This window comes from Silene latifolia, chromosome 3 (assembly GCF_048544455.1).
Source record: "Silene latifolia isolate original U9 population chromosome 3, ASM4854445v1, whole genome shotgun sequence".
NCBI classification, from domain to species: Eukaryota; Viridiplantae; Streptophyta; class Magnoliopsida; order Caryophyllales; family Caryophyllaceae; genus Silene; species Silene latifolia.
This window is the reverse complement of record NC_133528.1, coordinates 50,922,838-50,994,926: the sequence shown is the minus strand read 5'-3', so window position 1 is coordinate 50,994,926 and position 72,089 is coordinate 50,922,838. Positions and strand designations below refer to the sequence as shown.

At 37.7% G+C, this 72,089-nt stretch overlaps 2 protein-coding genes across 2 annotated transcripts; both read left to right on the top strand.

Moving 5' to 3' along the window:
• Nucleotides 1-38,203: 38,203 nt before the first annotated feature.
• On the top strand, nt 38,204-39,872 carry LOC141649060 (uncharacterized). The gene is made up of 3 exons (XM_074457761.1): nt 38,204-38,400; nt 38,481-38,845; nt 38,977-39,872. The coding sequence occupies exons 1-3, from the start codon at nt 38,204-38,206 to the stop codon at nt 39,870-39,872; spliced, it is 1,458 nt and encodes a 485-aa protein (XP_074313862.1).
• Nucleotides 39,873-41,246: 1,374 nt separating this feature from the next.
• Nucleotides 41,247-42,104, top strand: LOC141649059 (uncharacterized). The gene has a single exon (XM_074457760.1). The coding sequence runs from the start codon at nt 41,247-41,249 to the stop codon at nt 42,102-42,104; it is 858 nt and encodes a 285-aa protein (XP_074313861.1).
• The last annotated feature ends 29,985 nt before the right edge of the window (nt 42,105-72,089 follow it).

The following is a 72,089-nucleotide window of genomic DNA, read 5'->3' as shown; positions in this document are numbered from 1 at the left end:
ATATTACCAAACCATCAAGAAGATGGTCTCCTTTAAGATGCACCCAAGAGTTTACCCAAAGCTTACTACAAATAATATTAACTAGATATTATTTGAGTATTATGTATGTATATTTGATATACTAATTAATATTATTACCTTGATAATATTATTAGTCTACTTTTATATGTGTTTTAATATAAAAGGATGAACAAAATAAGAAGAAAATATGGTCTATTGATGGTGTATATGAACCATCCACAACAAGCACACAAAGAACAATTTTTCTTCAAATTTTCAACCTTAGAAATGATAGAATGACTTGGGTATTTATAGGCATGCAAATGTAAATAATTCACATACAAATGCTAGTAGGAGTTGCCTACTTTTTCCACTCACAATGAGGGTATTAGTAGGTGTAAAAACCTGTCCAAATGGGCCCCTCCGGGTCCATTTCAATTTTCGACATTTGCCTCACAAATGCTTATAAGTCTTATATTTAATTATCTGATATAATTAAATATTAATTTGATTATTTAACAATTAAATAATACAAATTAACAACTAATAACCACTTAACCATTAAGTAATTATTGGACCATTTTATCAATATAAAATGTATCTTATAAACCCTTATTAGCTAATTTTACAACCTCTTGTAAATTTATATAGCTAATTACCTCCACGGCTCCACCTCAAAACTTATACACATATCGTATAAATTAATTAATTAACAATTAATTAATAAATTCTAATTTTTATTTATTAATTAATTATCACATAATTAAATAATAAATTCTCTTATCCCGAGTTCGTAACCCGTCATCAAATAATACATTCATACGACTAATTAAAAGTCAAATAATACAAAGAATTAAGTATCTCGTATCTCATACAAACAATTAATTCATTCATTTTGGGCGTCATCCTATTGGTGTGACCTAAAGGGATCAGTTGATCACCGCCGTCACACGACAGTAACGGCAAACTCTAGTCAGCCGAGCGTTACCGATTAACGTTGATCAACTGACAAATATATAAAATAAGTCCCTTATATTCCTTGTACGAGATTTAATATGTAAACGCACTATTGCGGAGGACACTACTCCAATAATCTCCCACTTGTCCAACACAAGTGTGTGTTACCAATTCTTTTGTCCAATAATATCTCCCACTCAATGTAATATATGTTTCAGGTCATTCTTGCACGTGATCATATCATAAAGTGGTTTCCTCGATCGGGAGAATGACTGTCTGACCGGATAATCTACTATAGATCTCATCCGAGCGTGGGCACGCATTTCCAGTCACCTCTCCTCGAGTGGCCTTGAGATAAAATATGACATAAATGGACAATCCCGTTGACCTATTTTCTTCGTTCGATACAGATCACAATGACCCAGTAAATGCTCAACAGCCTCCTTTTATGGCGCGACCTAGAACAAAAACCTAAGCCACCGGAAAACCGCACCAACTCAGACAAATAGTCACCAGTCTAAAGAATTGACTCGAAGGAATAAATAGAAATCCTCGCCACGACCTAGCAACTAAGGACTCTATAAACGGTCACTGTCCGACAAATCATCTCACAATTTGCCTATGTAATCGACCAGCCATCTCAATGGCCATATGACGGTCGAACTTGTCATCTATCGCCTTACAATCTAGTCACTCCAAGACGTCACCTCATTAAGTAACTAGGGACAAAAACACAATGTTAATCCAGTTCATTTTAATAGGGTTCGACGTTGTCACTACAACCTATTTGGACAAAACAAAGTATTTAAATTCAGATATAAAAACTGAATACAACGATAAATGTAATTATCATATATGAAATAATAAATACAATATCTTATTATTATTACATATCGTATAATTTACAACAATTCTGACATTCGTCTCAATCCTATAGAAACTACATGACTATCATGTTTAGCTTAAAACAATGACTTGGTTAAAGGATCAGCGATGTTGTCAGCTGTCCCAACCTTACAGACTGTAATTTCCTTCCTTTCAATTAAATCTCTAATTAGATTAAATTTTCTAAGTACGTGTCTAGACTTATTACTAGACTTGGGCTCTTTTGCTTGAAAAATTTCCCCACTATTATCACAATATAAAGTGATAGAATCTTCGGCGGTCGGAACTACTTTCAGTCCCTCTAAAAATTGCCTAATCCAAACAGCTTCCTTTGAAGCTTCAGAGTCTGCAATGTACTCGGTTTCCATTGTAGAATCAGCAGTCATAGACTCGTTAAAACTTCTTCAACAAACCACCCCTCCGTTCAACAAAAAAACAAAACCAGCCTGGGATTTCAAATCATCCCAATCGGTTTGGAAACTAGCATCCGTATAACCTCTTATACGTAATTCAGATTCTCCTCCAAACACTAAGAATAAATCCTTAGTTCTTTTCAAGTACTTAAGAATATTCTTTACGGCTATCCAGTGACTCTCACCTGGATTTTTCTGAAATTGACTCGTCATACTCAAAGCATACGAGACGTCAGGACGAGAACACATCATAGCATACATGATCGATCCAACAGCGGAAGCATAGGGAATCAATTTCATGTGTTCAATATCCTTAGGCTCAGTAGGACACTTTGACGTACTCAAAGTAATCCCACTGCCTATAGGTAGAAAACCTTTTTTTGAGTTTTTCATATTGAATCGGTCAAGAATCTTATCAATATAGGCTTCTTGACTCAAAACTAATATCCTTTTAGATCTATCCCTATAGATCCGGATACCCAAGATGCGCTGAGCTTCTCCAAAATCTTTCATTTGGAAGTGATTTCCTAACCACCTTTTGACAGAAGCAAGCATACCTACATCATTCCCAATGAGTAATATGTCGTCCACATATAAAAGTAGGAGAACAACTTTACTCCCACTAAACTTTATGTATAAACATGATTCCTCAACACTTCGAGAAAAACCATTATGTTTAATAACATGATTAAAGTGATGATTCCAACTCCTTGACGCTTGCTTAAGACCATAAATGGATCTCTTAAGTTTGCATACTTTGTTAGGATTTTTAGGATCCACAAAACCTTCAGGTTGTGTCATAAACACTTCCTCTTGCAGAAACCCGTTCAGGAAGGCGGTCTTGACATCCATTTGCCATATCTCATAATCATGAAATGCAGCAATCACCAACATTATCCGAACAGATCTAAGCATAGCATTTGGTGCAAAAGTTTCATCATAGTGTAAACCATGAACTTGGTGAAACCTTTTGCCACCAATCTTGCTTTGTAGACATCCTTATGTCCATCTATACTGATTTTGATCTTAAATATCCACTTACACTGAAGAGGTCGAACATCTTTAGGTAAGTCAACCAGGTCCCATACCTTATTATCGTACATGGAATCCATTTTGGAATGCATGGCCTCGAGCCATAGGTTAGAGTCAGAACTAGTAATAGCTGCTTTGTAGGTCTTAGGTTCATCACTTTCCAAAAGTAAAACCTCATAGTCACCATCTTCCTCGATAACACCAAGATATCTATCAGGTTGGCGACTAACCCTCTCTGACCTCATAGGTTCAGAAGGAGCAATAACCGAATCAGACGTAGAAGGAACATCTTCATGTACCGTCACATCATTTTGTGGCTCTTGAACTTGATGTGGCTCTTGAACTTCATCAAGTTCAATTTTTCTCCCACTTTGTCTTCTAGAAATAAACTCTTTTTCTAGAAAGACAGCTTCACGAGCCACAAACACTTTGTTCTCGTTACTATTGTAGAAGTAATATCCACAACTTTCCTTAGGGTAGCCTACAAAAATAAATTTATCAAAACGAGGTGCAAGCTTATCGTCAGAGTTGCTCTTGACATAAGCATCATAACCCCATACTTTCATGTATCACAAATTCGAGACCTTCCCTTTCCATATCTCATATGGAGTTTTGTCAGTTGCTTTAGTGGGACTTTGATTAAGTGAGCGTATAGCAGATAAAATGGCAAAACCCCAAAATGACTTAGGTAACTCACTTTGACTCATCATTGATCGGACCATATCTAATAAAGTTCGATTCCTCCTTTCAGCCACACCATTCAGTTGTGGTGTGCCAGGAAGAGTTAATTGAGATACAATACCATAGTCTTTAAGGTGATCTCTAAAGTCATTGCTTAAATATTCCCCACCACAATCTGATCGTAATGTTTTAATCTTCTTATTTAATTGGTTTTCTACTTCATTCTGAAACTCTTTGAACTTGTCAAAAGCTTCACTTTTATACCTCATTAAGTAGACATACCCATATCTACTCATGTCATCGGTGAAAGTAATGAAATAGTCATAATTACGGCTAGCAGTAATAATCATTGGACCACATACATCGGTGTGTGTCAAACCCAACAACTCACTAGCTCGAGATCCTTTTCCTAGAAAAGGTGCACGAGTCATCTTACCAAGAAGACAAGATTCGAATATGCCAAATGATTCGAAATCAAAAGGTTTAATTATACCAGTCGACACTAGTCTTTTAATGCGTTTCTCGTTGATATGTCCTAATCGACAATGCCATAAATAAGATAGATCGGGATCAGCTGTTTTGAGTCTTTTATTATCTAAATGATAAAAATCATTGCAAGTATCTAGAATATAAATACCATTGATTGAAATAGCTTGGCTTTATACAATCCCATTAAGGGAAAAAGTACAACACTTGTCTTTGATTACAAAAGTAAAACCTTCTGTGTCTAACACAGATACTGATATTATATTTCTAGACAACGTCGGTATAAAATAACAATTATTTAGAAACAACTGCAAACCCGAAGCTAAATTAAGTACATAGGTTCCTACTGAAACGGCGGCTACTTTAGATCTGTTACCCATTCGGAGATCAAAATCACCCTTATTTAGCTTCCTTACGCTTTTTAGGCCCTGCAAGTGATTACACAAGTGAGAACCATAACCAGTATCTAATACCCAAGTTGTATTTAAAGCGTAATCTATGTCTATTATAAAATATTCAGTTGAGAAATTACATGTTGGCTTCACAATGCCAGCTTTGATGGCATCCAAGTATTTGGAGCAATTACGCCTCCAATGTCCCTTGTTATTACAATAATTACAAGTGTCTTTAAGAGTATTACCCTTCTTAGGTTTAGGCTTGGTAGAGCTATTCGCAATAGCCTTACCTTTGCCCTCTACCTGTACGGGCTTCTTACCAGCATTCCTCTTAAACTTCTTCTTCCCCTTCACATTAATCGCAAATACATCCCTCCTCGTACTCCAACTCAATCCCATGTCCTTCTATGCTTGCACAAGCAGAGAATGGAGCTCATGTAGACTACTCTTCATGTTTGTCATATTATAATTTACCCTAAATTGGGTAAATCCTTTGACATGTGAAAGAGAGTGGAGTACTCGGTCTACAACAAGCTCATCAGGGATCTTGCATCCCAACCCATCTAGCGTTTCCACGTACTCAATCATTTTAAGAACGTGTGAACTCACGGGTTGTCCATATTTGAGGTTAGCCTCAAAGAAACGGATTGCGGTGTCAAATTGGATTTTTCTCGGGGCTTGAGAAAATATGGTAGAAAGCCTCGAGAACACCTCATGAGCATTGCGGAATTTGACGCATTACCTTTGTAAGGGAGGATCCATTACAAAAATTAAAACATTTTTTTATGGCAGAAGATTCTCTTTGATATTCATTAAAAGCCTCCCTTACATCGACAGTGGCCCTAGTACTAGGCGAAGGGGGAGTAGGATCGACTAGGTAGCGTAATTTGCCGTCACCTGCGACAGCTAATCGAAGTTGTTCTTCCCAATCTTTAAAATTACTACTGTAGGCTTTTAAAACATATTTGCCCATAAAAGAACGAAGCCATGAATCTTTAGATATTGAGACGGTTTGACTAGAAGAAGCCATCGTGATTACTACAATAGCAAATGAAAGGAAAATTAACATTTATCGTTTAAACATTTTACTTGTAAAACTATTTTATCAAGTTCCCATTTATATAATGATCTCCCACTGAATTATATAAATGAATCCAAGATCCATCTTTATATAAACACGGGCACGGTAGACCGATTCAATCCATATCTATAAAAAATTTGTGAGTCAACGACTTTGACTGATTCTACTATTAGAACTCTTGGTCGACGGATTTTCTCAAAATCTATCTTTTAGCCCCAGAATTAAATATGGGCACGGTGGATCGATTCAACCCATATTAATCCCGTTGAGTCCAAATTTCACGCGTAATAACTCTTATTACCCTTCTTACCCAACGTAAAAGAGTGTACCTCGGTGATCCGAACCTCCCTCTAATGAAGAAGGGATTCATAGGAGTTATTATTTGGTAAGGCTAATATCAATTTTCATTTAAAAGGTGAGAGATCTTAACAATTTAATTGTCTATCACTTTTAAGTGAACAAAATTGGTGAATGCTAGACAATTAAATCGATAACAACAACAAAAATAAAACATGTAGTGACGATTTGGCATGGATGCATAAAAATTTAAAACAATCAAGTCTTAATATGGCCACCTAGTTAATCTAATTAACTAAAAAAAATATTACACTTCGGAAACCAACTCCTTGGTCCCTTGAGTCTTCAATAATATGGCCTTCTTCTTTAGGATTTCGAAACGCCTTTCCGAAAACACCGTCTTTATGAAAACTCCGTCTTTAGATGCTTCATTTAACTACTAATAATTAAATTACATAGCAATTTCCTACTATACAATTTTTAATAAAAATAAAAATATTAATTAATTAAAAATTGGGCGATGCGAAATCGCAATTAATTACAAAACAAGTCGATATTCCCTTACATTACAGGAAATACCAAGTTCTACTTGTGGCCATATTAGGTAAAATTACATAATTTAAATACGAAAAATCATTCATCCATATGAATAATAAAAATACATTATATAAAAAAGTCATGCCAAATCGTCTAACTAGTAGTTCTTATCTTTTCTTCTAGTTTTGTTTTGATAGGTCCTACAGGTCCTACCTAGACAGGTCTAGGTAAAAGATCATCAAAGGGAAGGCTTGAGTACCTTCGATCTTCCACCTATGTTCCATCCTATGGCACAACAGGTGGTTTACTGTGTGAGATGTGGTGCAATTGGGCACAATGCTGTTATTTGCTTAGCGGAGAACGACGAAGTCTATGCGTTTAGGCAGCGTAGACAACCTAGTCATTCCTTTGCATATGTGCCACCACATCCGCTTCAGCAACGAGGCTATCAAAAGCCTCCATTTGTTTGGCCACCGCAACAACAAGCTCCTCTTCATGATAAACAGAAAGAAGAGATTGCTGAATTGAAGTTTTTGGTGAAGACACTTGCACTTCAAATGCAAGAAAATGATAAATTTGTAGAGGTTCATATCAAGGAATTTGAGTCTCAAATAGTTCAATTAACTGCCGAGTTAGAGTTTAGGCACTCTGAGACGGTATATGCTACCTATACCGAGAGCGGTCTTTCCTATGAAGGACCTGAGTTGCCTATTGATGACGATGATATGTATGACTCGGAATCCGAAGATTTATCTAAAAACAAAGCATCATACGAAGACTTTTGCAAAAATTCGATCGAACTAGCTATAGTGTTCGATCGAATGAATTATATGAGGGAGATCTCGATCGAACAGAATTCAACATTCGATCGAACACTTTTCACGAAGAGCCACTCGATCGAGCAGCTATATATGATCGATCAGGCAATATTCACAAGAAAAACTCTCGATCGAGTGGAATTTCTGCTCGATCGAATACATTGGTCACGGAGAGGTATGCTATGTCATCTAGGTCTATTTCGAATGACGATATGAAAGAAGACAATGGTTATGGTGAATCTTCCATTTTGAAATCCGAGCTGGATGCTTTAGAGGCTGCAATATACGGGACAGATCAAATAAAGGAGCGAAACCAGAAGGCGGATGAGTCAGTGAATGCTCCTAGCACGGTAGAGGTAATATACTCTTTTGTCACTGATTTCGGCATTAGGAGTAGCCAATCTCCCGACCAATCTGAGGTAATTAATGATAACTTCATGATTGTTGGTGTAGTGGAAGGTAAACTACCTCATGTGATTTCTGCTTTCTGTTTTGATGCTCCACCCTCTCCCGGTTGGACAAATAAGTTAATAATGTTTCACCATACTTGTCATCGAAAATTTGTTAGTCGAGAGAGTGCCTCAGGTTGCTTTCATATGCTCCTTTTCAATTTTGGTGCTACTTATGCTTTTGTGTAGCACATGCACAGATTTATGAACGGTTGCTAAGAGCTTTGAGTTGCTTTGATTGTGACCAACTGGAGCAACTGAGGTGAAGACAAAAAGAAGGTCGAGCTGGGACCTATCTGAAACTAGCACTGTCCGGGAGGTAACCCGGAGTTTAGAACTTTTCAGTTAATTTCCGAACATTTCAGCTCTGTTGTGTGTTTAATTGGTTTTCAGACCATATATTGTAAACAATTTAGACTTGCTTTTTGGTTGTCTTTGTGGTCTTTTATTGCGAGTTTGCAGGTGCTCCAAGGGATGCCTCGGAGTTCAGGCTTAAGGAGCTCGATAGAGTACTTTATTCTCTTGATCGAGCACTTTACTCTATTGATCGAACATTTTTTTGCTTTCGATCGAGGACCAGCAGATGAAGATCACTCGATCGAGTACCCTTGTCTACTCGATCGACTACTTTTGCGGCCCAATGTACTCGATCGAGTACCATCGAGTTCGTTGTTTGGATTCGCTTCCAGTGACGTTGCTGTTAGCGACCTCCCATGTTGCTGGCTGGTTTAGGGAGGTCCCTACTTGTAGATACCTCATTTATGCACCTCCCGCCAACCACCCAGTGATGATTGGGCCGCATGCTTGATACGCACGACGATTTTATAACAGTTCGTAAGTTCATTGACAAGTGATAGCTCAAAGACTCGAGTCAACCTCATGGTCGTCATCTACGCACCGATACGGTCCTTTTGACGGTAATTAGTGTTTATTTGGAGTCCGGGTCAAAAACCGCTTCATTTTCTAAGAAACCGTCTAATTACCGAGTCGGAATGTTCTAGAATTCTCTGGATATTTATTCCTAATTTAATTTAATATCTTTATGGAAATATCTTCCGTATATTATGTTTCATGGAATAAAGAAGTGTATAACTACCGCAATTTCATAAAAAATGCGGAAATCTTTCTTGCTGAGGAGGAAACCCCTGGGGAAATGACGCAGCAGGTGATGCGCCTCTTCCAAGAGTCGCAGTGGCTGCTGCGCCTCTTCCCCAACCCTCTTTTCACGCTTCCCAGAATCTTTTCGAGATTTGTTTCCGTATCCGTGCCATACCTAAACTCCTTTGTGTGTTTAGTATAAATAGAGACCTTCGGTCTCCATATTTGGCACGCGAGTATCCGCCCTTCTCTTCTCTCTTTGCATTCTAGACCACGCTTTTGCTTTCGACGCCTACGTGCTTAATTAATCGACCTTGTAAGCTCAGATCATTCTGAGTCCCAGTCACGTTACATAGACCGACCAATTTGACCAACTCCACTTAATCAATTTAATCAATCTTTTAAATCCTTTAACAAGGACACTTTCATATTTGCATATTCGAGTCGAGCAATCACTAAACGATAACTTTAGTCAATCTCGTTTCGTCAAACATGTAAGTCTGAGGCTGTAAAATCCTATTTTATGTATTGTACTTTTTTTTTGTATCATTATAGCACGTTGAAATCCGTCTGGAAAAAAAACGTCCTTTAAAACCGTATTTACAAAACAGCGGAAGTCTCACATCGAGAAGAAACGCAGCAGCAGCAGCGCCCCGTCGAAGAATCGCAGCACATGCTGCGCCTCTTCCTAAGGCTGCCGTTGCTCCTGCTCTTCTTCTTCTTCCTCGACCTTTTGCAACTGTTCTACTTTCTCTTATTTCTTTTATTTCTTTTGTTCGTATCAGTACATAAATCATGTCTTAGTTAATCCTTTCAAATTATAACGTTTAATTCGAACTAAATCCCTTATGATTCAATATTTGCAGGTTTTCGTCTTCTGTTTCAAACTCGGATTTTAGAGGCTCGATTCGTTCATGTCGATTCTCTGGAATTCGTCTTTTGTACGTAATTTTCTTTATTTGATTTTAATTTATTTGATTCTATTATGTTTTCAAGTTTAAAGTTCGTTCTTTTTGTATTTACGACACGAGTTCGTCATATAAATGTAAATCACTGTAAAATTCTCACCTTTAATTCTTTTTCTGACGGTTTGAGATGCATGTAATCTGTTAAATTACTTCAACTTGAGTGTAATATCAATAATCGACCTTAAATTCACTAATGAACATTAACAATCCGCGATTCTGACTTCACAACCAGAGTCCAACTCAAGAACAGACACAGGGAGAGCTGCGTCTCTTCCAGAGGACGCAGCAGATGCTGCGCCTGTTCTGGGTTGGCTTCTGCCCCTGAACTCTTTCTCGCTTTGACATAGTTCCTAATTACACATTTAATCAACTATTAAGCGTATTACCACCTCTAATCTAATGTGTTTTCGTAATTTTATTTTAATTTCAATTTTAATTTTATTTCCTTCTTCAAAATCCCGTCTTTGAGCGTGCTTTTGACGTAGATCAAATAATCCTTTTTAATTTTAATTATTGTATTTATTTGTTGTAATTATTATTTATGTATGATTTATATACTTGGTTTCCACATGTAATGAATCTAACATCTACTTCGACCCAATTGAGTGCTAAAACACGTGTTCACCGACTTAGTCCAATCTCACATGCTAGGATTAGTCCATGTTTGTTGCATTGCATGCATTACATCGACGATATATCAACTATAAAGGATTTCCCTAATCATTAGTAGAGGCCGCTATAGAGGCGGGCGGGATTAGGTGTTCGATTAAAGAGCTTCCTAATACGTACCCTCACCCCTTACTCCAGATCTCTGTGAACATCCGTGTTCATTGGCATCCACGAGAGTCATTCTAGACATAGAATGCTAAGGGTAACAAGTTCTTAGTGTTCATGTCACTACTTTGTGTCTTGGCATGGCACGAGGTATTCGAACGGTTCCAGTTTCCGATAAAAATTGGTGGCGACTCCACAAATGCAGGCTTATTCAAGCCCATTCACGCGCGCCGCGGGTGGCCCATGTCCACAGTTTGGCGACTCCGCTGGGGATGATACACTTACGTGTTACCTAGGGTGAAACTTGAACAAGGTTAGGGAATAGTTTATATGAGACAGTTGTCGATTTTCATTACTCGACCTTCTTAGGTCATTTTATTCGGCCTTCCTAGGCTTAACCCAACCGATTCGACCAATCGTCTTGTCTGGACAGTCCAAATTCTTATCTGGGTCTAAAGATGGATAGCGATTGACGTCAACCATACCATGGTACATACTCATGTTTGTATCAAGAACTTTCACTACTCGAGGAAATTGACTAGGAATCGACCTTACTCATGTTTGGTACGGACCTCTGCACAGACCAAAGTTTGTGCTTGGTATGGCAACCCACCTTTTAAGCCAAAACCTTCTAAATGCACTCAGCATATTGTTATAATGCCTGTTTGTGTGTGTACTTTGTGTGTGTTTTCCAAATCAATCACAAAATAATGTCAAAGTAAATAAAATTCATTTTTTCAAACCTTTCAAATATCACATTGGTAAACCAGATAATGCCGAATGTTCCGATTTTCGAAATTCAATTTTCCAATAAAAAAAAAGCCTCTTCAAAAATCCATTTTGTAAATTAAATAATGTCCAATTTTCTGTAAATGTAAAATCCATTTCTTTCAAAAATCACTTTATGTAAAATTCCATTTTCAAAGATCAAGTCAATTATTCAATTTTCTATAAATAAAATCCTTTGTAAATTCTCAAAAAGAAATAAAAAAAATCAAAAAAAAAAAAGTCCAAAAACAAAAATTCAAAAACAAAAAAAAAAACGTCTTAAACCAAAATATTTTCAAACCATGTAAATGTAAATACGTAAATTCAATTAGGCTAAGTTAGAGTCAAAATTCAAACCGACTATGTCCTAGTCGGAACTCTGTCGAGTCATAAACCCGTCTTCTTTTACATTTTGGGTCTTTTCAAATTCAAGTCAAGTCATAAGGCGTCACACCATCATTTTAGAGCTCCTATCCCTAGTCGATTAGGATCTAGACATTTCCACACCTCGACTCACATACTTGAGGCTAACACATCGAGTCGTTCCAAAATCCGTCTCTCGAACTCTCCTAATGACACGTTCGTGACACACATATCCGAACCTCGAGTCAAGTCTATCTTAAAACACACATCTTAAAATCACGTGTCATCAATCCCGTCAATAAGATCAACCATATAAGGGTCACTCCGTCAAAGTCAACACTCGAGTCTAAAATTAAAGTCAAGCACCGTGAATTCAAACACAAGAAGTCGCTCACGACGTTTCACGAATTCACAAGTCAAGTCTAGATTTGTCGTCTTATCCTCGTGATAACTTGTCCCTTCCTGTGTTTGTTGCTTATTGCCTTAGTATGCGTGATCCCATCGAGTTGTAATACATGTCATTTCTGTCGAGTAGGAATCCAGCAAGTTCCGTCAGTCAGCAAAGTCACGAATCAGCTCAAGCCCCAATCACCGTGTCTCTTCAAGACGTTTATGCCATGGTCTTACGAGTTCAAGCTATAGTGGAAAATTTGAGCATTCGCGTCCTCACCCTTGAGAATGGAATGGTGGAAAAGAACACGCCACCTAGAGAAACCTCTAGTCTAGGTCGATCAAAGCTTACCTCTTATAATAACTGTCGCCCTAGAAAGCCGAAAACAACCGAAAGGAAACCTGGGAGGCATCAAAGGGTGCTTTCTGATTTAGGCGTGTCTTATGCCGATGCTTTGAAGAGACTCTCTGCCCAAGGTAAGCTACATCCAATAGCTCCGACTCCGGATCCACCTTTAGAGAGGCAGGTGAACCTTTGAAAGGGCAACAAGCCTATCTCACCAAGGTAGAGGCCATGATATTGAAGAGTGTTTTCTCTTGAAACACACCATCCAAGATATGATCGAAGAGGGCAAGCTTTTAGTGCCGCTTTCTTCCAAGCAATTTAAGAAGATCGGCCCTCTTGGGTCTAATATCACTAAACATAACGAAGAATCATCCCTGGACTGTTCTCATCTCCTCAATCCTCATGACAACGAAGAGATCAATGTGCTTGAGGAAGACGATATCCAAACTGAAATGCTCATGCTTTCCATTGCCTTCAACAATAAATTTTCCAAGTTAGAAGGAGCCTTTGATAACTTAAACTTTCAGCGTTCCAACATGGAGAACCAGTTTGATGAAATGGGTAAGAAGCTTGAGGCCCAACCTCTCAAGATGAAAAGTGTCCAGACAAACCCTCAACTTGACAGTCTTAAAGCAAAAAGTGAGCAATGTAATTATTCTCGAGCAAGAATCAAAATCAATAAAGGCAACCTCATGGAGCCTTTATCAAAGAGACCTAAAAACTCACCTAGGTCATTCACAAGTCTAGGCATACCTTATGCCCTAGCCTTGAACAAATTATTCTCTCTAGGTCTTCTTCAACAAATAGGGCCTAGCCCAGACCCAGAAAAGAAATCTAAATTTTAAGATGGCAATTCGTATTGTCAATACCATAGGGGTAGGGGGCACAATTCTGAGATGTGCTATAAGCTCAAGCATGTGATTCAGGATATGATTGAAAGCAGGAAATTGTTCCTCTCAACTTTTAACCCACAAGGCAGCTTAGGCAATCCTCATGGATATACCACTTATCAGGAAACTCTTCTTGACTGTTATCCTTCTAGTGTGCCCAATAATGAGGACGAGGTGCTCAAATGGATGAATGCTCAAAGTCAGATGCCAAAGCCAGTTGCTTGAAAAGAAAATGTTCAAGCGTGGGCCGATGATTACGAGTCAAGATCTAAGATCGAGCCAGAGTCCGAGCCCAAGTTCGAGTCTTAGGCTTTCTTTCCCATAATTGTTCTAGTATCTTTCTTCGTGTCCATTTCCGTTTCTAATGACAACCTGGGGGCTGTCCCACGAGTCACATGTCTTCTCGAGTCTATACATTCATTATTCATTTCAATAAATGTACGATTTTCAATCCACATATCCTATCTCTTCCTTTACCCTTTTACTGTGACAAAAAGAATTGATTTGAGACATTTTTAAAACAAACAACGCATGTCAGTCGATGTGAGTGCACTTAAACGATGTTCCACTCTAAGTTGTAGAGGACCCAAAACTCCATGTCCATTTTCCTTACCTATTCCATGTCAAGCAATAGAAACCTCACTACAACCCAGTTTAGGACGAGCATATCTCAAGAGATTCTAGGACGAATCCAGACCATCACCCTTGTTAACGATCTATGATGGAAGGCAAGCCCATTCCCCACAATAAACAAGCCCTATTTACTAAAAAAAACCAACCCGTTTCACACGAAAGGTGCTAGTCTGACTCAAACCCATGGTAGCAAGCAAATCCAAGACGATACAAGCCATGATGAAAGACAAAGGTTCAATCAAGAGAAACTGGCGTCAATATCCAAGGCCGCAGTTATGCCCGTAATCCAAGACAAAAGAGTCAAAAGAAGAAGGCTCAATCAAGCATGTCAATATCCAAAGTCAAAGCTATCTTCAAACCCTGAATCAAAAATCTGAGAAAAAAGCCGAGATATGTTCCAGAACGAGTATGAAATCAAATGCTGAACGGAATAATATAGAATCAAGACATCGATGAAGATGGTCAGCTTGCACCCTCGCTTAGCCTATCACACACCTTAAGCCCTTCTCGAGACCGTTACATGGAGATAGTTAGGAATTTTGAGAATCCTCTCAAGCTCGTCATGTATACCCATCCTTTACGGCTAAGACATGGAAACTTGATCCCGCGTCAATTAACCTACCTTTATGTGCTCAGGCTACATCAAGCCAAGAGACTCCATTTCCAAGCCATATTACAAGCCATAACCCCATAAAGCCTTAACTCCACAAAATCAAAGCTCTAGAGATTTGTTCATCAAAGCATGTTATTTCCGAGCCCCATATTCCAGATATCCAATCTAGTTTCACCTTGACCCAGACACGGAGTCTTCGGATACTTTGCTATCTAGGACGAGACGAACCCATATCCATCCTTAGGGTTCTCTTTTAAGTGTGCTCTCATGACAAGGAATTTTTTTACAAAATTAGGTATACCTCTTTGGTCTATGATCAGAGGAGTTATCTCAAATCGATTTTTCGAGTCACCAAAGGAAAATACTCTCCTGACCCATGCACTTTAAGGTCCTGACAACATAAGCTTAGGCACACACCTGAACTACGATCTGGTTTGATTTCACTTCACATGAATACGTAGGCAGTCCTCAAGGACACAACCATCCCAACATTTACCTTCCAACCACAGTTTCCATTTATACCTCTTTACTGGGGGCTGCTTTTTGTCGCACGGGCTTCTTTTTACCAAAGTCGAAAGTCATCTTCTCATCTTGGGGGCTTTTCTTCCGAGATGCCACCCTTCTTTTATTCATCTCTCATTTGAGTCAAGCTAGTGCTTGGTCCGGACAATGACAAAGGTCTTACATCGATTCTCCGAGTTATCGTGCCTCAGGGAGGAGTCTATTTTACAGCAAGCGGCAGCAAAAGATGTCCAAGTAGACAGTTGATCCATGGCTCATGCCTTGCCTTTATATGCCGTCATCATTCTTGCAATTATTCTACTTTTGGAACGGATACGCATTGTCGCCCATGCTTGGCTTATGGTTGCGCATAATTAGGCAAAGTTATCCCTGCGTCGTATCAGAGTCATCCTTGTGTCGCGTCAGTCAAACCTAAGTCTACATTTTATGTCCGTGTAAGGTCTGCGTACGCGTCAGTCATGTATCTAAAGCCCATTGGATATGCATAACACATTACAAATTCTGTCTTTATTTCAAAATTTAAACAATTTTAAAAGAAAGAGCTTTCAAAATTTGTTTGTTTCCTCATGTGCTATGTGTTATTTGCCTGTTAGATTGTGTTCTTGTGTGGCTACTAACCATGCAGGTGAGTATCAGAAGCAGTGCTCGCTCCGACTGGGGGCTTCGCCCAAGTCTTCATTCTTCCCAGCAGCAGTCGAGATATTCCCTAGCAGTATTCATAGTGATGCTCAAGGTTTTCTTCCATGACGATCAAGATGTTCCTAATCGTCGATGTTTTCCTCAGCGGTGCAAAGGACGCGTCGTTGTCGATAAGACACCTTTATTTTCCTCAGCGGTGCTAAGGATGCGCCGTTGTCGATAGGACACCTTTATTTTCCTCAGCGGTGCTAAGGACGCACCGTTTTCGATAATACACCTTTATTTTCCTCAGCGACGCTAATGGCGCGTCGTTGTCGATACCTTTATTCTCCTCAACGGTGCTAATGGCACATCGTTATCGATACCTTTATTCTCCTCAACGGTGCTAATGACGCGTCGTTGTCGATACCTTTATTCTCTTCAGCGATGCTAATGGCGCGTCGTTGTCAATACCTTTATTATCCTCAGCGATGCTAATGGCGCGCCGTTGTCGACCCCAGCGAGAGTTTGCTTGAGGACAGAGATAGGCAGATTCCCAGAGTCATCAATATGTTCCCCAGTGAGAGTTTGCTTGAGGACAAAGACAGGCAGATTCCCAGAGTTATCAATATGTTCCCCAGTGAGAGTTTGCTTGAGGACAGAGACAAGCAGATTCCCAGAGTCATCAATATGTTCCCCAGTGAGAGTTTGCTTGAGGACAGAGACATGCAGATTCTTCGAGTCATCAATATGTTCCCTAGTGAGAGTTTGCTTGAGGATAGAGACAGGCAGATTCCCAGAGTCATTAATATGTTCCCAGTGAGAGTTTGCTTGAGGACAGAGACGGGTAGATTCCTAGAGTCATCGATATGTGTCCCAGCGAGAATTTGCTTGAGGACAGAGACAGGCAGATTCTCTAGGTATGATTTCATCTTATGGTTCGAGAGCTTCCTTACGTAGTCTAATGGACTTTAAACGACCCTCCCCGATAGTCGACAGACTCTAAAATGTTCCCGACGACAGGTCCTTGGTTCGGACTCCTTGAGCCGCCTCGCGTCGCCATAGTCGTCATGTTATAATCTTCGATTGACCTGATGGCTATACTTTGAATTTCGCCTTTTCCAAGCCTCAATCAAAGTGGGGGCTCTGTAGATATCTCATTTATGCACCTCCCGCCAACCACCCAGTGATGATTGGGCCACATGTTTGATACGGGAAACGATTTTATGACAGTTCGTAAGTTCATCGACAAGTGATAGCTCAAACACTCGAGTCAACCTCATGGTCATCATCTATGCACCGATACGGTCGTTTTAACAGTAATTAGAGTTTATTTGGAGTCCGGGTAAAAAACCGCTTCATTTTCTAAGAAACCGTTTAAATGCCTAGTCGGAATGTTCCGGAATGTTCTAGAATTCTCTGGATATTTATTCCTAATTTAATTTAATATATTTAAGGAAATATCTTCCGTATATTGTGTTTCACGGAATAAGGAAGTGTATAACTACCGAAATACCATAAAAAACGCGGAAATCTTTCATGGGGAGGAGGAAACCACTGGGGAAATGACGCAGCAGATGCTCCGCCTCTTCCAAGAGTCACAGTGGCTGCTGCGACTCTTCCCCATCCCTCTTTTTACGCTTCCCAGAATCATTTCGAGATTTATTTCCATATCCGTGCCATACCTAAACTCCTTCGTGTGTTTAGTGTAAATAGAGACCTGCGGTCTCCATATTTGGCACGCGAGTGTCCGCCCTTCTCTTCTCTCTTTGCATTCTAGATCACGCTTTTGCTTTCGACGCCTACGTGCTTGATCAATCGACCACGTAAGCTCAGAGCATTATGAGTCCCACTCACGTTTCATAGACCGACCTATTTGACCAACTCCACTTAATCAATTTAATCAATCTTTTAAATCCTTTAACAAGGGCACATTCATATTCGCATATTCGAGTCGAGCAATCACTAAACAATAACTTTAGTCAATCTCGTTTCGTCAAACATGTAAGTCTGAGGGTGTAAAATCTTATTTTATTTATTGTACATTTATTTTCTATCATTAATGTAAGGTTTACATCAAAAGCACGTTCAAAACCGTCTAAAAAAAACCGACTTTTAAAACCGTATTTACAAAACAGCGGAGGTCTGACGTCGAGAAGAAACGCAGCAGCAGCTGCGCCTCTTCGAAGAATCGCAGCACATGCTGCGCCTCTTTCTGAGGCTGCCGCTGCTCCTGCTCTTCTTCTTCTTCCTCGACCTTCTGCAACTTTTCTACTTTCTCTTATTTCTTTTATTTCTTTTGTTCGTATCAGTACATAAATCATGTCTTAATTAATCCTTTCAAATTAAAACGTTTAATTCGACCTAAATCCCTTATAATTCAATATTTGCGGGTTTTCGTCTTCTATTTCAAACCCGGATTTTAGAGGATTGATTCGTTCATATCGATTCTCTGGAATTTGTCTTTTGTACGTAATTTTCTTTATTTGATTTCAATTTATTTGATTCTATTCTGTTTTCAAGTTTAAAGTTCTTCGTTCTTTTTGTATTTCCGATATGAGTTCGTCGTATAAATGTAAATCACTGTAAAATTCTCACCTTTAATTCGTTTTATGACGGTTCCAGATGCATGTAATCTGTTAAATTACTTCAACTTGAGTCTAATATCAATAGTCGACCTTAAATTCACCAATGAACATTAAGAATCCGCGATTCTGACTTCATAGCTAGAGTCCAACTCAAGAACAGACGCAGGGAGAGATGTGCCTCTTCCAGAGGACGCAGCAGATGCTGCGCCTGTTCTGGGTTGGCTTCTACTCCTGAACTCTTTCTCGCTTTGACGTAGTTCCTAATTACGCATTTAATCAACTATTAACCTTATTATCACCTCTAATCTGGCGTATTTGCATACTTTTATTTTAATTTCACTTTTAATTTTATTTCCTTCTTCAAAATCCTGTCTTTGAGCATGCTTTTGACGTAGATCAAATAATCCTTTGTAATTTTAATTATTGTATTTATTTGTTGTAATTTTTATTTATGTATGATTTATTTACTTGGTTTCCACATGTAATGAATCTAACATCTACTCCGACCCAATTGAGTGCTAAAACACGTGTTCACCGACTTAGCTCAATCTCACATGCTGGGATTAATCCATGTTTGTTGCATTGCATGCATTACATCGACGACATATCAACTATGAACGATTTCCCTAATCATTAGTATAGGCCGCTGTCGAGGCGGGCGGGATTAGGTGTTCGATTAAAGAGCTTCCTAATACGTACCCTCACCACTTACTTCAGATCTCTGTGAACATCGGTGCTCATTGGCATCCACAAGAGTCATTCTAGACATAGAAAGCTAAGGGTAACAAGTTCTTAGTGTTCATGTCACTACTTTTTGTCTTGGCATGGCACGAGGTATTCGAACGGTTCCAATTTCCCATAAAAATTGGTGGCGACTCCACAAATGTAGGCTTATTCAAGCCCTTTCACGCGCGCCGCGGGTGGCCCATGTCCACACTACTTCGCGTATTCTTGTAAGTTTTCCGCAACTTCATTCTTCTTTTCAGCTTGTATTTCCTTTCCCTATTTTTGGGTACAATAAGGGCAATGTACGGTTTGGTTTGGGGAGGTGATATGCATCCATATCTCTGTCTGCATATTGTTTTTATTGCATTTCTATTATCACGTTTAATTTTTGTATGCATTGTCTTTTATTCTCAAAAATTGAAATATTCCAAAAAATTCAAATATTCTATGAAATTAAAAAATATTCACGTTTATTTTTGCATTTAGGTTAAGTCGGAACGGTTTATTTCGATGATGAAATTGCACTAATTTTAGTCTTTTTGCTTAAGCTTTGCATAAACTAATTATCTTTTAGCATTGTCTTTTTGCATAATTTACGAGTTAATGTTAAAATATAGCTGAACGAATAGACTTGACCTGCAATTTTGGCAACCTACTTATAAATTCTAAGGAATTAGAGCCTTAAAACTGGTGTCATTTATGACTAGTTCATGTAGGATTGTGAGTAGTTACTCCTTGCATATCATGTATCATTAATTTGCACAAGTATGAGATTCAATTGCTTATTGCCTGCATACATTCGGGTTAGTGGTTGGTGTCACATGCAGGGAGGTGTTTACATTCCCTTTCCTTCCATTTTTACCCATTAACTCCACATTTAGCCAAATTTGCCTTTTGACCCTTAACTACATCCCAAATTTAGCCTGCCTTGTCAAGCTAGTTTAGTGTATGTTTTGCGGTATATAATTCATTGTGCCGAATTTGGCTTGTATTTGATTATTGAGAGTTGGTAATTTATGAAGAAGAAGGAGGATGAAATGATGAAAAAAGAAGTGAAAAAAAAAAGAATTCGAAAAAAAAAGAAAGAAAAAAGAAAGAAAGAAAAAATTAAAGAAAAAAAGATTGGTTAATTTCGGTTTTGTTCTTATGCTTTATCTTTATCTTCTGAGGAGTATGTATTCGGTTTGGTGAGTTTGTATGCCAATTAAGGGCATTGTGCGTAATCTTGATGGATTAGAAATGGATGTTGTCTTTTGGCTTTGTTTAGGTACAAGCTTGGCCGCCTATACCCTCACATTTCCAAAAATGTTTTGCCTTTTCTTACCCATTGCCTCACATTTCCATATTTTTGTAAGCCCTCGGCTGTGACAGGACCTTGTTTGGTTGGAATGTATGTGTACGGTAGCTAGAATTGTCTATCATATTAGTTGCATGCATGTTTATGTCGGTCGTAGTTTAGGTGAGCGACTATTTTTCTTCTTCTCTTACAATTCATATGCTTACCCTTTGCTTCATGAGAGAAGAGTGTCACGTGAGAGTCCATCATTAAAGGTCTTGCAAGGTCGATGGTTTAGCTTTATTATAAACATCTCATAACTCGTTTGCATTTGACTGTTTTGCTATAAGTATTAGTGCTTGCATTAAATCGGTTTAAGTGGACAATTTGTAGCTAGCTCTGAGTTTTCTTTTCTGTTCCATTAGTTAGTTGCATATATTTCCTTAGGGACAAGCAAAGGTTTGGTTTGGGGAGATTTGATACGTGCATTTTATATAGCCCTTTTAAGCCTCTTATGCACGTATTTCCATGCGGTTCCCGTAGTTTTAGGCTACGAAATGCCCCGAATATTCTACTTTGTTTCGTTTGGCTTTAATTGCAAGAATGGACCTGAAAGTAGAGGAATTGAGCCTTCTACTGTCCCTTTTGCTTGCATTTAGGAGATGAGAGAAATTAGAGCGGAAATGCTACTGTCTTGGGATGCGTGAAGCGGCTTCGGAAGCTAAATCAATGAGTCATAGCTGACTTCAGTGGTATATCCATCGATCGAGAGCTTTTGGTGAAGAAGAAGACCTCGATCGAAGACTTTAGTTGTTCAATCGAGAGGTGCTATTTTAGAGTTCCTCGATCGAGTGCTTATTGTGCTCGATCGAGAGGGTTTTGACAGAAGTTACTCGATCGAGTTGTTTAGAAGTGCTCGATCGAGCACTTTGGGATCTGACGTGGGATTTTCTCGCGTAAACGTATTTGCTTAATATCTTAATTACGTTTTAGGTTAATAAAATATCTTCCCTATATAAAGGGAAGACAAAAAGACTAGGTTGGATTATCTTTCATTCAGCACTAGTCGGACGTGAGGATCTGGACTTTTGTATTTTCTCTTCTCTCTTTCAAAGTATTATTTCTCTTTTATCATCTTTATACCATGCTTGCTATCGTTTTATCTTTCATTGTTGTTTTATTTACATTTATGCGTCGCGAATCCCCTTTATGCTAGGATTAGGGGAACCATGGTAGTAAAGCAATGATGAAATAGTTGGTTTAGTAGGCTTTATTGTCAGAATTGTTTCATAGCAATATAACTGTAATTATTAGGTTGAATGCATGCAATTGAAGTAATTAAACCGGTTAAATTTAGACCTAGATCGAGAGATTGGAATGAACAGACCTGTTATGAACAATAGACTGCACTAATGAGGGCGAGAGCTAAATTAGTAGTATTTTAGGGTGGATAGCGGACCGAGAGGACCTTTCCTTTACCCTTCTCACATAAGACCGACTGGTCCGCCTTTAGCTGATTTGTGTAATGTCATGGTGAACCGATATCCTGGCATATTTCTCTCTATCTGATTAATCTCCTATTTCATTTCTTGGTTTTATTTCATTTTATTAGTTTAGTTTAAACAACTCAAACCCCCCATTGTGTGACCATAGACAGATTTAATATCGAGTAGATAGTGACCGCCTCCCTGTGGATATGATACCCGACTTGCCTCTGCTACATTAGTTAAAGCCTGTTGGTTTTATTTTTGATAGGGTTGCGACAGCTGTGTCAGCAACCGGCTACCAGTACCTCTTACCGGTATCGAGTCACCTTCCATTTTGCTCCGAATTCGTCTTCAAAATTACGCTAAGGCATAGGGGGTTTTTCTGCCGGCTAGCCGGTTGTCGGCCTACCGGTAGAGAAACACTTCTCAGCATTCACTTGCTCTTTTATTCCATGCATTGACTCGAATTTCTTTCTTTCTTGCATCCTTTATCCAATTCCGGCTCATTCCTACACAAATGAGTAAAATGGTGAAAGCACGGGATTAAGGGCACAAAATAGCGATATGAGGCTCGTGAACCGCCTCAAAATGAGCCAAAAAGGAAGGAAATAAAGAGGGAAATGGTGCAAAATTGGCATGCATCACCATGATTTCTAGTGTTTGCCTAAGTTTGCTCCTTGTCAAGACCTTTAATCTCTTAAGGTCCTTAGATGCTATGCACCTTCAAATATATTTGTCTTGCTTTGAGTTTAACCCTTCTATAACTTGATGGTATTGTATTGAGGGGGAACTTTCTTTTGACACAAAATCATAGGTGGCTTGTCATCATCAAAAAGGGGGAATTTGTTAGACCATATAGATATATGTTCTAGTGAGTTTTGATAATGACAAGTATGTTTCAGTTATATATATTTGGTACTTGTAACGGTGTGTTGAATATTATAGTAGCTTCATCTATAACATTGACATTGTCTAAAGAAGGAAGAAGCAAAGTTATAGTACCTTAAGCTATAACTTTAAAAGAACAAAGTTTATTGATTATATCAAGATAAAGGCAAATACAAGTTTTGATGCTCAAGTTAAAGAGCTTATTTTCAAGATATCAAGATGACTAACTACTGAAAATGTCAAGGAAGATTATATAGCATAGTTCATCGTTCGGTAATTGTATCTTTAGACGTAATCTTGGAGAAGTAAAGTTATAGCTATTTCACCTATAACTTTAGTAACCAAATGATGGTGACCGAGTCGTTCACTCAATCAAACACATTTATATTCTCAACAAACAACTAGTTAGTGGTTAAGTTGAGGTCGATCCACGGGACGGTGTGCTTTGGGTTCTAAGTCTATCTATATCAATTTATCCTAGTATCACAGTTGGTTTGGATTTGAAGTTGTGTTCTAAGCTACAATAAAGAAATGTAAACAGTTGAGGAACAAGACAAGTAAATAGAAACAAGGGTGTAAACAAATGGCAAACAATACTAGGGAATCATGGGATTATAGGGAAATCATGGTGAGATAGCATAAGTGAATCGTAAATATGCAAACAATTATTATTGTTGGAATTAAGTTAGTGTATATCTTACAATTCCTAGGGAAACTTATGTCTTGGAGCCAAGTCGGAAAAGAGTTCACAACACCTACAACTCGACTTGGTTTTCCTTATTCATGGTGATATAACATAAATGATTCCTTGGAAGGTTTGGGTCCCGGAGCCGAGTCGGTCAAGACTTTACAACACCTACAATCGACTTAATTCTTCCTAATCAACTATATTCATGGTCTAACAAGCTTTGAGTTGGTTTATGTCTTACAAGTCTTGTTGAAAGGATACGAGAAACATGCTAGGTTGTCAATCAAGCATTTCATCAAACATGACATGTGCATAGGTTGGAAATACAATAAGCAAGCATTCATATGAACACATTAAGCATAGATTTATCCCATAATTGTTCCCCTAATCCCCCACTAATCCCTAGTTAGGAAACTACTCACTCATTATCATGGAAAACATGTTAACAATGGTGTCCATCATCTTAATAAGTATAAACATGATGGAAAAGTGAAACAATAAACAATAATTAAGTAAAGAGTGAAGAAATTATACCGATCTTAAGATGAACAAATGGAAAGGAAAGAATAATGGAGGAGAACTTTATTGATTGATGAAGAGTTGTGAATTCTCCAAAAAAATAACCCAATAGTCTTCAAATTACCAACCTAGATCTAAGAATTCTTGAACAATAATTTGGGAAAGATGAAAGTGCAATATGTGGAATGATTAAAGGCTAATCTATTCTAATCTACTCCTAATCTACTTTAAGGGAACTTAGCCTCCACTAAGAGGGCTTAATCTCTTGATTATTACAAATGGAGTTTATATAGTAGGTACAACATTAGGTTTAAGTAAGGGTAGATTAGGAAATAAGCATAAGTGTCGAATAGCGCCTTGCACGTTTCAAAGGGGATCCGTGGGAGGCATTCTGGGCACCAACTCGAGCGGGTTGAGCTCGACTCGAGTGGGTTAAGGGTCAACTCGAATGGGTTGCCTTCGCCTCGAGTGGGTTGAGGGTCATGCCTTCTTCCCTTGCTTTTACACCTATGATGCCTTTATATACTCTTTATTTCTATCATTATTGGTCATCATTCTTGTCTCCTCTTCATACTAGTCCATCCAAGATGATCAACAAGCTTCCAAATATGCGCGAGAGATGGGAATTCCGCCTCATTATCTCCTTTCCTACAAAACATATAAAATTCACTAGGAAAACAAATAGGAAGCAAATGAAGAATAAAATGGCTATGAAATTCTATATTAGTATACAAAATGAGACTTAGTTAGGGGACTAAATGTGCGTAATTATGACTCACATCAAATATCCCAAAACCGAACCTTTACTCGTCCCGAGCAAAGAGGTGTATAGAACTAGACCTTTATTTAAACTAATAATACTAATATAGCCGATGTAAGACAATTAGTGGGTCTCACTCCACCCCTTCAACTCACAATAAGACATCTATGAGGTAAGATGCCTTCTTGCAAGGCAAGGTGGGGCTTGCCAAAATGGCGACACATCCAAGCATTAAGCACACAAAATAAATAATCGATGCATCAACAAAAGAATAGCCACTTTCCTCATCTAAGTGGCGGAAATCACCTACAAGGGAAGCAATTCAAGGGCACACACTCCATCATAGATATTAGTTCTCCTAGTTACTAAGTCTAAGAGGATACAAACAAGTCACCTACAAGTTGTGTTAAACTAGGCTACTTTTGTCTACAATCGCTAAATGCTTTTGTCAAGAGTCAAATCCCTATGGTGTTAGAAAACACTGTAGGATCGCGAAATTCCCCCTCTTGCCTAAACAAGAAGAAAGTCGTCCCCTCTCCACCATGCAACAAAATAAGATCATCAATGTATAAAAGGGTTTCAAAGTATAAGAGTTTTATGAAAGTTGTTTGCTTTTGGGTTTATTATTCCCCCATTTTTGTAGCATTTGACATTGGAGAACATTTCTTGCCATTTTTTATGTTTGGCATTTTGATACTTGGCAATTTCAATTTTGCATTTTTGAACATTTTTCAAAGTAACCCCATTTGTAGCAAGGGTACTTCTATTAAGGCATAAGAGTCTATTTTTGCTCCTCATTTCATTTGATATAATTTTCAAACATTTTATTTTGATTTGGTACTTCAACTCAATTTGATATTTTTGTGCCCATTCCCTTTTTGGCTGACAAAATGATGATAGAAGTGAAAGAACGGTTGCATGGCATCAAAGGTCACCTTGGAATAAACGGTAGCCAAGGAGTTATCACACCGCAAGGCACTCTTGACTAGGTGATGGAAGGTGTCGTCGTGTCTCCCAATCAAACACATTTATATTCTCAACAAACAACTAGTTAGTGGTTAAGTCGAGGTCGATCCATGGGACGGTGTGCTTTGGGTTCTAAGTTTATCTATCTCAATTAATGCTAGTGTCACAATTGATTTGGGTTTGTAGTTGGTGAGTCTAAACTAATGCAAGCAATGAAGTAAATCAAGCAACAAAAGGAAGGATGTAAACAAATGATTAAAAGTTCTAGGATATCATAGGTTCATAGGAGATTTATGGGAGTCGATCATACAAACATTTTCTCAATTTATAAGCAAGCAATTATTGTTGTGATGGGATCGAGTTAGGGTATATCTTACAATCCCTAGGAAGATTTAGGTCCCGGAGCCGAATCGATTAGATTGTACAACACCTACAAGTCGACTTAGTCTCCTCCTATTCAACTTTATGCATGGTCTAATGAGACTCGAGTTGGTTTATGTCTTACAAGCCTCATTGAAGAGATAGGTGATGGCTAAAAATGCAGGGATTCATAGGCTTGCGTTTCATCAAACATAACATGTGCATAGGTTGAAATCACAACAAGCAAGCAAATTAATTATGAAGACATATTAGATTAAGCATGAATCATTCCCCATGTTTATTTCCCCTAATTGCCCATTAATCCTAGCTAAGGAAAGTACTCACTCATTATCAAGTTCAACATGCTAATAAGGTTGTCAATCATATTAACAAAGCAAAACATGATGAATAAATGAAAGTGATTAACAATAATTAAACAAGGGTAAAGGAGAATTATACCTATGAAGATGATAAAATAATAAAGCAAAGAATAAAAGAAGAGAACTTGATTGATTGATGAAGAGTTTTCAATTATCCAAATAATAACCCAATAATCTTCAATTACCCAATAATTATAAACTTGAACAATGGTTAAGAAAAGATTAAAGTGGAATGGCTGAGATTAAAATATCCTAATCTACTCCTAGTCTAATGGTTGTCTAATCGGCCTCTCCTTTTCATTATTACAAATGGGGTATATATAGTAGTACATCATTAGGTTAAGTAAGGATAGATTAGTAAATAACAATGCTAGGTTTTAAACTAGGGAAATGCAAGTCTTGCGAGGAGATGAGCATATCACGCTAGTGCTGCCACGAGACGTTCGGACCAGGAGGGGAGACGCTCGGATTTTAAGGGGAGGGAGACGAGCGTCTTCTGCATGGGACGCTCGGATCAGAGGAGGATCCGCTCGTCTTCTGCCTAAGCCGCTTGGATTGTTCCTTAGTGTGACAGATCCTTGCTTCTCATCCTTTAGTCTTTGTATACTCCTTATTCTTGCTTTGCTGGTCATCGTTCTTGCTTCCTCTTCATACTAGTCCATCTAAGGTTATAACCATGCTTCCGAATGTGCGCGAGGGACGGGAATTCCGCCTTATTATCTCCTTTCCTATAAAACATATAAAATGCACTAGAAAAGCAAAATAGAAAACATTTGACAGATAAAATGGCCATGAAATATTATTATAGTATGCAAAATAGGCTCAATTACGGACTAAATGTACGCAAATAAGAGTCACATCAAACATTCCCAAACCGAACCTTTACTCGTCCCGAGTAAAGAGGTGACTAGAACTAGACCTTTATTTAAACTAATAATACTAATATAGCCGATGTGAGACAATTAGTGGGTCTCACTCCGCCCCTTCAACTCACAATAAGACATCTATGAGGTAAGATGCCTTCTTGCAAGGCAAGGTGGGCTTGCCAAAATGGCGACACATCCAAGCATTAAGCACACAAAATAAATAATGGATGCATCAACAAAAGAATAGCCACTTTCCTTATCTAAGTGGCGGAAATCACCTACAAGGGAAGCAATTCAAGGGCACACACTCCATCATAGATATTGGTTCTCCTAGTTACTAAGTCTAAGAGGATACAAACAAGTCACCTACAAGTTGTGTTAAACTAGGCTACTTTTGTCTACAATCGCTAAATGCTTTTGTCAAGAGTCAAATCCCTATGGTGTTAGAAAACACTGTAGGATCGCGAAATTCCCCCTCTTGCCTAAACAAGAAGAAGGTCGTCCCATCTCCACCATGTAACAAAATAAGATCATCAATGTATAAAAGGGTTTCAAAGTACAAGAGTTTTATGAAAGTTGTTTGCTTTTGGGTTTATTATTCCCCCATTTTTGTAGCATTTGACATTGGAGAACATTTCTTGCCATTTTTTATGTTTGGCATTTTGATACTTGGCAATTTCAATTTTGCATTTTTGAACATTTTTCAAAGTAACCCCATTTGTAGCAAGGGTACTTCTATTAAGGCATAAGAGTCTATTTTTGCTTCTCATTTCATTTGATATAATTGTAAAACATTTTTTTTTGATTTGGTACTTGAACTCAATTTGATATTTTTGTGCCCATTCCCTTTTTGGTTGACAAAATGATGATAGAAGTGAAAGAACGGTTGCATGCCATCAAAGGTCACCTTGGAATAAACGGTAGCCAAGGAGTTATCACACCACAAGGCACTCTTGACTAGGTGATGGAAGGTGTCGTCGTGTCTCCCAATCAAACACATTTATATTCTCAACAAACAACTAGTTAGTGGTTAAGTCGAGGTCGATCCATGGGACGGTGTGCTTTTGGGTTCTAAGTTTATCTATCTCAATTAATGCTAGTGTCATAATTGATTTGGGGTTTTAGTTGGTGAGTTTAAACTAATGTAGGCAATGAAGTAAAGCAAGCAACAAAAGGAAGGATGTAAACAAATGATTAAAAGTTCTAGGATATCATAGGTTCATAGGGGATTTATGGGAGTCGATCATACAAACATTTTCTCAATTTATAAGCAAGCAATTATTGTTGTGATGGGATCGAGTTAGGGTATATCTTACAATCCCTAGGAAGATTTAGGTCCCGGAGCCGAATCGATTAGATTGTACAACACCTACAAGTCGACTTAGTCTCCTCCTATTCAACTTTATGCTTGGTCTAATGAGACTCAAGTTGGTTTATGTCTTACAAGCCTCATTGAAGAGATAGGTGATGGCTAAAAATGCAAGGATTCATAGGCTTGCATTTCATCAAACATAACATGTGCATAGGTTGAAATCACAACAAGCAAGCAAATTAATTATGAAAACATATTAGATTAAGCATGAATCATTCCCCATGTTTATTTCCCCTAATTGCCCATTAATCCTAGCTAAGGAAACTACTCACTCATTATCAAGTTCAACATGCTAATAAGGTTGTCAATCATATTAACAAAGCAAAACATGATGAATAAATGAAAGTGATTAACAATAATTAAACAAGGGTAAAGGAGAATTATACCTATGAAGATGATTCCAAATAATAAAGCAAAGAATAAAAGAAGAGAACTTGATTGATTGATGAAGAGTTGTCAATTCTCCAAATAATAACCCAATAATATTCAATTACCCAATAATAATAAACTTGAACAATGATTAAGGAAAGATTAAAGTGGAATGGTTGAGATTAAACTATCCTAATCTACTCCTAGTCTAATGGTTGTCTAATTGGCCTCTCCTTTTTATTATTACAAATGGGGTATATATAGTAGTACATCATTAGGTTAAGTAAGGATAGATTAGTAAATAACAATGCTAGGTTTTAAACTAGGGAAATGCAAGTCTTGCGAGAAGATGAGCATATCACGCTAGTGTAGCCACGAGACGTTCGGACCAGGAAGGGAGACGCTCGGATTGTAAGGGGAGGGAGACGAGCGTCTTCTGCACGGGACGCTCGGAGCATGAGACCAGGATCCGCTCGTCTTCTGCCTAAGCCGCTCGGATTGTTCCTCAGTGTGATCCTTGCTTCTCATCCTTTAGTCTTTGCATACTCCTTATTCTTGCTTAGTTCGTCGTCGTTCTTGCTTCCTCTTTATACTAGTCCATCTAAGGTTATCAACATGCTTCCAAATATGCGCGAGGGACGGGAATTCCGCCTTATTATCTCCTTTCCTATGAAACATATAAAATGCACTAGGAAAGCAAAATAGAAAGCATTTGACGGATAAAATGGCCATGAAATGTTATTATAGTATGAAAAATAGGCTCAATTAGGAGACTAAATGTACGCAAATAAGAGTCACATCAAACATCCCCAAACCGAACCTTTACTCGTCCCGAGTAAAGAGGTGACTAGAACTAGACCTTTATTTAAACTATTCTAATAATATAGCCGATGTGAGACAATTAGCGGGTCTCACTCCGCCCCTTATAGTCACTACAAGACATCCATGAGGTAAGTATGGAAAAAAAAAATGACCTAAAGAGAGAGAGAGAGAGAAGCTGCCGTCATCTGCGATTGACTTTTTTGCATTGAATATGGCTAGAAATTCAGCGAAGAAGTCAAAAGCAAAGCACTCTGCTTCCAAACAGATTAGCAAGCATACGTTAAGGAAAATTGTTTCACAAAAAAATGGACCAACTGAATCGGATGCGAAGAAGACAAAGCCTGTTCAGAAGATTGTGGGAATTCCACGGTTACACTTGGAGTCAGACGAGGAGAGTTTAGATGATGAACAATGGAATATCATTCCGGAGAAACCGTCTGATGGGATACAACATGAGGAAGAACAGGAAACTGATATGGAGGATATCATTGTAATACTCCGTATTTATGAGTCTCTAGGTACTCTATCGAGTAGGCCTTACTCTGTCGAGTAAGGGTTAGTTGCGTTTTAAAATAGTTTCTGACCTGTTGGGTACTCGATCGAGTAACTAAGATACTCGATCGAGTAAGGGGGCACTCGATCGAGTACCTTAGCTACTCGATCGAGTAGCCGGTTTACGGGGAGTTATTTCTCGGGTTTTGTTAATTATGTGATTAAGGTATATAATACTTCCGTCATTGTTCTTAAACACTTTTTCAAAACCTAATCACTATCAAGAGAGAAAACAAAGTACGTTCTTCGCTTTAATCGCATTGTTAGCAAATCCCGGAGTTTGAAAGGTCGGATTTCACCTTTCGTTATACCGTTGAGATCCTTGCGTCGAGGGTAAGATCTATGTACCGTTTTTACAGTATTTCCTTTAAGTTGGTTAAACCCTAATATGGGGATTTGGGGGTTTTGTTGTAGATTATGATTGGTAGTAATTATGTGTATGTATGATAGGAGGAGGATTTGTAGAAGAGGCTTTTTGATACAGCTGTTGAGACCGTATGATAGTTGTGCTTTCCAGGTAGGATTTCCTACTCAGTATTAGTCCCATAATGTGATGTTGATGTGTTGTGGTTGATTGAATAATATAGTAATTGTATTGTGACGGTTGTGATTGTGATTGTTTGTCTCTGGTTCTCGAGACGCGTTCTCGGCTGAGTGGAGTCACTTGTGGGAGTGGCTTCACGCCCTAGTTTCGCCCTTCGTGGAACCCGCCACGGAAGGGGATGTGCACATTAATGGACAGGGTTATCGCTCATTATGAGGAGCAGGGATTTGGTGGGTACGATCGCGGTCCCCCACTCGGGCGGGGTCCAAAGAGACGATCGGTGATTGAGATTGATGGGACCGGTGTGATTGAGTGTGTGTGACGGTGTAAGTGTCTGCTTTTGTCGTATTGTTGATATATATAAGTTGTGTGATTAGTATCGACCCGGTTGTTGTTTTGTAAAACCTGCGGTGATCCATTCGGGGATGGTGAGCAGTAATTGAGCAGGTTTGAGTTGAGTTACTGGGATAGCTGGGATGTGCCACCGTCTGACGATAGAAGTCTTCCGCTGTAGCCTTACTAGTTTTATAGACTTTTCAGTTAACTCATAGACAGTTGGTTTTGAGAGCATGTATCGTATTTTGGTATTTGGTTTCAGTTGTAACCTTTCACTAAAGTTATATTATTTAATGTTGGTTCGTTATTGTCTTATGATTATCATGCCTCGGGTAACTGAGATGGTAGCATCCTTACACCTGAGTGGTCCTGGTAAGGCACTTGGAGTGTGGGGGTGTTACAAATGGTATCAGAGCGACGATCCTGAAACCTGTAACCAATGAATCTAATGAATCTAAGGAGTCAATTAAAATGAACCCGGGGTAAAGGTTGTAGGAGCTAATACAAAGGCTTGGGAGACGTCCTAAAGTCGCGAACTCGCCCTACAATTTTGAACCGGTCACATGGGGGTGTATGTCAAGGTCGTATGTGATGCTTGTTAGTTCGTATGTGGATGTGATGATGTATGTTGTAATTGTTGGATGTTGGAGTAAAAGGTTGAGATTGTGAATGCAAGGTTGGTGAAGTATATAGAACTGTTGTTGATTGAAAGCATGTTGCATGGTAGTTGGTTTACAATGTTGGTTGGAATTGTAGGAAAAGTATATGAGAATGATGAATGATGTGGTAGAAAAAGGAAGTAGTTCATATGTGATAATATGTGATGAATGATGATGTTGCAGGATGGATGATTCATAATGTGGCATAATAATAACATGTGCATAGGAATGTTGTGTCGTATACGTATATTTTGTTTGCATAAAGTTGTATGATAAGTTTATGTACTTGTCCACTATTGTTCATGTGTATATGTGGTAAGAAGTGTGTAGCAAAGAATGGATGAATTGGTTGGAAGAGATTAAGTAAGTAGTTGCATAAAAATATGAAATTCATGTGTGGAACATGTTTATGTGGGTAATGGATTTTATAATATTGCGATGTTAATAACATGTGAATAGGGGATTTTATGTCGTATATTATGTTATTGTGTACGTAAAGTTATAAAATAAAAGCATGTGGGTAAATCGTGATTGACAAGTTAAATAACCTATGTGCATGATGAATGTTGTTGCTTGGCTTTTGAAAATAGTAACATATGATTATGAATACTGGTTTTATGAGTTTTGGACTTGTTTTGTTTGCTTGGTTGCTGTTTAAGCTGTTTGGAAGTAAAAACCAAATAGTTATGTCGTCTGATTACAGCAAAGTTGTCTTTAAACTGTTATAACTTGAGATGCATAAATGATTTTGATGTGATTCCAATTGGAGGTGATAGCTTGTCCTTTTACGATTCTAACGACAGGTCACACGCCCAAAATGACTAAGAAATGAGGGAGTTATGGCTGTTTTACGAAAACGGGACAGTGCTGAGAAATGCGTAGGTACTCGATCGAGTAGCCTTGGTACTCGATCGAGTAGAGGGGCACTCGATCGAGTACGTCACTTACTCGATCGAGTGGCCCTGTTAATTTGTTTTACGTTCTTCTGATCTTCACCTACTCGATCGAGTAAGTCACTTACTCGATCGAGTGGCCTTTACTCGATCTAGTGACCCCTATTTTGGGTCATATGCTTATCTTTTGACTTCGTTGGATATTATGTTTAATTAAAAGGTGTTAAATTACTTCGTTATGTATTGTTTTACGTATGTGTTGGTCCTGAAGCATAAGTTACCCAATCTTATGATGGTGAGTGGCACCTTATGGTGAGTATGAGTTTGGTGGGAGGAGATGAGCTATATGTGGTTGTGCTGAGAAGTGGAAAGACAAAAAGAACATTGATGAGCCGATTGAGGCATGGTGCAAGTTTTGGTGAGACGTGGTGAGTGATATATTCGTGAATTTGAGTGATGTAAAGGCAAGTGGATGTGAGTAAGGAGTAATGTAAGTGTAAGGAATGTGAGACTATAGGGGTGACAGGAAGGATGTGGATAGTAACAACTTGAGATGTGTAAGAATTATGGAGAGAGATGGTTAGATTGTGTTGGTTAGGAATATCTGTAATGAAAAGTCGTTGTAGAGGGATGGAGAATGGTGGTCTATAGTGAACTGAGATGGAGACATGCCGCGAGGTGGACTTGTAGACAATGAGTGAGTTTGGGAGATTTGGTTTATTAAGAGGTGAAACTAATATGTGATTTCCTTGGGCAATTAACGGCATGAAATGAAATTGTTTGAACAGTGAACGTTGATTTTATGGATAGGTTAGTGGCAAGTGTGAGTGGCAAGTGTGAGTGATAGCACAATAAAAGAAGATCCATGGTAAGAAAGAGTGAGATGATATCGACATGAAATAGTGAGATTTGAGTTTTGGAGCAACGAAAAGGTAATTGCAGCACTAAAGCGTTAGGAAGAAGTAATAAGGAGTTGAATGGTTAATTACTTTTGTCGAGTGTAAAAAGGAAAGAATGAGGGGAGTAAAACTAAGGAAATGTTAACCGGAGTTATGGGATATAGAGGTAAGGAGTCACCGAGATGTGCGACACCAATCATGAGGATGTTAGTTAATGGTTATATAGGAGTTTCGGGACAACATGATTAGTCTTGAGTTTTGAGGAATTAAGGAAAGTAAGAAGTTGGTAGAATATCTGCATGATAAGAGATTTTGGTGGAGATCTAGATGATGATGCAATTGAGGATAGTATTGGGAAGAATGTTGAGGTAATTTTGTTGATGGATTTGATGTTCGTTGTTTGGGATGATAACCAAAGATCGGAAAGAAATGGTGATGTTTAGAGATGAGTGTAAGAGGTTTGATGTCCGGACAGTGGTAGTGTTATGGTTTGTGACTAGTGGTTAAGGGTGATGGTATATTAGAAAGGTAACAATTCTAGAGAGGTTGATTTTGTAGAGACCAGATTGATAGGTATGGTTGTGAGAGAGTATAAGAGGTGGTTATATGAGGCGGTTGCTAGTAGTTGAGTATTAATGGCATGGTTACAATTGGCAGGGGGTGATAGATATGATAATGGAAGAATATGTTATGAGAGGTATACGAGTTAAGCTCGGGTGAGAGGTAACTTTTATCGTGTGGTAACTTACGTGATCGGGATTGATTTGGTTGGGTGTGATTACGGGTCCGTGATATATATATATATATATATATATATATATATATATATATATATATATATAAATGTTGGTGTGAGGCTTTGACCTCACAAGACGTGGTATGGTGTGATTATCATAAAGTTGGTATTTGAATGTTCTGTAATGCATGATTGGGTACGCTAATCTAATTGAATGATGATTAAAAAGGTAATAATTTGAGTTATCTGGCATGACTGGTTATACTTGTATGTATTCATGATACATGTTAATCTGTGATATGGTAAGGGGATGATATTCATGAGGTTATTATCTGTTTTATTCATATAATATGTTGTGTTGGATTGAGTAAAGTGGATTTGAGTAAGTTTTCTTGTCCGAAAAGTGATTTCCGAGTCAGTGTTTATGGAATTGTACGTAGTTGTGATGTCTATCGGTGTGGTTGTGGCGCCTCGGGTGGTGATCCGGGCACGGTACTTAGTGTTGTGATGCGGGTATTTTCACACTGCGGTGTGGCTGTTGGTGACGGTTTTGCGATGCCATCACCGGTTGTGGTGGAGTAGACGGGATGATTATGATACGAGTTTTCAAAGTACATACCATTATACATAGATTGTTGTTTTGTTTGTTGTTGTTTCTGTGAGTTTCGGTTTGGACGAGATAGACTGTTGTTTTGTTTGCTGATGTTTCTTACAAGTTTCAGTTTGAGAATGAGGGTAGAGTATGATATAAAGAGAGTTGTATATGTTTTCGTTGTTGTCATGGTATAGAAATGTTCTGTTGATGGGACACAGTTGTCAGAAGTTGTTACAGTACTTTTGATCTTGTTGTAGATGAGACATCGGTGCACATAGTCATGGCAAGTGATTCGTAAAACATGTGTGGTAATGACCTGAAAGATGCAGATGGTTCATAATCCTTTGTTGAGACAGTGAGTGTAGGGTGTTGGGGGAATTATTGTCATGATAAGTTATGTATGAGTTTTGCGGTAATAAAGAAAAGAACTTGAGGAGCTAGTGTGAGTGTACGTAACGAGTGTGGATCGTGAGTTATGCTTTTGGGAGATAGGTGCTTTACATAGAGAGGTATGCCATGTTGCGGTAATGTGGAAAAGTTGGAGTATTGGTTATGCTAAGGGTTTTATGGTTTTGGTTAAATAGAGTGCAGAGTGAATTGAAGTATGAGAACTGTTTAAGTAAGAGAGTCTTGGAAATAGGAATGGTTATAGAAATGAGGTTATAGGCGGTTACTTTGACATGTGGTGGTGATGAGGATAATGAGATGATATAACTAAGAATTTAGTATTAGTGAGTTACGAGGACGTAACATTTGTTTTAAGAGGAGTAGGATGCGGTAAAAGAGAGTTTTATGTTTGTGCATGTTGTAATATAACTAGAAGTAGAGTGTTGGTGTAGCATAAAGAAGGAAGTTGAATATTTTATGGTTGATGTTGTAAAAGGCCATGGTCGAGCTTGTAGTAGTGTGATGTTTAAGAGTGGGAGAATATTTTATATAGTGTTGACAGTTGGAGGATGATGTTATGAGTCTGAGTAAACTTCGAGGACGAAGTTCCTTTTAAGGGTGGTAGAATGTAACATTCCGTTTGATGTCTATGAGTGTTTTGATATTGGATTTGGTAGTGGATGATATTATGGAGCTAGCAGCATTAGAGAATGGTAGTTGGTAGTGTATGGAATTAGTGTCGGGAGAGATTATGATGTAGTTGATACGACATCGTGAGCGATGTGTGGAGGTAGGAATAGTTGGTGGAGTTGGTGTTAAGAGTTCAGGAGTTATAGGGTGAGGTTTTGTTTTGAGTCTTAGTTGCGTTGTTGTGTCCTAGTCAAGTTGGTAGGTTTGTTTTTATGTATGGGTTGAACTTCGGGGACGAAGTTCTTTTTAAGGAAGGAAGACTGTAATACTCCGTATTTATGAGTCTCTGGGTACTCTATCGAGTAGGCCTTACTCTGTCGAGTAAGGGTGAGTTGCGTTTTAAAATAGTTTCTGACCTGTTGGGTACTCGATCGAGTAACTAAGATACTCGATCGAGTAAGGGGGCACTCGATCGAGTAGCCGGTTTACGGGGAGTTATTTCTCGGGTTTTGTTAATTATGCGATTAAGGTATATAATACTTCCGTCATTGTTCTTAAACACTTTTTCAAAACCTAATCACTGTCAAGAGAGAAAACAAAGTACGTTCTTCGCTTTAATCGCATTGTTAGCAAATCCCGGAGTTTGAAAGGTCGGATTTCACCTTTCGTTATACCGTTAAGATCCTTGCGTCGAGGGTAAGATCTATGTACCGTTTTTACAGTATTTCCTTTAAGTTCGTTAAACCCTAATATGGGGATTTGGGGGTTTTGTTGTAGATTATGATTGGTAGTAATTATGTGTATGTATGATAGGAGGAGGATTTGTAGAAGAGGCTTTTTGATACAGCTGTTGAGACCGTCTGATAGTTGTGCTTTCCAAGTAGGATTTCCTACTCAGTATTAGTCCCATAATGTGATGTTGATGTGTTGTGGTTGATTGAATAATATAGTAATTGTATTGTGACGGTTGTGATTGTGATTGTTTGTCTCTGGTTCTCGAGACGCGTTCTCGGCTGAGTGGAGTCACTTGCGGGAGTGGCTTCACGCCCGAGTTTCGCCCTTCGTGGAACCCGCCACGGAAGGGGATGTGCACATTAATGGACAGGGTTATCGCTCATTATGAGGAGCGGGGATTTGGTGGGTACGGCTGCGGTCCCCCACTGGCAGGGCTGGTCCAGTGGACAGTCGGGGATTGAGATTGATGGGACTGGTGTGATTGAGTGTGTGTGACGGTGTAAGCTGTCTGTTTGTCGTATTGACATATATAAGTTGTGTGATTAGTACTGACCCCGGTTGTTGTTTTGTAAAACCTGCGGTGATCCATTCGGGGATGGTGAGTAGTAATTGAGCAGGTTTGAGTTGAGTTACTGGGATAGCTGGGATGTGCCACCGTCTGACGATAGAAGTCTTCCGCTGTAGCCTTACTAGTTTTATAGACTTTTCAGTTAACTCATAGACAGTTGGTTTTGAGAACATGTATCGTATTTTGGTATTTGGTTTCAGTTGTAACCTTTCACTAAAGTTATATTATTTAATGTTGGTTCGTTATTGTCTTATGATTATCATGCCTCGGGTAACCGAGATGGTAGCATCCTTATACCTGAGTGGTCCTGGTAAGGCACTTGGAGTGTGGGGGCACTTGGAGTGTGGGGGTGTTACAATCATCCAATTCACAGAGGACGATGTCAAGGATGAGATCTCATACTGGCAGCAGGCAATATATTGTTTCTTGCTGGGCACAAACTCTCCACGGGAGGTCCTGGAGGGCTATGTTAAGAGATTATGGGGAAAATATGCAATAGACAAAATCTCCTTTCTTCCCAATGGAGTATTTCTGGTACGGTTTCAAAATAATAAGGACAAGGAGGCAATTCTAAAGGCAGGATACTTTATGTTTGATAACAAACCACTCATTGTGAAGCCATGGGAGGAGAATATTGATATTCAGAAGGAAGATATTAAGGAGGTCCCAGCATGGATTAAACTGATCAGATTACCACTCAAATTTTGGGGAGTATGCCTCCCTAAGATAGCAGGTTTAGTAGAGAAGTATGTTAAGAGTGACGCTGCAACAGTGGAAAAGACTAGGTTGGGATATGCAAGAGTGATGGTGGAACTAAAAATAGGGCAAAAGCTGCCTGAGTTGATTCAATTCCTAGATGAGACAGGAAGAGGGTGGTTATAGATGTGGACTATGAATGGAAATCCATTCTATGCCTCAAATGCAAAGAATATGGACATGAAGCAAAGGTGTGTAAGAAAGAGGTACAAGGGGGCAAGAAGGGTGTTCAGAAGCAACAAAAAATATGGAAGCCTGTAAACAGACCTGTGCAGCAAGCTGTACAGCTCAGTCCAAAGATGAGTACACCTGTTATTCCCAATGCTGTGAACACTGCTGTGATTCCTCTGGTTACTACGCCTGCAAGCCAAATAGTGAAGTTCAACTCCCAAGGCAATGCATCTGGTGTTCGAATTATAAGAAGAGATGAGTCTCCTACTTTCCTTGCTGCTCTTACTCAGGTGCCTAAGGAAGGTATTGGACAAACAAGTACCCTAATCCATACTCCTGATCAATGAATACGATAGAATTTTGGAATGTACGGGGTTTAAACAATGTAGATAAACAGAGTAGTGTTAAATGGTTTATGAATAAGAATAATGTAGGCTTATTTGGTCTTCTTGAAACAAAGGTAAAGCCTGAGAATATAGTGGGTATAGGTAATAAACTATGTGAAGGCTGGTGTTTAACTACCAACACTAGGTTTCATAAGGGAGGTAGGGTGTGGGTTGTGTGGAACCCTAATACTTATGATGTGCAGCCTATGGATTATTGTAGCCAGTTTATTCATATGAGGGTATATTCTAGAATTAATAGCAAGATGTTCTATTTAACTATGATTTATGCTCATAATGATATTGTGAGTAGAGAAGAATTATGGAGTAAAATGAAGGCTTTTGCTATGCAATGTGATGGGCCCTGGGCAATGGCAGGAGACTTCAACTGTGTTCTCACTCCTGAGGAAAGACTGGGGGGACAGAGCTCTATTGCTGAAATGGCACCATTTAGAGATTGTCTTGATCAATGTGGGATGATAGATATCCCTGCTACTCGCTCCAAATTTACTTGGAATAATAAGCAGGGTCCAGATAGTAGGGTCTTCAGTAAGCTTGATAGGTTTTTTGTAGACCAAGAATGGCTGGATTGCTTCCCTGACCTGCAAGCTCATTTTCATCCAGAGGGTTTATTTGATCGCACCCCATGCACAGTAAGCTCCTCTTTGAGGGAGTGTAAAGGCAGACCTCCATTCAGATATTATAACATGTGGGGACAAGCTGTGCAGTTCAAAGCTATCATTCAGCAGGGTTGGAGTATGAATGTAGTTGGGACAAGAATGTTCAGAGTGGTTAAGAAATTAAAGGCTCTTAAGGTTATGCTAAGGAAGCTCAATAGGGAATGCTACGCTGATGTAGAGAACAATACTGATATTGCAAAGGGAAAATTGGAGAAAATTCAACAACAGCTACAGCAGTCCCCTACTGACCCAAATCTGATCATGTAGGAAATAGAGACAGCTCAAGACTATAGGGAGCTTGCTAATGCTAGAAGTAGCTACCTGGCGCAGACGGCAAAAATAAAATGGATGGAAAGTGGTGATAGCAATACAGGATTCTTTCATGGCATCATTAAAAAGAGAATGTTGAAAAATCAGGTTCTGCAAATTGAAGATCAGAATGGCAATGTATGCACTACAGGAGCTAGTATTCAAGAAGCATTCTTGGACTATTATAAGAATCTCCTGGGTAGTAGTATGCCAAATGAGAATGTTAATATCTCTATTGTCCAAAAAGGGAGGTGCTGCACAGAGGAGCATTCAGCTATTCTGAACAGGACTGTTACTAGAGAGGAGATAAAACAAGCCATTTTTAGCATTTCCAACGATAAGTCTCCTGGGCCTGATGGATATACAAGCAAATTTTTCAAAGATGCATGGGATATTGTAGGGGAGGAGGTCACTCAAGCTATTTTAAATTTCTTTGACACAGGGAAGTTGCTAAACCAGCTAAATGCCACTACTGTTACTCTGATTCCCAAAGTTAATAACCCTAGCAAGGTGCAACAGTTTAGGCCAATAGCCTGCTGCAATGTAATTTACAAAACCATCTCAAAATTACTTTGTAATAGGCTTGCTGAGGTCATGCCTGATATTATAAGCCAAAACCAAGGAGCTTTTGTTCAAGGGAGATATATTCTAGAGAATGTCATGATTTGCCAGGATATTATTAAACTTTATAATAGGAAGAGTGTGTCTCCTCGCTGCCTCTTTAAGATTGATCTACAAAAAGCATATGACAGTGTGGAATGGCAATTTGTGGACCAAATGCTTCAAGCTCTAAAGATACCTGATAAATTCAGGAAATTGATCATGAGTTGTGTTACTACTCCTAGCTTCACCCTGAATTTTAATGGTAACCATTTTGGGTATTTCAAAGGCAGAAGGGGATTAAGACAAGGGGACCCCATCTCCCCTCTCCTTTTTGTTATATGCATGGAGTATCTTACGAGGATTATTGACTATGCAGTGCAAAAATGGCCTTTCAATTATCATCCTTTGTGTGGCCCTCTCAAGCTTAATCATATGCTGTTTGCAGATGACCTTCTTTTATTTTGCAAAGGTAATGCAAGGTCTATCATGCTCCTTCTCAGAGCATTCTCTACGTTCTCCAAAGCTTCAGGCCTTCAGATGAATGCATCAAAATCTGAAGTCTTTTTCAATGGTGTCACAGCACAGCTTAAAGAAGACATCTTGGTTGTCTCAGGTTTTCAGGAAGGTATCATGCCCTTTAGATACCTGGGAATACCTATGAAAGCAGGAAGATTAAACAAGGCAGATTACAATGTGTTGGTTGAGAAAGTGATTTAAAGAATCAGGGGTATGGTGACGAGGAAGCTATCCTATGCAGGAAGGATCACTCAAATCAAATCAGTTTTAACCACCCTTCATACCTACTGGGCAGCAATCTTTATTCTTCCAAAGGCGGTGCTAAAGAGCATAAACAGTTTGTGTAGAAATTACTTGTGGGATGGCACTGCAGACTACCTGAGAATTCCTCTTGTGGGATGGTTCAAAATATGTTTGCCAAAGGAGGAGGGTGGACTGGGGGTGAAACAAATTCATAAGTGGAATGATGCTGCTGTGACTAAGCTGGTGGACTGGGTATATACACAACCTGATCGAATTTGGGTCAAATGGGTAAGAGCTATCTACATTAAAAATCATGAATGGGAGACTTATGAGCCTGGTTTAGATGCTGCCTGGTACTGGAAGAAGATTTGCAAAATGAAATCCAAGTTTGCTGCAGGATTTCAGAATGGGAATTGGATTCTAGATGATAAGGGGTACAGCATCAAGAGTGGCTACGAATGGAGCAGGCATAGAGAAGCTATATGTCAATGGCATAAAACTGTATGGAGTAATTGGGCTATCCCCAAACAGTCTGTAATTACCTGGTTATGTATGCATAAGGCTCTGAATGTGCGTGCAAAACTGAAAAGGATAGGCTATACTGATGATGAAAGCTGTGTGCTCTGTGGTAATGGAGTTGAAACACATGACCATTTATTTTTTTCCTGTGAGTACAGCAGCATGGTGCTTGCAGCAGTAGAATGGTGGGCCAGCTGTAGAATCCCAAGGATTGACCCTATCCATGGGAGAGTAACAGGAACACCATTGCAGAAACAGTTTCATAGCCTGCTTATATGTAGTTGTTACTACACGATATGGATGCAATGAAATAAATGTAGGTTAGAGTTGCAGGTGAGACACCCTGAACAGATTGCCAAGGATATCATTGCAAGCGTGAGCATGAGACTGAAAGACAAGATTAGAAATCTATGTATTGAGAAGGATAAGTTTTGGCTTAGGAAGATAGGTTTCTAAGATTGTTGCTTAGGCTGTGTCTTTGATAGGCCAAAGTTGTGTGTATTGTAAATTGTTGGACTTTTGCCTTTATTCTAATATATACCCTCACATTTTAGCAAAAAAAAAAGATGCCTTCTTGTAAGGCAAGGTGGGGCTTGCCAAAATGGCGATACATCCAAGCATTAAAGTACACAAAACAAGTAATGGATGCATCTACAAAAGAATAGCCACTTTCCTCATCTAAGTGGCGGAAATTATCTACAAGGGAAGCAATCTAAGGGTACACATTCCATCATAGATACAGTTTCTTCAAACTACTAAGCCTAGAAGGATACCAATAAATCACCTCCAAGTTGTATCAAGCTAGGGTACCTTTGTCCTCAATTGTTAAATGCTTTCGTCAAGAGTAGACTCCCTATGGTGTTAGAAACACTGGAGGATCGCGGAATTCCCCTTCTTGCTTAAACAAGAAGAAGGGTCATCCCCTCTTTACTATGCACAAAAGGGGATTCGATGGAAAAGGGATCAATAGAATTTGAGTTTCATGTGAGAGTTTGCTTTTTGTTGTTGTTTCCCCCCCAGTTTTTTGTGGCATTTGACATTAGAGAATAATTTCTTTTTGCCATTTCTTTTGATGTTTGGCATTTCAAAACTTGACAATTTCAACTTTTTGCATTTTCTTTTGAACATTTTCAAAGTTACCCCATTTGTAGTGAGGGTGCTTATACTTGAAGCATAGGAGTTTTCATTTTTGTTACTCCTCTTTTCTTTTTGATGCAATTGCAAACTTTTTCTTTTCATTTCAATTCTTGAACTCAAATTTGCACAATTTTTGTGCCCATTCTCTTTTTGATGACAAAATGTGGTAGAATATGGATGATGGTTGCATGGTTTCAAGGGTCACCTTGGAATAAACGGTAGCCAAGGAGTTATCACATCACAAGGTACTCTTGACTAGGCCTTAGTCCATGGGTCAAAAGATATTAGTATGACACGTCCTAGGGTGTTTTACAAGTATTCTAACAAGCAAAGTCTTAAGAAGAAAAAAGTATCTACAAGGGCCTATATACACTTGTCAAGTTTCCCAAATAAATGCTTTCACAAAATTTTTCCTAAATACAACTATATGCCATGATGCAATTAACATTTATATAACCTAATGCATATGCTTCTACCAACTAGTATTCCATATAATCTAAATACAATCCTATGATCACATTGTTTCATACCGCATCAATCAAAATAAAGCCACATAGTCATTAACATAAAGAGGGAAAAGGAGATTGGAAAGATCATACCATGCGGTCTACATGATCCTCATGTCTCGGATGTGGCGTAGTCGATCAATGCGAAAAAGGATAGACAAACAAACAAACAAGTATATACAATATATACAATACTACACTATAAAGGAATGAACATGTTTTTGGTTTTTTCAATTTTTCAAATTTTTATGGTTTTTGATTTTATGAAATAAAAAGACATATTTTTGTATTTTTTTCAAAAAATTTCAATTTTTATGCATTTTGGAATATAAATTCCCATCCCCCACTTTATTTTGGACATTGTCCTCAATGTACATGTAGGAGTAGGAATGAAAAAGAAATACATGTTTTTGGATTTTTAAAGTTTTATGAAAATTGAAGTACAAATGCAATATATGATATGAATGAATGCATGTTCTAACTAAATTCAATTCTATATGACATATATAACAAATGAATGCAATCTAAACTACACTAAATAATGCATGCTCTCTATGTAAATGCTTGGGTCACCTATGATCAAACCTCCCCAAACCGATTTAAATACTATTTCTAGTGTAGAAATGAATAGGTTTGGTCATTAGTGAAAAAGAATTCTAGTCTATGTGCTACTAACTATATGAATCATGTGAAATATACTACAATGCAAATTATACTATGTGAACTATACTATATGAATTATTCTAAGGTGAATGATATAATACAAATGCAAGATAATTGAAAATGCAATACAACTTTACATGAGAGAAAGGAAGGGAAAAAGAATATCTTACAATTAGAGGTGGTGTGGTAGACACCTCTTACCATCTCACTCGTCATCATCATCATCGCGGTATCTATACCCACTAGAACCCCCTTGGTCATATCCTCCTCCTTGGCCGTAGAACCCTCCACCTTGGACCCCAAAATTACCGTCTTGGTTCCCTTGATTAGGGAACAATAGGTGTGGTTGAGCCCAAGATGGGCGAGGGCCTCTAGGGTCGATATACCCTTGTTGAGCCATTTGGTAGTATTGAGGATAAAGGGCCAAATAGTTGTCAACCCTCCCATCGTGCACTCCAAGATAAACCCGTTGGATAAGCTTCATCAAGTCATTCATGTCCGCAGCATTGGGAACTTGGGGAGCGAACGGTACATGTTGAGTGGGATAGGGTGGAATGGGTACATAAGACGGTGGTGCATTATCCCGTATTGGCATCCCACGAGGTTGACGGGCTTGACGAGGTGCTTCCTCTCGTTGTGGTGGGTTGGGATGGATCTAAATATCTAGGAGGTAGCTCGGAGTAGGCGAGTACCGACTCAACTGAGGCTCGGTAGGTGGTACGTTCCACCCCATGAGGACAATAGAAGAACATCTCTTTGTAAACCACTCCACACTCCCGGTTTGAGTGTAGGTACACCACCGGTGGTGGTTGAAGATATCCTCTTCGTTAATCAAAGTGCTCCCTTCGAGCTTCACATAGGCCCCATGAAGGTTAAACCCGTGGCAAAGGTCATTGGCCAACATTGTGACTAGGCCTCCCATCACAAAGGTCTTAATGTTAGAGTTCCCTTGAGCATAATCAAAGACCCTTGTAAGCATCTCAAGGGGCGTGTTAAAATTGTAAGGCCTTGTCCCTTGAACATTCAAATAAGACTCTAAGAAGGTCAAGTCAAGGAGAGTGCACCTATCTTGTTCAAATCTCCCATTGATAGTGCCGGCTATGAAGCGCTCGGTGATCCGAATCACCGGATGTTGAATTGCAAAGGTATAGCATTGCTTAAAGTGAATGAGATCCCTCCCGGAGATAGCTATCCAAATGTGGTTAACATTGAAGTCGGAGGGCTTATCGGTGTTGTCATTTGGTACTATAAGACCAAAAATGTTTGCAAAATGGTCCAAAGTTAACCTATGGTCTTGGTTGCAAAGTCGGAATTCCATAGCAACAGTTCTTTGAGTATTTGTGACAATGCGAAGACTACATAGAAACTCAAGGGTAAGGCTAAGATAGGTCTCCTCATGGGCATAGAATATCTTCCCGAGACCCAAACCATCGAAGAACATTTCAGTTTGATACCGCATACCTAGAACCTCTAAAACATTGGTATCAATGAACTGAGTGGGTTCGTAATGCTTACCTAGAAGATGAACGAATTTTTGGCGGTGATCGTTGCAAGTGAAGATCACCTCGGGTAAAAATTCGAGTTGCTCCACACCTCCTATCATCACATTGCGATGACCCATTGTCTCCCTAGGAGTGGATGAAGAAGTTCCCTTGCGCTTCTTAGGTGCGGACTCGGATGATTTATTGCTTTTTCCCTTTAGGTTCATCATTTTTGGTTAAAAAGTTAAGGTTTTGGGTTGATTTTTGTGATGGGGATTTTTGAGAGATGTTGTTGTGAGATTTTGAGTAGATAAGGTAAGGAAAATGAGTGATGGTGGGGGTGTTTATAAAGGAAAAGGGGTGGAAGTCGAGCGGGTTAGGGCTGGACTCGGGCTAATTCCACGAGGTTTCAGCAAAAATAAGAGCAGATCCGAGCGTCTTCAGCACGGGACGAGCGTCTCGATGGAATAATCCGAGCGTCTTGATGAGAGGACGGGCGGATTCTTAGTCAGGGATCTTGGAACTTTTGAGACCGGTTGGGGACGAGCGTATCCTGTTTGAGACGAGCGTCTCATCTGGGTTGAGCGGATCCTTATGAATCCGAGCGGATTCTCATCCAGTGAAATATTGTTTCCATGTCTATGTTCAAGACGAGCGTCCCAGGTGCTATACGAGCGTCTTCCATTTGAGACGATCGTCTCCTGTGGAATCCGAGCAGATTCTTAGTCAGTGCTGATTAATGCTCAGGACAAGGCTCTGGACGAGCGTCCTGCCCTCGGGACGAGCATTTCATGCCGTCTTTCTCAACCCCTTCTTTCTTTTATTCAAAAATCGTTCCCTTGCACCCTTTTGTGATTCCTTCTTATCTCTTTCTGAAATTATGCTCAATAAATAGGTAAGAAACCCTCTCTCACTACTCTCATGTAAGGGAATGTAAGAAATGCGAAATTATATACAATATTATACAATGCAAAGACTATGGGAAGGAATATTTTACAAATTGTGGTTTGAGATAGGACTTCACCAAACTAGTTCAAATTATCGAGATTCTTTGTCCATTGAGCTCAAGGCTCTTAGAAGAAGATCAAAAGCTTGTGAACAAGCCCTAAATAAGCATAAGTATGGTTTGCTTAACTTCAAAATAAAGCTTGGCCAAGGAGACTTGTCATTCACTCTCTTTTTCACCTTTCTCTTGGCACTTGAATATTTGCAACGCTTCAAACCAACAAGCCCATGATTCTTGTCAATGCTAAGGATGAAGTATGGCTCACTTTCGTCCGGAGATTTCCATTTAACATCTTCTCCTTTAATTTCGGTGATGATGATAGCATTTTGGTTACTCAATCCTTTCAAAGTAGAAGGAGAATTCTCACAACATTGATAATCGGGTTCTTTAGAAGTTGAAATTGTGGATGCCAAATTTCCACAAGTGACTTTATTTGCAAGTTTGTTCTTGAGCTTTTCCACTAAGTACCCTTTATATGATGATTTGACTTTTTGGAGAAGGTCCACCATATCATCTCCAACGATCATAGGTTCCATGGTGGGTGCGAAATGGTCTTCATGGTCGATAGGGAAAAGATATTCATTCTCTCCATAGTAAGGTATCTCAAATTTCTCGAGGATAGGCTCCTCAAGTAAGCTAATCCCACAAATTCCTTCTTCCTCATTCCAAAAGTCCTTGTAAAACACATAAGTTTCTTTCACGATCTCGTCATCATGGCTATCCTCATAAGAATCATAGATGGGGGCTTCAATTTTCTTCAATAACTCTTTCTCCATCATCTCGATATTCACATCAAAGGACATACCCTCATACTCACAAAAGGCTAAGAGTATTTGGCTTACTCAACCTCGTGTCTTCTTCATCAAATACCACACTTTCATACTCACCAGAGCTCAAGGAGATTGGCTCTTCCCACTCATCTTCTATGTCAAAGGTTACCCCTTCAAATTCGCATTCACGGACAATGTTGAAGGATTGTTGGGGAGTGGCTTCTTGGGTTTCTTTCATTTGGGCGATTTGATTTGCTAACTCCTTACCATGGGTAACAATATTTTGAAGGACATTGTCTCTAATTTGGCTTTCTTCTAGCACTTGTTTGAAAAAGTTTTGTTGATATCCCATTAATTGGAGAATCATACCTTGAATGTCAAAGTTAGGCTCATCTTTTTGTTGTGGATGGGTGTGAAAGTGGTTGTATTGTGGTATTTGGAATTCATTATGAAGTGGGTATTGGGTGGGTGGTTGTTGTGGATATTGGATGTGGTGATTTTGGTGGGAAATTTTGGGGTAGTAGTTAGGATTTTCTTTGTATGAGTAGTAAGGTAGGTTTGTGTTGACTTTCTCCTCAAACTCCCCATACCCATTGTAGTCATACTCAAAAGATCCACCTCATACTCCATGTACCAAGTCTTGGGTCATCATCATAGCAAAGATAAAGATACAACTACAAACATGGAAACTACAATAAAACGGTAAAAACGAACCTTGAGGAACAAGTTCCTCAAGGTTAAAGCACAAATAAAAATAGACAAACAAGTAAGAACTTAATCACATAACACCGTCCCCGGCAACGACGCCATTTTGATGGAAGGTGTCATCGTGTCTCCCAATCAAACACATTTAGATTCTCAACAAACAACTAGTTAGTGGTTAAGACGAGGTTGATCCATAGGACGGTGTGCTTTGGGTTCTAAGTTAATCTATCTCAATTTATGCTAGTGTCACAATTGATTTGGGTTTGTAGTTGGTGAGTCTAAACTAATGCAAGCAATGAAGTAAAGCAAGCAACAAAAGGAAGGATGTAAACAAATGATTAAAAGTGCTAGGATATCATAGGTTCATAGGGGATTTATGGGAGTCGATCATACAAACATGTTCTCAATTTATACGCAAGCAATTATTGTTGTGATGGGATCGAGTTAGTGTATATCTTACAATCCCTAGGAAGATTTAGGTCCTGGCGCCGAATCGATTAGATTGTACAACACCTACAAGTCGACTTAGTCTCCTCCTATTCAACTTTATGCATGGTCTAATGAGACTCGAGTTGGTTTATGTCTTACAAGCCCCATTAAAGAGATAGGTGATGGGTAAAAATGCAAGGATTCATAGGCTTGCATTTCATCAAACATAACATGTGCATAGGTTGAAATCACAACAAGCAAGCAAATTAATTATGAAAACATATTAGATTAAGCATGAATCATTTCCCATGTTTGTTTCCCCTAATTGCCCATTAATCCTAGCTAAGGAAACTACTCACTCATTATCAAGTTCAACATGCTAATAAGGTTTTCAATCATATTAACAAAGCAAAACATGATGAATAAATGAAAGTGATTAACAATAATTAAACAAGGGTAAAGGAGAATTATACCTATGAAGATGATTCCAAATAATAAAGCAAAGAATAAAAGAAGAGAACTTGATTGATTGATGAAGAGTTGTCAATTCTCCAAATAATAACCCAATAATATTCAATTACCCAATAATAATAAACTTGAACAATGATTAAGGAAAGATTAAAGTGGAATGGTTGAGATTAAACTATCCTAATCTACTCCTAGTCTAATGGTTGTCTAATTGGCCTCTCCTTTTTATTATTACAAATGGGGTATATATAGTAGTACATCATTAGGTTAAGTAAGGATAGATTAGTAAATAACAATGCTAGGTTTTAAACTAGGGAAATGCAAGTCTTGCGAGGAGATGAGAAAATCACACTAGTGTAGCCACGAGACGTTCGGACCAGGAAGGGAGACGCTCGGATTGTAAGGGGAGGGAGACGAGCGTCTTCTGCACGGGACGCTCGGAGCATGAGAGCAGGATCCGCTCGTCTTCTGCCTAAGCCGCTCGGATTGTTCCTCAGTGTGATCCTTGCTTCTCATCCTTTAGTCTTTGTATACTCCTTATTCTTGCTTAGTTGGTCGTCGTTCTTGCTTCCTCTTCATACTAGTCCATCTAAGGTTATCAACATGCTTCCGAATATGCATGAGGGACGGGAATTCCGCCTTATTATCTCCTTTCCTATAAAACATATAAAATGCACTAGAAAAGCAAAATAGAAAGCATTTGACGGATAAAATGGTCATGAAATGTTATAATAGTATGCAAAATAGGCTCAATTAGGGGACTAAATGTACGCAAATAAGAGTCACATTACTAGGCCTTAGACCATGGGACAAAAGATACTAGTATGACACATCCTAGGGTGTCTTGAGAGTATTCTAGCAAACAAAGTCTCAAGGAGAAATATTATCTACAACGGTCTTATATACACTTGTCAAGCTTCCCAAATAGGCATTTTCACAAAATTTTCTAATATGCAACCACATGCCATGATGCAACTAACATATATACAACTCTAATGCATATGCTTCTATCAACTAAAATGCCATATAATCTAGATGCAACTCCTAAAAATACATTGGTTCATACCGCATCAATCAAAATATAGCCACATTGTCATTAACATATAAAAAGGAGGAAAGAGATTTGGAAACATCATACCATGCGGTCTTCTATTTCCTTCATGCCTCAAATGTGGCGTAGTCGACCCAATGTGATAAGAGTGACAAACAAACAAACAAATATATACAATATACTCCCTCCGTACCACACCAAAGGTAACGTAGGGAAAAGTGGAGTATTTAAGAAAATGTGGAAAAAGTAAGGGTAAAGAGGGAAAAAATAGGTGGGGTATGTAATTGTTGGTTTAATTGTGGGTTAGTAGGTGGGGTATGTAATGGCATTTTGTGTAAATATCAAATGAGTATAAGGATAATTTGGTAATATTATGGGCCAAATAAGGAATGTTACCTTTGGTGTGGTACGTCCTTTTATAGTAAGTGTTACCTTTGGTCTGGTACGGAGGGAGTATAAAATTCTACAGTACAAAGTGAAGAACATGTTTTTGGTTTTTGAAATTTTGAATTTTTTATGGATTTTGATTTTATGAAATTAAAGAACATATTTTTGAGTTTTTTCGAAAATTTTCAAATTTTTATGTATTTTTTAGAATATAAATTCCTAGCCTTCAATTTATTTTGGACATTGTCCTCAATGTACATGTAAGAGTAGGAATGAAAAAGAAATACATGTTTTTGGATTTTTGAATTTATGGAAATGAAGTACAAATACAATGATATGATATGAATGCAATTCTATATGACATATATAACAAATGAATGCAATCTAAACTACACTAGATGATGCGTGTTCCCTATTAAGCTATGATCACCTATGATCAAACCTCCCCAAACCGATTTAAGCACTATTTCTAGTGTAGAAAGGAATAGGTTTGGTCATTAGTGACTATGCATGAATGTAAGTGTATATGCAACTAACTACATGAATCATGTGAAATATATTACAATGCAAACTATACTACATGAACTAACTAATGCAAAAGTGATATGAAATATTTTACAAATGCAAGTCTATTCTAAAATACAATGCAACTATACATGAGAGATAGGGAAAGAAAAGGGTTCTTACAATCATGATCTCAATAGTTTGTATATTGTAGGAGATGAAGATGGTAGATAGGATGCATATGTAGCAATGTCACGAGTCAAATGAGAGAAAAAGTGAGTTTCAGGGTCAACCCGCTCTAGTCAATTCTGACCCGCTCGAGTTACTGCTCGACCCGCTCGAGTTGATTTTGACCCGCTCGAGTTGAGGCGTTGGGACGCTTGTTTTCTCAAGAATCCGCCCGAGTTCTCATGCACTGAACTTTTTTTTCTTTCTTTAGGCTTCAACTCACGCAAGTTGGCCTCGGTCCCACGGATTGATGCAAGAATTGACCCAAAGCTCGAATCCTTCATTTTCTTCATTTCTTTGCATTTCCTATCTTCTCATTTTCATCAGTTTCCTTCAATATGCTCAATCAAAATATGAGATCCCTCCTTTTCATCTCTCATATGGTGAATGCATGCAATATCACACTAAAAGTAAATTACAAACGGCGGTTTGAGATAGGACTCCGCCAAACTAAGTCAAATGGCAAATTCCTTTATCCATGGAGTTCAATGCTCTCAATAGTTGATCAAAAGCTTGTGAATGGTCCTCAAATAAGCATGAGTAGGTTTTGAACCATTTAAAGATAGAGTATGTCCAATCCATGAAGAGCCTCTCTTTAAACTTTTTCCCTTTCTCCTTTGCTTTGTCATGATGGCCTTCCCGACTCTTGTAACTAGCAAACATGAGCTTTTTGGCATAAAGGGTTTTCCGGTTGCTCCTATTTCTTTCAAAGTTGATGATGAAAGTACTTGGACTAATCAATCCTCTAAGAATAGGAGGTGAACTCTCATGGCATTGATGAAGGAGTAACTTAGAAGTTGGGATTGTAGGTGCCAAGTTTTCGCAAATAGCTCCCGCTTAGATTTATCCTTGAACTTATCCACCAAGAAGTTTTTATACGACGATTTGACTTTCATGAGAAGGTCTATAACGTCATCTCCAACTATCATGGGTTCCACAGTGGGTGTGAGAAGTTCTTCATGTTCAATAATGAAGAGACATTCTTCCTCTTCATTAAAATAGTCTTCAAACTTCTCAAGGATGGTTTCCTCAAGTGAGGAATCTCCACAACTCTGTTCATCAATTGAGTCCATCTTTCCCTCATCATCTTCTTCCATAGATTCGTCATCATACAAATCATAAATAGAGGATTCACTCCTCTTCATTAACTCTTTCTCCATCACCTCAATGTTCACATCAAAAGTCACACCCTTATACTCACAAAGGCTAAGAGCATTTTGTTTGCTTAACCTCATATCTTCTTCATCAAACACACACTTTCATATTCACAAGAGCTCAAGAGAAATGGCTCTTTCGACTTCACACTTTCCACATCAAAGGTTATTCCTTCATATTCACATTCATGATCAATGCTTAAGAATTCGTGAGGAGTGGTTGGTTGGGTTGCCTTCATTTGTGCAATTTGAATTGCCAACTCCTCACCTTGGGTAACAATGCATTGAAGAACATTGTTTCTATTTTGGCTCTCTTCTAGCATTTGTGTGAAGAAATTTTGTTGGTCTCCCATCATTTGGAGAACCATATTTTGAATGTCAAAGTTATGCTCATATTCTTGTTGTGTGTGGGTGTGAAAGTGGTCATATAGTGGCATTTGGAATTGGTTGTAAATTGAGTCTTGGGTGGATGGTTGTTGTGGATATTGGGTGTGGTGATTTTGGTGGGAAAGTTGGGGTAGTAGTTAGGACTTTTATTGTATGAGTAGTAAGGTAGGTGTGTGTTTAGTTGCTCCTAAAACTCCCCATACCCATTGTCATACTCAAAAGGTCCACTACATACTCCATGTGTCAAGTCTTGAGCCATCATCATAGCTAAGACAAGGAAACGACTACAAGCAAAGAAACTACAATAAAACGGTAAGAACGACCTTAAGGAACAAGTTCCTCAAAATTAAAGCAAAATTAAAATATACAAACAAACAAGAACTTAATCACAAAACATCGTCCCCGGCAACGGTGCCATTTTGACGGTGAGCGAGTCATTGTTCACTCAATCACACATATTTATATTCTCAACAAACAACTAGTTAATGGTTAAGTCGAGGTCGATCCACGAGATGGTGTGCTTTGGGTTCTAAGTCTATCTATCTCAATTTATGCTAGTATCACAATTGGTTTGGGTTTGAAGTTGTGTTATAAGCTACAACTAGGAAATGTAAACAATTGAGGAACAAGACAAGTAAATAGAAACAAGGGTGTAAATAAATGGTAAATAATACTAGGGAATCATGGGATTATAGGGGAATCATGGTGAGTGAATCATAAAGATGCAAGATATTATTTTTGTTGGAATCAAGTTAGTGTATATCTTATAATTCCTAGGGAAACTTAGCTCTCGGAGCCGAGTCGGACAAGACTTTACAACACCTACAAGTCGACTTGGTTTTCCCTATTCATGGTAAGATAACATAAATGAGTCCTAGGAAGGTTTGAGTCCCGGAGTCGAGTCGGTCAAGACTTTACAACACCTACAATCGACTTAATTCTTCCTAATCAACTATATGCATGGTCTAACAAGCCTTGAGTTGGTTTATGTCTTACAAGTCTTATTGAAAGGATAAGAGAAACATGTTAGGTTGTCAATCAAGCATTTCATCAAACATGACATGTGCATAGGTAGGAAATACAATAAGCAAGCATTCATATGAACACATTAAGCATATATTTATCCCATAATTGTTCCCCTGATCCCCCACTAATCCCTAGTTAGGAAACTACTCACTCATTATCATGGAAAATATGTTAACAATGGTGTCCATCATCTTAACAAGTATAAACATGATGGAAGAGTGAAACAATAAACAATAATTAAGTAAAGAATGAAGAAATTATACCAATCTTAAGATGAACACATGGAAAGGAAAGAATAATAGAGGAGAACTTGATTGATTCATAAAGAGTTGTCAATTCTCCAAAAAAATAACCCAATAGTCTTCAAATTACCTAACTAGATCTAAGAATTCTTGAACAATAATTAGGGAAAGATTAAAGTCCAATATGTGGAATGATTAAAGGCTAATCTATTCTAATATACTCCTAATCTAATCTAAGGGAACTTAGCCTCCACTAAGAGGACTTAATCTCTTGATTATTACAAATGGAGTTTATATAGTAGGTACAACATTAGGTTTAAGCAGGGGTAGATTAGGAAATAAGCATAAGTGTCGAATAGAGCATTGCACGTTTCAAAGGGGATCCGTGGGAGGCAGTCTGGATACCAACTTGAGCGGGTTGAGCTCGAATCGAGCGGGTTGAGGGTCAACTTGAGTGGGTTGCCTTAGACTCGAGCGGGTTGAGGGTCAGGCCTTCTTCCCTTGCTTTTATGCCTATGATGCCTTCATATACTCTTTATTTATATCATTCTTGGTCATCATTCTTGCCTCTTCTTCATACTAGTCCATCCAGGATCATCAACAAGCTTCCGAATATGCGCGAGAGATGGGAATTCCGCCTCATTATCTCCTTTCCTACAAAACATATAAAATGCACTAGGAAAGCAAATAGGAATAAAATTAGAATAAAATGGCTATGAAATGCTATATTAGTATGCAAAATGAGCCTTAGTTAGGGGACTAAATGTGCGTATGTATGAATCACATCACCAAATCAAAGGTTATAATCATTTCAACTATAACTTTGGATGACTTATGAAGAACATGATTTTAAAGCTTAAAATATTTCAAAATGTTTTTCTAAACTAAAGTATTTATTTTGGTCATATCTTATATTTATTTTTGGATTAATAATTTATAATTATCCTATTGATTAGTAATACAACTTATGGGTTGTCATGCTATCTAGGGTTTATACAAATTATTCATGCTAAACCCTAAACGAGCCTCCTAGGGTTTCGTGAAGAGGCACGGCCATCTTAGACGTGTTTCTCTCCCTCTTTTCTCTTTTCACAAGCTAGGGTTTGGGATATCTTATTAGATAATATTTGATAGAGATTTTATATCTCTATATTATATTTATCAATATATCTTTTCCATATAATAAGTAAATATCTTAGAGAAGAACTAAATCTAATTCTTTTCTTAAGTGATGATAGGCTATCGCGCACCTATACAAAAATAAATACCCAAGACACAAATGAATGTAGTACGTAAGGATCGAATCTAGAGAGAGACGAGAGTTGTTAATTACTTGTTATGGGGTGAATTCTATCAAGGTCGGTTATCGTATGATTGGTTGGTTGGATAATGGAAGGAAACAATAATGATAAAGAAATACTCTAGGGAGGTCGGGTCACACATGCAAATTATGTAAATGCTTAAATTAAACATAGGATTTGAAAGTAGTAAATCTAATCTAAAATAAACTAAGAACTAAACTAAGAACATGAAAGTAGTGTAGAAAAATATTAAGAAAAATGGTGTGTAAAAGTGTTGAAGTCTACACCCTTTATATAGAAAATGAGTGGTGAAACTTATAGTAAATACAAAGGGTCAACCCCAAATATTTTCTCTTAATTGCTTGATTAATTACCAAAGGAATCCTAAGTGAGCTATTAACTCAACTTCAATCCTCCGGTAAATGTTTAGTGAGCATCCTAAGAGCATCCAATGAACATCCTAAAGCTTGCTTCGAATCTCTTCACTTCTTGATTAAATGCCAATGGGATCAATTGTGAGCCACTAATTCCATCTTAATTCACTTGGTTAAATGTGATATTAGCATCCAAAGCTTCACTAAGCAACCCAATTTTTCATCTTAATTGGACTTCAAATCTTGGGCTTAACTTTGCATAAGACCTTATTTTGCATTTCTTATTTTAATCCATATCTTTATGCATGCAAATCCATGTAATTAACATCTCTTGGTTGGTCCATCATGCTCTTCTATTTAGCCTTGCTTATAGTGTTTGCAAAATATGTAGAATTATGCTCCTAAAAGCTCAAATACCTACAAAATATGACAAACCATACAAATACAACTAGAATGCAATATTAGCTCAATAACACTAAGATTAGTGCAAATTAGCATGTAAAATAGAGCTAAAATATGGGGTTAGAGTGTATATAAAATGGACTTACCAAACTCCCTCAAGCTAAATTCTTGCTTATCCCTAAGCAAGAAACCATATCCTATCAATTGCAATATCCCAAAACAAGCTATGCATAATGATTTAAAAACCCGAAACAACATGGGCAAGGGAATAAAGCAAGAACATAGTTAAGATTTACATGACGGCGTAGCACGAAAGACTTTGAATGAACCTTTAAGCTCTTGCATTATCTTTTGACTAATGGACTCTCACGATGCACTCAAACTCATTTGTATGTGAAAGGACATTTTTGTGTGAAAACACTCACTTATCCTCGACTCATGAGAATGTGCCCGCAATCTAATATGGTAAACCTTACAAAACTACAAGCCAAAAGCAATCATATGCAAGCATGAAAAAGAAGCCAAATGGGTAAGAAGAAGGCAATATGTAATGGGTAAGAAAGGGGAACAAATAAATTATGGATTGTGGAGCTAATGTCAAGCTAGCAACAACCAAATGTAAGGATGCTCAATCCCAATTCTAATCCCAAATTACAATACAAATCATAAGTAAACTCTCCAAAATATGTGAATAATGCATGAGAGTTTTTCACATCAACTTCTTCTTCTCTTTTCTTTTCAAATCATACTTCTTCTTTTTTTCATTTTCTTTCATGCTTTTCCATTTTTTCTCATTATTTTCTTTCTCATTTTCATTTCAATCCTTCATTTTTTCTTTCATTTTTTTCTTTTTCTTTTTCATTTCTCCCTTGAGCATTAAGACCAAGCTCACATGATATTCTAAAATTTGAACCAAATCCTAATTGAGCACCTAAACAAAACCAAATAAAGCTACTAGCTCAACAAGGTAGTCAAATTATAATGTAGCTAGGGATAAATGTTTGTGAAGGGGTCAAAAAGGCAAAAATAATCATGTGAATGGCTCCAAAATGCTGACAACATATGAATGCATGCTTATAAAGAGATGAAATGAGAACCATACTTGTGTGTTTTGATAAAACACACATCATAAGGAGATACCTACACTCACCTAAGAGAGACCGGATATGGATGCATCGGTCTAAAGAGGTTTTACCTTACCAATTTTGTAGCTTGCCAATAGTCAAGATCAAGCTTACTCGGTTCATTTTCCATCTCCCACCTACTATGTCAAGACATCCTCATGTAACAATTATCCCATCATAAAATAATAAATCATTAGCTATAAGCTATCATTAGGATAAACAAGAGGGAAAGTAGGCTAAAAGCAAGCAAAGACACACAAATTTCTCTCAAAATTTTCAAATTTTCTACATTTAAACTATACTACAATGCAAATGCAATTCCCCCCAAACTAAATACAACATTGTCCTCAATGTGCCAACAATTAAGTTACCCAACTAAACCATAAAAATGACTCAAAGTACATAAACAAGAAGGACAAGGGGTCATATTTAATGGGTTGCAAGAAAATAAACTAAAGTGCAAAGCAAAGAAAACTTACTAGACTTTCTAGCCTCCCCCCAAGCTAACATGTATACGGGGGACTTTTCCATTCATCAATAATTCAAGAAAAGGGCCTAAAATTGAAATTTGATGAAAGAATAATGTTTGCAAGTGATTTGGCAATATTTTTTGTTTAAAAAAAAATCGGGAAAAATTTGCGTGCCCGATCGGGGTTGACCAAGTTTAGGCCAATTTTGACTTTTCTCCGTAATTCTTTATTCCGTCCCGTTGATGAAAGTTACGACCCCGAATGGGGTTTTGTGCATGGGGAAGCGTGCATAACCACATCGAGACTCATTTTCTTCATTTTTCACCTACAAAACACAAAAATAAATACCGTCAAGTCTAGAAATTTTATTTCTAATTCTACGAAAACATTAAATTGCGGAAAATGAAAAACAAAAATAAATTAAAGCTTGGGTTTCCTCCCAAGAAGCGCAAATTTTAAGTCTTGCTAGACTCCTATTTTTCGAATGTTGTGGCCTTCGTCATCCTTAAAAAATAAGTCAAAGCCCTTAGAAGCCGATCATATACCTGTGCATGGGCAATACAAAAGCATATATACGCAATTGATAAGATTAACGCATAAAAGATCAAAGGATAAGGATGAAAAATCTTATCAAAATGCGTAGAAGAGGCATCAAAAACAACCACCGTATTACTCCACTCGTCGGCAAGAGATGGAGCGTCATGCTTAAGACCATGAAATAAATCGTTAGTGCACAAATTATCATCATATATCGTCTCAAATTGGTGGCATGAAGAGGCAAGGAGGTGGGTCTCATTGAAAATGGTCGGTTCTTCCCAATTATCCTCGATGGGCTCATCGCGAAGTCCCACATTATCAACCACAATTGGGTCAACTACGTCCTTCGTGAAAGGATTCTCAAAGGTTTCCAAAGGTTCGGGTGAAACCCCATCCGTGTCATTAAAATCGGGCCCAACAACATCCATGCCATGGGTGTCATCTACTACAAGGTCAATGTCATAAACATGAGTCTCTAAATGGTCAATTGGAGTGATGTTAAAGGGAATTTCAAAAGAAAAATTCGGACCATCATCATCGTCTTCCAATAATTCTAAATTATTAGGGGCAAAAGACTCACATTGGGAAGGTGGAAGAGTAGAAGCTTCGATAAATCGCTCATTTCCTTCTCGCATTTCTGTGAGCATGTCTTCGAGTATTTTTATGATACGAGCCTCGGATGCTTGTTGCTCCAAATGATCTTGAAGAAGCATTGCACGCCTAAATTCTTCTTGGCGAGCTACCTCCAGACATTGGTCGGCCATGAACCTTAGGAAAACCCAAAGCTCCCCCGCACTCTTGTAGTAAAGACTCCCACAACTCATGTAAAGAGCCACATCAAGGGACTCGGAATCCATTCCTTCAAGGACAACCTGACCCAATTCATATTCATTGTAAATGAATCCAAAAGAAGTAATACGATTAACGTATTCGTCAAATTGGGATAAATAGTCATAAAAGGGTTGGTTTTGTTGTTGCAGGAAAGAAAATACACCCATTGGACGGATATGAGGATCCCCTTGAGATAGTTTTACCACTTGAAAAAGGCACTAAAACTACAAGAAAACCGTGAGAAATATCCCAAGGAACAAGTGTTCCCCAGGACAAAAGATAAAATTCAACAACTAATAACAAACAAAACCGTTTCCCCGGCAACAGTGCCAAAATTTGATAGGCTATCGCGCACCTATACAAAAAATAAATACCCTAGACACAAATGAATGTAGTACGTATGGGTTGAATCCACAGAGAGACGAGAGTTGTTAATTAGTTGTTATGGGGTGAATTCTATCAAGGTCGGTTATCATAAGATTGGTTGGTTGGATAATCGAAGGAAACAATAATGATAAAGAAATAGTCTAGGGAGGTCGGGTCACACATGCAAATTATGTAAATGCTTAAATTAAACATAGGAGTTGATGAATCGTTAATTGTTTAGGCTTAGAGACACCCACTTCACGATATTAGTGTCAACCATAGACCGGGTCCTAGAGAAACTCTTGTTTATGACTAGGTCGTCCTACTACACATGCTTAGTCTAATCCGATTCTGTGCCTCTCGACTTATAGAATTAATTAACAAACTTAATCAATGAATAAGACCTTTTAGACAAAGATTAAACGTGGCGGCGCAAACATGTGATAGGAACAATTAGACAATATTATAACATCCTAGTTTATCATGTTACAAATACTTTTTTCGCATGTCTCCCTTCATTCCCTAGACAAGGTAGACTACTCTAGCATAATGTAAATGTAAACTAAACTAATGACAATTGAAATGATTAACATAATGAAAATAGAAATAGAATTACCTTGAAATGGAAATGGAAATGGAACTGAAGAACAATACAAATATAAATAACTAGAATATAACTTTAAATGGAAATTGTAATATAAATTGAAATGCTTAAAGGAAATTATTTATAGTAAATCTAATCTAAAATAAACTAAGAACTAAACTAAGAATATGAAAGTAGTGTAGAAAAATACTAAGAAAAAGGGTGTGTAAAAGTGTTGAAGTCTACACCCTTTATATAGAAAATGAGGGGTGAAACTACGAGTAAATACAAGGGGTCAACCCCAAATATTTTCTCTTAATTGCTTGATTAATTACCAAAGGAATCTTAAGTGAGCTATTAACTCTATTTAAATCCTCCGGTAAATGTTTAGTGAGCATCCAATGAACATCCTAAAGCTTGCTTCAAATCTCTTCACTTCTTGATTAAATGCCAAGGGGATCAATTGTGAGCCACTAATTCCATCTTAATTCACTTGGTTAAATGTGATATTAGAATCCAAAACTTCCCTAAGAATCCAAAGTTTCCACCTTAATTGGACTTCAAATCTTGGGCTTGACTTTGCATAAGACCTTATTTTGCATTTCTCATTTTAATCCATATCTTTATGCATGCAAATCCATGTAACATCTCTTGGTTGGTCCATCATGCTCTTATATTTAGCCCTGCTTCTATTGTTTGCAAAATATGTAGAAATATGCTCCTAAAAGCTCAAATACCTACAAAATATGACAAACCATGCAAATACAACTCGAATGCAATATTAGCTCAATAACACTAAGATTAGTGCAAATTAGCATGTAAAATAGAGCTAAAATATGGGGTTATAGTGTATATAAAATGGATTTATCAAGTGACATGAACGAAATAAATGGCTAGGGTTTCATTTATTCGACCTAGTTTATTTCTTCTATAATTACTACCTTTGTTCTTTCATTTTTGAAAAGACTTTTCCGCTCAAAAACATACTCAAACACATCACGTAAATCGAGTAAACTTATTTTAAATTGCAAACATTATTTTCAAACGTGTCCTTGCTTTATTTCAATTTGAAAAGTCGAGTACTTTATATTGTTTATTTCTTACTTGTTCATCGCGTGAACAATTAGAAGAACAATCAAATGCTTTCTTATTAACGTAAGTAAGTCGAGTATTTAACGATACTCATTGTGAGTTACAACTAAAATCTAGTTGTACAAGTAGGTTTAGTAATTTTGTAATCCGTAGAAAGGTATTAAACTTATTAATCGAGAATAGTAGACGTAGGTTTCGACTTGTGAAGCTGAACCACTTAAAAACCCCTTATGTCGTCTCTTATTGTTCATTTCGCTTATTTGTTTTTTTTGAGATTAGTCGAATTTAATCAATAAATTCGAGCTATCATACCGGTATACACGCTTACGGACATAATCTAAAAAGTGGGCATACTCAATTCAACCCCCCCCCCCCCCCCTTCTCTTGAGTGTTTCGGATCAATAGACTCTACAATACAATACAATTAATAATAGCAACCAAGATATGCAAACGCCTTAATAATCAATCCACATCTCCGAAACACCCAATCACATCTCCGAGACACCCAATCATAAGTCCGACGCACCCAATTATAACTCCGAGACACCCAATCAACATATAGGTATGTGAAATAAGAATTGATCAATAATGGATTAACAATAACAATACTCATCAACAATCATCCAACAATTAATATCCATTTTCAAATGACATCCATATATTAATTAACACAAAACCACATTTAAGTTGAGTAGATAACCTAATTCAACAGCTAAAGTCCAATTTCGCAGTCCAATGAATAATCATAAATGCTCCACCTGAAATCCGTCACCTAATACAATACTATAATTTAATTATAAATTTTACCGCAATTCAATTATTAATTACTTACGTTTAATTATTATTAATTATAAAATTTACGAAACCAAAAACTCGTCTTAATAAATAAACCCAACTCACAAAACCCACACACAACCACCCCTACCTGTGTCCCAACCACGGTCAAACAACTATGCCACAAGCCCCCAAACCCCTGAGTCTCACCGTGGTCAACAACCCACTACCACAGTGAGCCCAACCAACCACCAGGTCCTCCATCGAGCCCAACCACCACGCCAAACACCCCTGCCCTAGGACCCACCTGTACGGACACCTCCCAACACATCCCTTAACCACCATGTATAAACCCCACAACCTCGACCAATAGAGTGACCCACACCTCCATTGGCCACCATCATAGCCTCCCTTGGCTCACGGCGGTTCCAGTGATGGCGTCCAACCTCCCTCGATGCAACCACCTCGGCCACAATAGTCGCCTTAAGACGGTTTCACACCAACCATCCCAACTCCCCTGTTTCACATTTTTTGGCCACCACAACCACCAAGACTCCACATTTAACCCTCCAATCACCACCACTATGGTCAACTTCACCACACCAGACCAACCAACCCAAGTCACGAGGCTCAACTTTAAGGGTTCAAATACCCGTCTCAATCACACGGCTCCCATAACAACCACCCATGAACAACCGCCCAATTAACCACCCCAGGTAAGTGTCCACGGCCACGACAGGGTCAGGTGAAGAGAGGTGGTCCTAGCTAGCCTATAGTCAAAGTCACTGTTCTTGGGTTGCGTGTATGGTGGTTCACGGTTGCTCTTAAACATGGTACACATGCGATGTAAATAATAATTTATTAAATTATGAGACGGTCTTACCTTTTGTCGATTATACGATCTTAAATCCCCTTCCTTGTTTCTAAATCTCTTATTCTCCCTTTATGTGAATTATTTTCAGTTTTTGCGATTGTGTAAGCTAGGGTAAGGTCCCCTCTTTTCTATTTATCATTGATAGAAAGGCAATTAGGAAGTTCTACTATTATTATTATTACCTTATAAAAATATTACTATTATTATTATTAGCATTGACCGAGTGTTCTCTCCAGTTGAAAGATTAGGAGGGAATACAACTGAGGTGGAGATGGAGCAATTTCAGGAATGCATATATTTATGTTGTATAGAAGATATTCAAGCTACTGGGGCCTTATTTACTTGGTCTAATAAACATGAACCTCAAGATAGAGTCTATAGTAGACTTGATAGAGCTATGGGGAATTTTGAATGGATGGAGAATTTTGGGGACTATATGGCTCACTTTCACCCAGAAGGTTGATCGTTGCCCTGTTTACCATTTTTGATAGGAAATGTGATATCCAATACAGAAGGAACTTTAAGTATTTCAATATGTGGGGGAAATTTGATTTGTTCAAAACTTGTGTGGCAAATGTTTGGAACAGAAGGATACATTGGACTAGAATGTTCCAAGTTGTTAAGAGATTAAAAGAGTTAAAACTTGAACTCAAAAAGTTAAACAAAACCTGTTTTTCTGCAATTGAGGCAAGTTTTAATATAACTGGGGTGCTATTGAAAAAACTTCAGAGAGAACTCGTAGATAAATGATAAGGTTATTTTCAGTCGTCGACCTATCAAAATAAATCATATTCTCAACTAACTAGTAGCTAGCAGTAAGAAAGGGTTAAATCCACAGGGAGGCGGTGATTATCTAGTTTGTTAATGTTTAGATCGTCTTAAAGGTAACCAATTTTGGGGGTTTTGATTGATTTGATTTCTAACAGCTAATTGCAAAGTAAATTAAAGATGAATAACAATAATATTAAAGAATCTAGAGATTTGGGTTCACTAGATAGTCATTCAAGGGTAGATTTAATACATTGATTGAGCAATTTATATTGTTGAAAGTCATATGATCAGTCGATTCAATATTTCTTTTAGATCTAATTTAACATGCGATTGCTATCATTAAATTATCTCTATTCAATTATCGTGGCCTATACTAGTTTTAACCCGGTCGGTGAAAATCCTAGCTTATGCAAGACTAATTATTTAACTCTGATCAGTAATCAATCAATTAGATGATAAAACAATAATTAAACAACAATAGAAAGCAGTTTAACAATCAATTAATAGTAATCCCTTTTCTAACAACCTAAATCCCCTTTTCTCCCTAGATTAAAGATTTAGCTATGCATAATAGAAAGAATAAGAACAATAACAATAATGGAAGACATAATTAAAAGCATAAAAGATGAACAATGAAATAATGATTAATAATAAAGGAAAGATTAAAGAACAATACCGTAATAATGAAGAACAAGCTTAGATCCGAACAATAATAATGAAACTAAACTAAACTAAAAGTATTTGAGAGAGTTTTAGAGTAGCTATACTAAACCTACGAAAATAAAAGCATAAATAACCTAGGGTATGAGTTTTGGTATTTATAGTAATACATAACCGACTTAAGGAAAGTTGCGGGAATTATAGAAAACAGGAAGGTTCCTCGATCGAGCCTAAGTGCACTCGATCGAGTTACCACTTCCTCGATCGAGCCTAGCCTCACTCGATCGAGGCACCAAAGTTCAGGAACCCCAACTCTCGACATTTGCAAATTTTAATTGATTAGGTTGGTTCCTCGATCGAGCCTCACCGCACTCGATCGAGGAACCAAGTTCTTGCTTCGCGCACTGAACTTCAAATGGCCGCCATTTCTTCGTTACTTATTAGAAACAAGCGATGTTTATGGCGTTGGAAAGCTAAGAAGATAAGCTTTCACCTCCAGTTGGAATCACTTGAAAATAAGTTATAGAACTCGAGATATGGCTCTTCAAAGTAGGCATTAGTAATAAGAAGCTCTTTTCTTCGTGTTTTCTTCTTAACTTCTCTTCCTTCATTCTTATGGATTCTCATGCCATGCTTCGTGTATCCCTTCATGCCCACTCCGGGATGCCCATTTCATTCCTTTGCTCCTCAAATGCATCATTCCTGCATTAAACATAAAAAAGCGGAAGTATCGACATTCTAACATAAAAGGAATGTAATTAGCATAATTTAGCACGAAATCGTATCAAAAGCAATTAAGGGGAGGCATAAATATGTATATAATTATGACTCATCAAACTTTCCCAAACCATCTCTTTGGTTGTCCTCAAGCAAAGCATCACACAATTACAAAAGACAAACATACAAATGACGAATAAACAACTCAGAGCTAATGTTTAATGCACATACAAATCCCAAGCCATCCATATATGTAACAAAGTAATGACCAGAGTGTACCAATAAAACAAATTCAAAGGTACGGGAAATAGAAACCTCAGCTCAAGTCTCAAGTCATCATACTATAGACAAATGTCAAATACCTTTCGATCTTGCAAAACAAATTAGTTGGATTCTCGCGGATTTTACTCATGCACTCAAAAGTATATAGGGTGAGTTATATGTGAAGATAGAAAGAAGTAGAAACACTCACTCAACTTATGAAACATGCATGCAATCTAATGTGATAGAGATTTCCCCAACTAATATGCAATCATCATATGCAGACAAAAGTACATGTATCAAGGACAATAAGGGTGACAAATGGGTTAAAAGGATAGAAATGGTTTGTGCCAAAGCACGTTATGGATATATAGAGCTAAGACGATAGTCGGAGCGTTAACCAAAACCAAATCTTTGATAATAAATACACCCAACTTAGAGAAATAATATCAACTTTACAACACATGAGAATGAATGAAGTATTCTCCAACTATATATTAGACTCTAATGACCATCCTTTTGATCCTTGACAAAACAAAATGAAGCAATCTCTTTTCTTTTCTTTTCTCTTTTTCAATTCTTTCAATCTTTTTCGATTTTTTTCTTTCTTTTTTTTTTCTTTTTCTTTTTTTCTTCATTTTTTTCTTTTCCTACACAAGGATACAACACAATTGCTAAATAATGATCTTGCTATACCCACATGACAACAATAAGTCCCAACCCAACCATAATAGCAAAATAAACATGATAAACAAGCAACTGCGACTGTCCCAAAAAGGTAGGCAAATTCTTGGATTGTAGCTAATAAATATAGGATATAGAACGATTACAAGGGTTCAAACGGGCTAACAAAAAGGCAATTGTAAGGCTTATTTGAACGGTAAGAACCGCCTATCCACATGTACTTAGTCAAATGAAAGCAATAAAAGTATCAAGAAATCAATGTCACACTTATGCAGTTTGATATTACATATTTCACAAGGAGAAACCACACTCAAGCCTAATTGACAAATGAGACCAGTTTGTTGATGTTCCTGGTCTAGGAAGCTCTATAGACCTCAGAATTTAAGTAGTTTACCAACATAATTGTGTCAAATATAATCAATATAAGGCATGTCAATACGATCAAGACTTGAATTATGAGCTTTGTTTCATGGCTAACGAGTCAAAACAATGTACATGAACAACTATTTGAGATTCAAATGAAAAAATAATGCAATTTAACATCATTGTTATCTAAATTCACCAAGACTCGACTCAAAATAAAGGAAAAATGTGTTTTTGTGTTTTGAAATTTTTTTAATTTTTATGTATTTTTGATATAAATGCACACAACATAAAAGAAAGCACACAACATAAATAAACTCCTCCCCCAAACCTAAATGTCACAGTGTCCTCATTGTGACGCCTATGGCATAGAAATCACATACAAATCCAGCAACCTAGAGGACAACTAACAAAAGGAATGGAAAAGAAATAGATAATACAATTAAAGAAGGTACAAGGGAAGAGAATACCGGGTAAGAGCGTACGATTTCCCCAAACCAGCCGCAAAAAGAAGGAAATAATCAACCGCGCAAATCCTATCATCGTCAGGATATGTTTCCGAACCAAAAGACCTGGTTACTCGATCGAGCCCCATGACACTCGATCGAGGAACCTTCTTGTTGAGCAGATTTCTGCATTTAAAATAAATGCGCAAACAAATTACAATCAATACAAGTTAAAGCTCGTAACAGTAAATCAAAAAGTAACGCATGTGCTACACACAAGCATAAGTAGCACCAATAAATAGTCCAAGAGAAAATAAATGACAAATAAAGTTCTTACTCATCAAAGTCAAAATCTAATATAAAATAAGAGCAATGATCATCGTTTTTAATGTCATCATCACTTGGTGGAAGATAGGGCACTTCATCCGTCATAGGAGCTTCATCAAGGACTTTGACTGGCTCCTCTTTGAATATATTTGCCTCTAAAGCATCCAACTCAGCTTCTATGTCAACATTCTCATCACAGCTGTAAACCATCTCAGGAGGAGGTTCATCTCCATATATCAATCTCTCTATTTCATCCACTTCCTTGCTCCATGGATATGATGCAGCAGCAGGGGCGTCATGTGGATTCCCGTCAAAACATAAAGCAAGACAATCATCAAAAGTAGGATCAAGAGCATTAATCATATGACAAGAAGCTTTTAAATCAGGAGGACGTTTTAAAGTATTATCAAGAACTAGGCTTATGTAGGAAGGCTTGATCTCAAAAGTTCCTTTATCAGTAGTAGGGAGCTTGAAGCCTTTTGGAATGGAAGCAGCCGTGGGTTCAGAGTGACTTGCTAATGTAGGCATCTTTGGTGTTGTAGAAGTCACAACTGCAGAAATAAGAGTGTACTCTTCTAAAGATTAATCTTCTGCAAAATTATACCGCTCGTAGTCAAGTGTACTCAAGTCTTCCACTTGACTTACTTCTCTTTGAAATTTCCGTCTGTACCAAAAAGTCTTTTCTGGCTCAGGATCAAAAGGTATAATCTCTAACCTGTTAGACCTGGGCATACACGAAAACAACAAGAAAAGATAAAACTGCCTCAAGGAACTGATGTTCCCTGAAACAAAAGACAAAAATAAATAGAAACAAACAGAACAATTGTTGCCTCCCCGGCAACGGCGCCAAATTTGAACAAGTTATTTTCAGTCGTCGACCTATCAAAATAAATCATATTCTCAACTAACTAGTAGCTAGCAGTAAGAAAGGGTCGAATCCACAGGGAGGCGGTGATTATCTAGTTTGTTAATATTTAGATCGTCTTAAAGGTAACCAATTTTGGGGGTTTTGATTGATTTGATTTCTAACAGCTAATTTCAAAGTAAATTAAAGATGAATAACAATAATACTAAAGAGTCTAGGGATTTGGGTTCACTAGGTAGTCATTCAAGGGTAGATTTAATTCATTGATTGAGCAATTTATATTGTTGAAAGTCATATGATCAGTCGATTCAATATTTCTTTTAGATCTAATTTAACATGCAATTGCTATCATTAAATTATCTCTATTCAATTATCATAGCCTATACTATTTTTAACCCGGTCGGTGAAAATCCTAGCTTATGCAAGACTAATTATTTAACTCTTATCAGTAATCAATCAATTAGATGATAAAACAATAATTAAACAACAATAGAAAGCAGTTTAACAATCAATTAATAGTAATCCCTTTTCTAACAACCTAGATCCCCTTTTCTCCCTAGATTAAAGATTTAGCTACGCATAATAGAAAGAATAAGAACAATAACAATAATGGAAGACATAATTAAAAGCATAAAAGATGAACAATGAAATAATGATTAATAATAAAGGAAAGATTAAAGAACAATACCGTAATAATGAAGAACAAGCTTAGATCCGAACAATAATAATGAAACTAAACTAAACTAAAAGTATTTGAGAGAGTTTTAGAGTAGCTATACTAAACCTACGAAAATAAAAGCATAAATAACCTAGGGTATGAGTTTTGGTATTTATAGTAATACATAACCGACTTAAGGAAAGTTGCGGGAATTATAGAAAACAGGAAGGTTCCTCGATCGAGCCTAAGTGCACTCGATCGAGTTACCAGTTCCTCGATCGAGCCTAGCCTCACTCGATCGAGGCACCAAAGTTCAGGAACCCCAACTCTCGACATTTGCAAATTTTAATTGATTAGGTTGGTTCCTCGATCGAGCCTCACCGCACTCGATCGAGGAACCAAGTTCTTGCTTCGCGCACTGAACTTCAAATGGCCGCCATTTCTTCGTTACTTATTAGAAACAAGCGATGTTCATGGCGTTGGAAAGCTAAGAAGATAAGCTTTCACCTCCAGTTGGAATCACTTGAAAATAAGTTATAGAACTAGAGATATGGCTCTTCAAAGTAGGCATTAGTAATAAGAAGCTATTTTCTTCGTGTTTTCTTCTTAACTTCTCTTCCTTCATTCTTATGAATTCTCGTGCCATGCTTTGTGTATCCCTTCATGCCCACTCCGCGATGCCCATTTCATTCCTTTGCTCCTCAAATACATCATTCCTGCATTAAACATAAAAAAGCGGAAGTATCGACATTCTAACATAAAAGGCATGTAATTAGCATAATTTAGCCCGAAATCGTATCAAAAGCAATTAAGGGGAGGCATAAATGAAGGAAATGTAGGTTCATATACATGTTAACATACTCATATATGTCTAAACTAATTTGTCATAAAATTAAAACGGATTTTATGCATGCAAACATTAATAAAAGAGAAGAGAAATAATGTCCTTACATTCAATATTTCGGCTATATTGGGCACAAGAGAGATCACCTTTCTCTTCTTGTTCTTGAGCTTTTCCAATGGAAGAACAAAGATCTAAGTATAAGATCTCTCCCCAAGCTTTATACCCAAGGCTTTCACTTAATCTAATTAATATTATAAGTACTAGTATAATATTAATCTTAGTAGAAAATTGAACCAAAACTCTTTAAATCACATAATAGTTTCGGTTTTTAAGAGAGGAGAAGAGAGGATTTTTCTTCTCACTAGAACTTGTATTTTTGGATGAGTAGTTAGAATGAATAATCCACACATTACATTATGGTGTATATCAAAAATAAGAAGAAAAACCAAGTGGTTTTTCTTCTCTAAAAATCCGGCCAAGAGGAGGTGGAAAGGAGCCAATGCATGGGCTCATTTGTCTTCACAATGCACTATAGGCATGTAAGGCTACTAAAGCAAAACAATCATTATGTTTAGCTACCAATTAAACAATTTAATTAGCTTAAACCTCTTCTTTATTTCGGTCCATATGATAATATGGAATCCATATTATTTTGTCAATTGTCAATATGTAACATGTCACATGTAACATAATTTGTAATGTATTTTTAACATATTAAAAATCAACGCATTAATAAAAATACGTCACATACAAAAATTGATTTAGTAATTCCATAATTACTTTGTGCGAAATAATTTTTACCAATTTATAAATCACAACTGATTGTATTTATAACAATTCATTCAATTTAATCGTTACATTAAACAATTTATTTCATCCGAGTAATTATACAATTTAATTACTCAGACCGTATCTCATTTAATCACATTTCAATTTGATACGTAAATTTTACTTCCAAAATCGTCCGTCAATTTTCAAGTAATTTAATTAACTCGCAACATTATACGATTAATTAAATAATCAATTAAGAGTATTGCCCTTTAGGTATGACCTAGGGGTCAATCGATCACCACCGTCACACGACAGTAATGTTAAACTCTAGTCAGCCAATCATTACCGATATATGTTGACCAGTTGACAGTAACAATATTACTTCCCAATTGTATTCTTAAAATGAGATTTAATAATGATATTTAAATCATATGATCGCACTATTGTTGAGGACACATTTCCCAACAATCTCCCACTTGTCCTCGACAAGTGTGCGTCACCAATTCTCTTGTCCTATTACTATCTCCCACTCAATGCAAGGTCTCTTTCAGTCGTACTTGCAAGTGATCATATCGAGAGTGGTTTCCTCGATCCGAGAATAACTGATTGACCGGATTTATCCACTCGGATACCTTCCGAGCGTGGCCACGCATTTCGATTCATTACTCCTCGAGTGGCCCTGAGATATTGTTTTAACCCTGACAAGGGGGTGGACAATTCCTATCGCACTCATTCCCTTCGACTAGCCACAGCCATCATAACCCAAAATATGCCCATTTGACCCCATTTACGAAGGTCGTAGTAACACAAATCAAAGTTAATCTGAAACTGTGCCATCTTAGGTGAATAGTCTTTAGTCAAAAGAATCGACTCATTAGAATACTATAGCAGCTCTCGCCACGACCAGGCTATATAAATTTGCAGAACTCTATAAGCGGTCATAAGGCCCGACAAGGTGTTCATAACATCTGCCTATGTGATCGACTAGTCATCTCACATGACTGTATGGCACTTGAACTTGCCATCAATCGCATCACACTCTAGTCACTTCGAGACGTCACCTCATACAAGTGACTATGGGCGAATACTATGCTAATCCGTGTTCACTTTAACGGGGTTCAATTGTCTCCACAACCCGTTTGGATGTAACAAAGTATAATAAAAGAGTTTTTAAAAATAAAACTCGAACGACAAATGCGATTATCACACATGAATAGTCAATGCCTGATTACTATTTCATGTTCTATAATCTGATTTGATCTTGTACGTAGTTGTTGATTTCAATTCAATTGAAATGACATGACTTATCATGTTTAGCCTTTGAGAAGGCTTTGGTTAGTAGGTTTTATCAACTTCTTGTACCTTACTCAACCTTACTACATATTCGTTTTCCTTTGTAATGTATACATTTGCATCACAACACTTTCTGAGTACGTGTCGAGATCCAATCAAGACATAGGCCCTCTTAGCCTAAGAATCGCTCCTACTGTTTTCACAGTGTGCGGGACTCATCCTCTTGCACATCTTATGATTGCAAGTGTACTCAATTTCCGTTATATATATATCTCTCATTGTACTTTATTGCCTAGAACGATTCTAGAAAATCTACTTCTTAATTATCATGGCCACAATGGTATCTTAACCATCCTAATGTGTTTTGATTATGGTTTTGTCGGAAACCATGCGCAACCTCAATTGTCAATTGTCACTTGTGTAACACCCTTACACAAAATTGCATCATAAACACTTTGCTTTACTTCCTTAATGCTTCTGCAAGCACTTAAGGGTAATCTTTATATACTAGGTAAAGATTACTTAAATTCGATTTTGAAAACAATTCATCATACTCAAAGTATATGAAGTGTTATACATCATTTACTCATTTAATTGATCCGGCAGCGGAAGCAAATGGAATCAATCAAATATGTTCGATTTAATTGAACTAGTCATGAATCTTATCAACATAAGACTTCTTACTGACGCTAATATCATGTGGATTTATCTTCATAAATCTGGATATTCAAGATGTATTATAATACTCCAAAAGTCTTAAAT

Bases quoted from the DNA above. Each gene is read 5' to 3' on its own strand.
- LOC141649060 (XM_074457761.1), top strand. From the start codon at position 38,204: ATGTTTGATAACAAACCACTCATTGTGAAGCCATGGGAGGAGAATATT. The intron at 38,401-38,480 runs GTTGGGATATGC...TAGATGAGACAG, and splicing joins GCAACAGTGGAAAAGACTAG to GAAGAGGGTGGTTATAGATG. The intron at 38,846-38,976 runs GTATTGGACAAA...AGAATAATGTAG, and splicing joins TACTCAGGTGCCTAAGGAAG to GCTTATTTGGTCTTCTTGAA.
- LOC141649059 (XM_074457760.1), top strand. From the start codon at position 41,247: ATGGTGACGAGGAAGCTATCCTATGCAGGAAGGATCACTCAAATCAAA.